Source organism: Zingiber officinale, chromosome 6A (genome assembly GCF_018446385.1).
Source record: "Zingiber officinale cultivar Zhangliang chromosome 6A, Zo_v1.1, whole genome shotgun sequence".
NCBI lineage: Eukaryota > Viridiplantae > Streptophyta > Magnoliopsida > Zingiberales > Zingiberaceae > Zingiber > Zingiber officinale.
The window spans coordinates 124812907-124884995 of record NC_055997.1 but is presented as its reverse complement, the minus strand read 5'-3'; the positions used below and the strand labels follow the sequence as shown (position 1 = coordinate 124884995).

At 41.5% G+C, this 72089-nt stretch overlaps 3 protein-coding genes across 5 annotated transcripts; 1 reads left to right on the top strand and 2 right to left on the bottom strand.

The window, feature by feature from the left end:
* The first annotated feature begins 25863 nt into the window (after window positions 1–25863).
* Window positions 25864–46924, top strand: LOC121997906. 3 transcript variants are annotated; one of them, XM_042552576.1, is made up of 18 exons: window positions 25864–26588; window positions 26720–26798; window positions 26996–27050; window positions 38162–38232; window positions 38333–38444; window positions 38539–38682; window positions 42828–42932; window positions 43013–43096; window positions 44787–44902; window positions 44990–45091; window positions 45170–45283; window positions 45379–45435; window positions 45512–45578; window positions 45648–45701; window positions 45890–45964; window positions 46072–46107; window positions 46213–46328; window positions 46687–46924. In XM_042552576.1, the coding sequence occupies exons 4-17, from the start codon at window positions 38201–38203 to the stop codon at window positions 46324–46326; spliced, it is 1212 nt and encodes a 403-aa protein (XP_042408510.1). In that variant the 5' UTR covers window positions 25864–26588; window positions 26720–26798; window positions 26996–27050; window positions 38162–38200; the 3' UTR covers window positions 46327–46328; window positions 46687–46924. The 3 variants fall into 3 exon arrangements, with proteins under 3 accessions (XP_042408510.1, XP_042408508.1, XP_042408509.1); XM_042552574.1 differs by having other exon boundaries at window positions 26686–26798; window positions 38165–38232; XM_042552575.1 differs by having other exon boundaries at window positions 26686–26798.
* On the bottom strand, window positions 32335–32843 carry LOC121995279. Its single transcript, XM_042549058.1, has 3 exons — window positions 32607–32843; window positions 32458–32555; window positions 32335–32365 (listed from the first exon to the last, which is right to left on the bottom strand). The coding sequence occupies exons 1-3, from the start codon at window positions 32841–32843 to the stop codon at window positions 32335–32337; spliced, it is 366 nt and encodes a 121-aa protein (XP_042404992.1).
* Window positions 46925–48565: 1641 nt separating the features above from the next.
* Window positions 48566–58151, bottom strand: LOC121997905 (ribonuclease J-like). The gene is made up of 17 exons (XM_042552573.1): window positions 57928–58151; window positions 57181–57409; window positions 56404–56527; window positions 55338–55394; window positions 54629–54820; window positions 54463–54540; window positions 53169–53351; window positions 53019–53099; window positions 52380–52445; window positions 52168–52260; window positions 51843–51968; window positions 51626–51739; window positions 51384–51479; window positions 51215–51312; window positions 50496–50977; window positions 49843–50270; window positions 48566–49130 (listed from the first exon to the last, which is right to left on the bottom strand). Exons 1-17 carry the CDS (start codon window positions 58037–58039, stop codon window positions 49038–49040), a joined length of 2652 nt encoding a protein of 883 aa, XP_042408507.1. The 5' UTR covers window positions 58040–58151; the 3' UTR covers window positions 48566–49037.
* Window positions 58152–72089: the final 13938 nt, after the last annotated feature.

The following is a 72089-nucleotide window of genomic DNA, read 5'->3' as shown; positions in this document are numbered from 1 at the left end:
TGTTCCAATAATGTGCAGTGTACAACTTAAGTTTCATTTTTAGTTAAAGCATGAGTTTAATTTATATCACTTTCAGTTTTGCATATTGTTGTAAAGGAAGGATTTGAAAATCCCATCACCTCTGACTAAAATATCTGTAAAGTTAAATTGCTCTTATTATAACACAACTATTAAAACTTATAGTAAGCTTATTCAATTGCTTTATGGTATATATAGTAGTTGCTAACAAAGCTATTATTACTCATTAATGATAGCACTATTGTATCAAGATACATACTTCCAAGTTTTTGCTATGTCTTGTGTATTTTCAAATTTCAAATACCAAATGCATGCTGAAAATAAATCTGACACTACCATGAGCATGTTGCATACATCTTGCTTTCCACTAATGCTTGAATATGATTAATTGTTCCCTTATCTCTTATAAGATAGAGTAGTCATAACAATTTCATATTCTTATTAGGTTTTAGATATTTATCTTAAATTGTATTACATTTTGCAGGAGTCCGTATTGATACAATCACCACCGTACTATCATTGGATATCTACAATATAATCCAGTTATTTTATTACATGAAAATTACTTATATATTACAATTCTTGAGGTACATATTACATTTATATCGATTCAGTCTGATTATAATCTTTTATATTTGACTTTTACAGGATTATATTTGGATATATGTGTAGGTGATGTATCAGTGTAAGTTTGGATATTTTGTATTTGATGTTAACTTGTTAGTACTTTTGGATATTTTTGATTGTCAGTATGTTTTGGATATTTGGAATTTTGGAGATATGGGCACTTGTTACTATGTTTTGTATTATTTTTTAGACAGTTTTATTATTTGTTTGTAAGCATATTGTATGTTATGTTGATTGTGTATTGTATGGATTGTTATTATATATGATTTGAGTTTGTGTTACCATCGTTTGTGATGGTTTTTATTGTATAAAATTTGTATGTATGATAATTGGAAAATGCAGAGCAGACATATCAAAACTTACTGGATATTACCGACAATATTCAAATTTCGTCGGAAATCACCGACGAAAATATTCATTCCGTCGGCAATCTATCGAATCGCAACAGGTATTTACGATACAATCACCGACGGAATTCATAATTCCGTCGGTATATTGCCGACGGAATTGAAATTCCGTCGGCAATCACCGACCGAAATTACTATTCCGTCGGAAACTATCGAATTCCCAATACTCATTTACGATACATCACCGACAGAATTCATAATTCCGTCGGTATATTGCCGACGGAATTATGAATTCCGTCGGTATATTGCCGACGGAATAATAATCCGTCGGTAAACTCCGTTACCCGCCGTTGGCCCTTTCTCTGACGGGAAACTTTTCTGTCGGTAATACTTACCGACGGATGTTATATTTCCGTCGGTAATTACCGACTGAATATAGTTTCCGTCGGTAAATTGATCGCTGACCCAATTATTTCCGATAGATAAAACTCCATCGGTATTCCGTCGGAAAACACATTTACCGACGGAATATTCAGTCGTTATTCGCGACTTTTTTTGTAGTGCGAACTGGGCTAGGATATAAAAGTAAAAAGAAATATAGATCTTATTTGTCCTTAATAAACAAACAAGGTAGTAAATTAGTCCAAGCATGGATCCCCAAGTCCAAATTGATCAATCAAGTTGGACTTGGCCAATACTGGGTTCCGAAGGATCAAATATACTACCTCGATAGACCATATCGAGGCTATGATCCAGGGAGAGCTAAAAGAAAAACGATCTTAAAAATTTAAAATTTCAAAATCAAATAAAAATTTGAAATTAAATCAAAAAATTCGAAATTAAATTTTAAATTCTAAATTAAATCAAAAAATTCGAAATTAAATTTTAAATTCTAAATTAAATCAAAAAGTCGAAATTAAATTTTAAATCAAAAATTCAAAATCAAAAATTTGAAATTAAATTCTAAATTCAAAATTCAAAATAAAAAATTTGAAATTAAATTTTAAATTCTAAATTCAAAATAAAAAATTCGAAATTAAATTTTAAATCAAAAGTTCAAAATCAAAAATTCGAAATTAAATTTTAAATTCTAAATTCAAAATCAAAAATTCGAAATTAAAATCTAAATTCAAAATTAAAAATTCGAACTTAAAATTTGAAATTCTAAATTCAAAAATAGATGGTGGATCCAAACTAGCTGGCACCTCCAACTGAACTACCCGACAGGGTAACTGAACCTAATTTACCCGAAATGGGTAAAACAAGAGTAGATTACCCGGCAGGGTAATTAAGGCTAGTTTAAAAAAAAAAAAGACTGAGTTTAACTTGAACCACAGTACCGGTGAAGTTTTGGGATGATAGTACGTTAGGGAAACTTGGGCATCGCATGTCTAGGAAGATATGACTTCGACCTGGTGCATTTGGCCAAATGGAACTGACCGAAACTACCCTTAAATGGATCCTAACAAGTTAGACCAAGGATTAGTATTAAATTCAATGGGTAAAACTATTTGGAAAACCTCGAAGGCATGGTTACTTTAATGAGCTCCGAGTGACTCACCATAGCCCAGAAGTTTATCCAAAGAATGCTTACTTGTTGAATCCAAAGCTAAACCTGAATCTAACACAAAGTTAAACCAGACCCTTAATTCTACAATAATTCATCTCACAACAATTATAGGATTCCCTGATTGACAATCTAGATCAGGTGAGATGACTAAGAAATTAAAATTAAATTAATTACTTTTATTTCAAAATTATTTCAAAACTTAAATTTCAAAATTATTTCAAAAACTTAAATTTCAAAATTATTTCAAAAACTTAAATTTCAAAGTCGTTTTAAAAACTTAAATTTCAAAATTATTTTTAAAAACTTAAATTTCAAAATTATTTCAAAAACTTAAATTTCAAAATTATTTCAAAAACTTAAATTTCAAAGTCGTTTTAAAAGCTTAAATTTCAAAATTATTTTTAAAAACTTAAATTTCAAAGTTATTTCAAAACTTAAATTTCAAAATTATTTCAAAAACTTAAATTTCAAAATTATTTCAAAAACTTAAATTTCGAAGTCGTTTTAAAAACTTTTATTTCAAAATTATTTCAAAAACTTAAATTTCAAAGTCGTTTTGAAAACTTTTATTTTAAAATTATTTCAAAAACTTAAATTTCAAAAACTTAAATTTCAAAGTCGTTTTAAAAACTTTTATTTCAAACTTATTTCAAAACTTAAATTTCAAAATTATTTCAAATACTTAAATTTCAAAATTGTTTAAAAATTTAAATTTCAAAAATCATTTTATAAACCTAAAATTAAACTCAATAAACATAAGTGTTTGCTAAATTACCTTGAATACAATAGAATAAAATAGAAAATCTAAGGAATCTACTTCAATTACGCTATCTTTAAATCCATTAAAAAGAAACCAATTCAACTACTTCATGTGTAGGAATTGGATCAATGGATGTTGGATAGTGGATGCTCCAGACATATGACTGGAGATAAGTTGAAGTTTACCAAATTCAAGTACAAGAGTCTAGGATCAGTTGCATTCGGCAACAACGGTAAACTTAAAGTAATCGGAAAAGGTAATATTGAACTTAGTTCCGACTTCATTATTCGAAATGTTTTATTGGTTGAAAATTTTAACTTTAATTTACTAAGTATAAGTCAATTGTGTGACAGCGGATACCTAGTCAATTTTGATAAATCTGGATGTCTAGTTAAAAATATTGAAAACCCAGAAATTAAACTTAAAGGACTTAGGAAAAATAACATCTACACAATTGACTTATCAATATCCTCAATAAAGTGTCTCCTGACACAACAAGAGGAAACCCAACTGTGGCACAGAAGGCTGGGTCACACTCACACTAGACTCATTTAAAAAATGAGTCAAAATGGTCTGGTTAGAGGTTTGCCCAAATTAAAATTTATTGAAAACTCAATCTGTGATGCATGTCAAAAAGGAAAACAAACCAAGTCAACCCACAAGTCAACCAACCTAGAAAGATCCAACACCATACTTGAGCTCCTTCACCTTGATCTATTTGATTCACATGGAGCCAAATCACTAAGCAAGAACCAATATTGCTTAGTAATAATTGATGACTACTCTAGATACACTTGGGTAAAATTTCTAAAAACAAAAGATGAAACCTATGAAATATTTAGTAATTCTTGCAACTTAACGGAAAATGAAAAAGATACTAAAATCAAAAGAATAAGAAGTGATCACGGAGGGGAATTTGAAAATCATAGGTTCACCGAATTTTGTAAAATAAATGGATACCAACATGAATTTTCATGTCCTAGAACCCCCCAACAAAATGGACTAGTGGAACGTAAAAATAGAACATTACAAGAAGCAGCTAGGACTATGTTAAACGAATATCACTTAAATCATTAATTTTGGGTTGAAACGATAAATACTGCAAATTATATTCAAAATAGAATTTTAATTAATAAATTTCACAATAAAACACCATATGAACTCTATTATCATAAAATTCCCAATCTAAACTATCTAAAAGTATTTGGGTGTAAAGTTCACATATTAAATACTAAAGATTACTTAGGAAAATTTACACCCAAATCTAACCAAGGAATATTCTTAGGATACTCCTCTACCAGTAGGGCCTTTAGAGTATATAATCAAAATACCTCGAAAGTTGAAGAAACAACTAATGTAATATTTGATGAAGAAAACAGTTTACCTTATATAAATGAAAATATTAACATTAATCCAAGAACTATAGACGATGAAGAAATCCAACCTAATCTTAATGAGTCAGAAGAACCAGTTTCTGACTCACAGCTAAGACCAACTAGAGTAAGTACCTCTCACCCACCTGACCAAATTTTGGGTGACCCAAACCTTGGGGTCAGAACTAGATCATCCTATAGAAACCTTAGTCAAATTGCCCTAATCTCCAAAATTGAACCTAAGACTATAGAAGAAGCCCTGTGATCCGGCGATAAGAATGGGGGACCCACAGATGGGATTCCGTCCGAGCGGAACCAGAGATTACTCAGCCAAAGATTTGGGTTTCCGACGCTAAGGCAGGAAAACCGGAGCCGAGTGGCCGAGCGGAGGTGTCCGCTCGGCCGAGGACATATGGCCGAGCGGGGGTGTCCGCTTGGCCGAAATCGTGGCAAGGGAACAGTGGTTAGCCGAGCGGCCTATTCGCTCGGCTCGGGATATGGTATGTCAGCAAAGGCATGATGATTAGACTGTACGCAAGATGTCACTATTGAAGGTCCCACCATCACGTCACGGCAAGATCGATACAGTAGCGGTATGGTCTTATGGATGCCCTTCTGACAGGCCCACACCTGGGCATGGTCGAAAGCAGGTGATTGCTTCGATTGGTGTGCCCAGACTTCTTCGAGAGGTCTATATAAGGCCTCCACTTCTTCCATCGGAGGTACGCGAGTCTTCATCCTGCAGCCACTTTCTTCATCTATTCCCTCGCCTGACTTGAGCGTCGGAGGGCCGTCGCCGGGACACCCCTCCCGGCTCGGTTTTGTTGCAGGTTCGCCGGAGCACTCGAGGATCCAGCAGGGAGCGCCACGTCCCCAGCGTTCGTTGACTCTTGGTTCGGACAGGATCAATTTGGCGCCGTCTGTGGGAACGCACCTGCATCCGAGCAAAGGCAATGGACGAGGCTGGAAGAATACATACCGTGGCACTCTCACAAGAAGAGTTGGACGCTATAGTCGAGGTGAGGGCAGCCAAGATAGTGGCGCAGCAAAAGGAGAGAGCACAGGCTGAGCGAGCGCAACAGCAAACCTCGGCTTCAGCAGGTCGGGCGGCGCAAGCAGACCGCCCGGAATATGTTTCAACAGGAGGGTTCCCTCAGGCACTCTTCCGTACTCCCCCAGAAATTGCGCCCGCTCACGGGGAGCAAGGATCTTCATCTGATGAGCCTCCCGTTCGGGATCATAAACGCACCGCCCGAGCAGGTTCACCGACAGTTCTCTGAAGCCATACATCGGGATCCGTTACCAAAATACTATACACCACCGCCGATCGGAGCTTACAATGGGACGACCGACCCCGACGATTATTTGGGGAAGTTCGATAGCATCGCCACCTTGCATCAGTACTCCGATGGCGTAAAGTGCCGGGTATTTCTCACCACTCTATCGGAATCTGTACATAGGTGGTTTCGGAGGTTGCCGGACGGCTCTATCACTAGTTTCCAGGAGTTCCGAACGACATTTCTTCATCACTTTGCGAGCAGCCGACGTTATCAAAGGACAAGCGTCAGCCTGTTCACCATCAAACAAGAACCAAGAGAATCTCTCCGGGCGTATATACAGCGATTTAATCAGGTAGCGGTGGACATCCCCACAGCCACCTCGGAGACAATGGTAAACGCCTTCACGCAAGGCCTCGTGGAAGGGGACTTCTTCCGCGCGCTCATTCGCAAACCGCCCAGAGACTACGACCACATGCTACACCGGGCGAATGAGTATATAAACGTGGAAGAGGCGGAGGCTGCCCGACGGAAGGGAACTCATGCCGAATGTCCGGCCCATGCCGAACGGAAGCAACCCACTGCCCATCAGCCACCAAGAGGACCAAGAGGACCAAGAGTTGAGGTATCCCGGGCACATCATTCGAAGTCCCCGGTGGTCCAAGAGGTAGCGGCCGAGCGGTCAAAGATGAAGAAAAAGAGGGTATGGACCCCCATGTTTTGCTCTTTCCATAATACTGACTCCCACAATACCCGCGACTGTCGGGGCCTGCCTTCAATCACCCATCCCGTACGACGGGGTGGCCCGCGTCGACCACCTTCGCCCGACCGCCGGCAGCGGCATCAAGAGTCCGGTCGGCGAACATATAGGAGATCTCCCGAACAGCGCATCCCTCCAAGGCATGAAGATCGTTCTCGGTCCAATGAGCGACCTAGGCAGTCCGCTCGGGAAGAGGAGAACAGAAACAACACCTCCCAGGGAGAAATCAATATTATTGCGGGTGGGCCGACCGGAGGAGATTCACACAGGGCAAGAAAAGCAAGCGCTCGGCAGCTCAGAATCCATGAGGTGGGTTGCAGTCAAGAAAAGGCGAGCGGGCCCGAGATCAGTTTCGGGCCCAAGGATCTTGAGGGAGTTGACACTACTACAAATTGAGGCTAAGACATCACCCCTAAAGTGTTGTTTTTAGCCATATAAATGTTGCATTATATCTAAGGTAACGCTTTTCATTCTATCTTATCAGGTCCTGTCATGTTAGATATAACACAACGCTTTTGCCATTTTATGCAATACTTTTTTGAACTGTCACGATATGTAGCAAAGACAACGCTTCTTTATATGCAACACTTTTTTCTTTCACCAGCAACACTTATTCTTTTGTTACTCTTAAAAAATTGCAACACTTTTAACTATTAATAGCAACACTTTTTTACAATTTTTTTAACCCAATAATGCAAAACATTTTCCATTAAATGCATCACTTTTTATTAAAATTTTCACCTAACACTTTTACCCATTAATAGTAATACTTATTTTTTCACCAATATATTATTGATAATGCAATTTTATTATCCAATCAAACACATTTGTATAAAAATAGATTATTCAAAATATAATCATTATATTGCAAAAATTGTACCACATTATATTCTGCTTAAGAATTTTATAAAAATCCAACAATTGACATCTACAATATATCACCAACTAAAGCACTATACAAAAGTCACCAATTAATACCTTCATGAATCTCCCCAAAAAGGCAACCATACATTTACAAAAAGCCAACTATACAAACTCTTTGCTTGCCTTAAAAAAATCACATAGGTATCTAAAATGTAACACTCATTCTCATTCCCAACTATAACAGCTGCTTAGCTATCCAAAATGCTTGCTGCCTACAAGAAAAGCATCACAATATGGACAATAAAAGTAAGAATAGAGATTTGATCATGTAGCAAAAGTAATAACCTTTGTACTCAACTGACAATATATCTAAATACACTTTATCCAACCACCATCCTTCAGCTGGAAAATAACATCTACTAAATTTAGTATGAGAATACTCAAATTTGGCGATACACACTGCAATGAGAGTTAAAAATGATAGCATATCAAAATAAGCAACTGCAAAGAAGTACCAAACCTCATAGCACAACTAGGAACCAACCATATAAAGAATGATAAACTAAGTACTATTAAATGAGAAAAATGCATGCAAAAGCACATTGGTCTTAGAAATTCTGGAAAAAAAAGGAAATAGTAGTGAAATGGGTGTTAGCGAAGAGCAAGAGGTAAAACATATACAAACACAATGAAAAACTCACATGTTACTAATCCAAGTAATCTCTCATGCTACAAATTTGCAATTGGATGATAAACTTAGCATAATTCAGAGCAAAAAATTATATAATTGAACATCAAACTTGCAAAGTCAATTATATAATTGAGCATCAAACTTGCAAAGTCAATAGCAATAATAAATAGCTATCAACAAAACCACATCAGGAAGAACTAAACCTCAAGCATCAAATTGTAGCAAGTGGGTAAGTTCCATAGTCAAAATGAAATGCTTTTCTATGATTAATGGAAATAAGGACCGGGGATTTAGTTAATTTAAACTTACATGGCAAACATTCACAACCACTTCCAAGTGAACATGCAAAGTTCAAAGTGTCTTTTCAAATAATTTTATTGCTCATGTAATTCATACATAAATAAAAATAAGTTAATTTAAACTTACATGGCAAACATTCAACCACTTCCAACCATTAAGAGTTCAACCAGTGAAAAAAAATAAAAATAAGTCTTATACATAACAGGTGGATAAAAGAAAGGGATAGTTCAAAATTTTAGAGATACTCATATTGTTGAAGGATAAAATTTAGTTCATAGATGGATTGAAAAGTAGCAGGTGATGACAATTCCAAGAGAACATTAGTTAAAGCTACCTTCAAGCAACTAAATCATAGCATTCTTTCATAATGAAAACATACCGAATTCATCAACATAGCCACTGCTATCCAAACAATCACCTCAAATCAGTAATGTATCCATATCCATACATCCGAGAAATAAGAATTCCCTGAATCAAATACTAAGCACAACCTAACGACATTCATAATCAAATAACCAATGTCATATAGAGATGAGAAACAACCTCTGTTCGTTACATCCACGCCAAGGCACAAAGCTTCATTCTGCCAAGCTGCCCTCACCATCATAGGGAATCGTTGGCCAGCAAAGAGTGGACAGGACCCAATACAGAATGGGAATTCATCGCGATTATTGATCTGATATCCAGAACACATAGCTCTGGTTACAATATGCCAGTGATCGGACAAGTAAAGAAACACCCTTAAGCGTTACCACCTACCTTCTTGTGGTCGGAACCATGCTGTTCGGCCATTATAGGGCAGTTGGGGGATCTTGGCCGGGAGCTTCATGACGGCAGCAAGCGGAGAGGAAGGGCTCGACACTGGACGGTGGTCGGAGAGGGTGGCGGCGTCAGGCGGTGGTGCGCGGCTTGGGAGGGAAGAGGAGATCGGGGCGGCGATGAGAAGGTGGCGATCACACTAGGGTAGAGGCACGCGGAGGCTGGTGTTGCTCCTTCCTTCCGGCGACGGCTGCACTGGGCGACGACTGTACTCGGCGACGGCGGAGACCACAGAGGAAGAGGGTCAGCGATGAAGAGATTGGGAGAGCTCGTCAGTTGGCATCGCGTGGGAGGAGACGGTGCTACAGCTCCGAGGTCACAAGAACATTGCCGGCTGAGGACTTCACCGGCGACGATCGGGTGGGGAGATAGAGGTCGGCGGCCGCTCGAAGAGGAGAGGGGAGGAGCGGCGTCGGGTTAGGGCAAGGGAGAAACGAAGGAAAAGAAAAAAAGAAAGGAAATAAAACATACGAGCGGCGTCGGGTTAGGGCAAGGGAAATTAATCATTTCCATGTTTAAATATGACAGTTTAAATAGACTTTTCCATATCCCAATAATTAATCTTCTTAATCTACATCATATATGAGCTTTGTTTAAATCTTAGAAAATTTCTCAAAATTCTTAAAAGTTCATTATTTCTCAAATAATTTTATTATTTAATTATTATTTGAGCACTGTATCTTACATAATTATTATCAAAACAAGATTTCTCTCTTTGTAATTGAAACATATCTTATGAACTTTATTTAAATCTCTAAAAATTTCTAAAAAATTTTAAAAAATTCTATAGGTTTATTTCTTTAATAACACTTATTATTTAATTATTATATAGTGTTGGCAAAAGTGTTGTGGGCAATTTACGAAAAATAAACATGTCATTTCTTCCGATTGCAACAAATATTACTACTACCGCAACACATTTAAAAAGTGTCACATATTCCTACACTATTACAACACTTTTACAAAAGTGTTACCTTTTCTAATATTAACTGCAACACTTCTAAAAAATGTGTTACATTTTAGTTATAATGCAACACTTATTTGAAAGTGTTGCGTGTTTTTTCCAAAACTTGATATATGACAACAATTTACTAAAGTGTTGCTCCCAAAGTGATACCTTAGGCTCATTTTGTAGTAGTGTGAAGTGCCGCATGATGATGCCCTTATCATCAAAGCGGTGATAGCCAACTACACCATCCATCGTATCTTCATTGATACTGGCAGCTCGGTCAACATCATCTTTAGAAAGGCCTTTGATCAACTACAAATCGATCAAGCCGAGCTGCTGCCCATGACAACCCCCCTCTACGGGTTTACGGGCAACGAGGTTCTCCCGGTCGGACAGGTAAGACTGGCTATCTCCTTAGGGGAAGAACCGCTCCGAAGAACAAGGACAACAAACTTTGTGGTGGTCGACTCCCCTTCATCCTACAACGTGATACTAGGGCGACTGGCGTTAAGCGAATTCCGAGCTGTTGTGTCGACGTTCTACCAGAAGATCAAATTCCCGGTCGAGGACAAGATCGGTGAAGTACGAGGAGATCAGTTGGCCGCTCGGAAATGCTATGTGGACATGGTCCGAGCCGAATCCAGCGCAGCGCGAAAGGCTCCACGGATCGAGGTACACGCCATAACCGAGAAACCTCCTGCTTTAATTTATGATGAAAAGGAGGAGGTTCAGATCCATCCGAGCCGATCGGAGGCTACAACCTTTATTGCCGCCGACCTGGAGGATGAACAGAAAGAAGAAGTGGTCAAATGCCTCCGGATGAATCATGACGTCTTCGCCTGGTCGACGCATGAGCTGCCCGGTGTCTCCCCCAGCATAGCCCAACATAAGCTTCACGTCCGGCCGGACGCTCGGCCAGTAAAACAAAGGAGAAGAGATTTCAGCGCCGAGCAGAATATTATCATTCGAGCGGAGGTAGAAAGACTCTTAGAGGCCGGCCACATACGGGAGGTTCAATTCCCAAGCTGGTTAGCAAATGTGGTGCTCGTCTCCAAGCCGGGCAACAAATGGAGGGTGTGCATCGACTTCAGAGATCTGAACAAAGCTTGCCCGAAGGATTTCTACCCTCTGCCCCGAATCGACCAGCTCGTAGATTCTACAGTCGGATGCGAGCTTATATGTATGCTGGACGCCTACCAAGGCTATCATCAAGTGCCGCTCGCCCCGGAGGATCAGGAAAAAGTTAGCTTCGTTACACCGGACGGGACGTATTGCTATACGGTGATGTCGTTCGGACTGAAGAATGCCGGAGCAACATATCAAAGATTGATGAATAGGGTCTTCCGCGAGCAAATCGGACACAACCTGGAGGTCTATGTAAATGACATCCTCATCAAATCCTTCCGAGCGGCCACTTTATGCAAAGATATGGAAGAAACCTTCCGTACACTCAGAAAATATGGGGTCAAGCTAAATCCTCATAAGTGTTTGTTCGGCGCCAAAGGAGGACGTTTCTTGGGCTATATTGTGACCGAACGGGGTATTGAAGCTAATCCTAGCAAGGTGAAGGCTCTTCAAGACATGCCACCGCCCAGAAACACAAGGGAAGTACAGAGGCTGACCGGTCGGATTACAGCGCTATCACGCTTCATCTCCAAGACTGCCGATCGGAGTCTTCCGTTCTTCAAAATCCTCCGCAAAGCTGCAAAGTTCCAATGGAATGAAGATTGCGATCGGGCTTTTGAAGCATTGAAGACGTACTTAAACTCCCTACCTGTGCTGGCCAAGCCAGCTGTCGGCGAATCGTTGTACATTTTTTTATCCTCAACCGAGCAGGCAGTGGGATCAACGTTAGTCCGGTCGGGAAGTGAGGAGTAACCTGTATATTTCCTTAGTTATATCTTGAAAGATGTTGAAACCCGCTACACCGAACTCGAGAAGTTGGCCTTTGCTTTGATCCTTGCCGCTCGGAGACTTCGTCCTTATTTCTTGGCGCACACGATTATCGTCAAGACCAATAGCCCGTTGGGACGAGTGCTTTTAAATCCAGAAGCTTCCGGACGGCTCATCAAATGGACAACCGAGCTAAGCGAATTTGATATCCAATATCAGCCCCGCTCGGCCATAAAGGCACAAGCCTTAGCCGATTTTGTGACGGAGGTGCAGGACCCGGAACCCGAAGCTGTGTGGAAAGTGTTCGTGGATGGATCGTCCACTAGACACGGGAGCGGAATTGGCATAGTTTTGCTGTCCCCACAAGGAGAGCGAATGCAGCTCTCCGTCCGGCTAGATTACCGAGCGACCAACAACGAAGCAGAATATGAAGCCCTTATTGCTGGATTGCAGGCCGCTCGGCATGTTGGAGCCGTCCGGGTCATCCTCTATTCAGATTCCCAGTTGGCTGCTCAGCAAATCTCGGGAATTTTCGAGATAAATAGTACAAGGCTCAAGCTCTACGTGGAGGTCATTGAAGAACTTAAGCTCAACTTTAGGGAGGTGATTATTTAGAAGATCCCCCGGGCGGAGAATCAAGTGGCGGATGAATTGGCCAAGCTGGCAAGCGCGTTATCCCCGGTCGGCTATCAGAAGCCGATCGAGCAAGTATCTTTAGTAGCACATGTCGATCGGATGGAGGGCATCACATACCCGAGTGACTGGAGGACAACTATTGTGGAGTTTTTGCGCTCGGGAGCTACCCCCTCCGACCGGGAGGAAGCTCATTTGCTGAAGAGAAGGGCTAGTCGGTTCACCCTCGTAGGAGATCAGCTCTACAAGAAGGCCTTCTCCCGTCCGCTCTTAAAATGTGTCAGTTGGGAAGATGCCGAGTACATCCTTCGAGAGGTGCACCAAGGTTCGTGCGGTGGACATCCAGGCGGACGGTCCTTAACCAGGAAGATTTTGCTAGCCGGGTATTTTTGGCCAACACTTCAAAAGGATGCCGCTCGGACCGTTGCAAATTGTCTATCCTGTCAGAAGTATCACAGCATGTCCCACCGACCGGCAGAGGAGATGAAAGCATCAACTGTGGCCTGCCCGTTCGACCAATGGGGGATGAACATCGTGGGACCCTTCCCCATGGCTACCGGGCAGCGGAAGTTCTTATTGGTGGCGGTCGACTACTTCTCAAAATGGGTAGAAGCTGAGCCACTTGCAAAAATATCCGAGCAGATGGTTAAAAAGTTCATATGGCAAAATATCATCTGCCGCTTTGGCATCCCAAGACGACTCGTCTCCGACAACGGACATCAATTCACTGGGAAGCTGCTTGGGAAGTGCTGCGAAAGTTATGGCATCGAGCAGCACTTCACATCGGTGGCATACCCCCAGAGTAACGGTCAAGCCGAGGTAACCAACCGGGAGATTCTCAGAATTTTACGGGCTCGGCTCGACCATGAAGGAGGCAGCTGGGTAGACGAGTTGCCGGGCGTCCTATGGGCTCTCCGCATGACACCAAAGGAGGCAACGGGCGTCACTCCATTTCACTTGGTATATGGAGGCGAAGCAGTCATCCCGATTGAAGTTGGGGTGGAGTCCGTTCGGGTACAAAATTATGATGAAAATAACGCCGAACGGAGGAACATGGAGCTAGACTTCGTCGAAGAGGAAAGAGCTAAAGCGTCCGTCCGGCTGATGGCGTATCGGCAACGTATGAAACAGAACTACAACCGGCGCGTGATCCCCAGAGCCTTTCAAGTAGGCGATCTAGTTTGGAAGAAAGTCAAGCCAGTCGGAGATGTCGGCAAGTTGGAAGCTCCCTGGGCAGGACCCTTTGAAGTGGTGGATAAGCTCCGTTCGGGCGCTTATTACCTCAAGGATGCAGAAGGTCGGATGCTGGATCGGCCATGGAGTGCAAATCACCTTCAGCCATATAGAGCTGGGTGAGAGGTGCACTTTTGCTCTATTTTGTGTAAATTCAAAATAGCTGTACTCCTTTTATCGCAGGAAACAAATTATTCGCAAGGCATTCTGTGTTCATAGCCGAACGGTTGGTTCTTCGAAGGCCCCGTGTCGCTCGGCCGGAGGTAAATTATCGGAGCCAAGCGCTCGACGACGAAGGCCCCGAGCTGCTCAGCCGGAGGTATATTGTACGAGCCAAAGGCTCGATTCCGAAGACCCTGTGCCGTTCGGCCAGGTAAACGTTGTCCAAATTAGGCTTAAAAGCCCGACGAGCTCCGTCGTTAAAGATCGAGAGCCGCGCCGACCGGCTATAAATATCCGCGCCGTCGAGCTCCGACGTTAAAGATCGAGAGACGGTCCGGCGTCTATAAACCCTCCGGCCGGGAAACCGGGAGACGGGCCGGCGTCTATAAATCCCCGAGCAGAAGGCCGACGAGCTCCGTCGTTAAAGATCGAGAGCCGCGCCGACCGGCTATAAATATCCGCGCCGACGAGCTCCGTCGTTAAAGATCGAGAGCCGCGCCGACCGGCTATAAATATCCGCGCCGACGAGCTCCGACGTTAAAGATCGAGAGACGGTCCGACCGCCAAAAACCCTCCGGTAGGAAACCGGAGACGAGCCGTCTATAAATCCCGAGCGGGCCGACGAGCTCCGTCGTTAAAGATCGAGAGCCGCACCGGCCGGCTATAAATATCCACCGACGAGCTCCGTCGTTAAAGATCGAGAGCCGCGACCGCGCTGAATATCCGACGAGCTCCATCGTTAAAGATCGAGAGCCGCGACGAGCTCCGTCGTTAAAGATCGAGAGCGCCGACCGCTATAAATATCCGCGCCGTCGAGCTCCGGCGTTAAAGATCGAGAGGCGGTCCGGCGTCTATAAACCCTCCTACGAGAGACGAGCCGGCGTCTATAAATCCGAGCGTAAGGCCGACGAGCTCCGTCGTTAAAGATCGAGACCCGCACCGACCGCTATAAATATCCGCGCCGAGCTCCGACGTTAAAGATCGAGAGCGGCGCCGGCCGACTATCAAAAATCGGAGACGGGCAGGCGTCTATAAATCCTAAAGGCCCGACGAGCTCCGTCGTTAAAGATCGAGAGCCGCCCCGACCGGCTATATACCGACGAGCTCCGTCGTTAAAGATCGAGCCGCGCCGACCGCTATAAATATCCGCGCCGACGCTCCGGCGTTAAAGATCGAGAGCGGCGCCGACCGGCTATAGGAAACCGGGAGACGGGCCGGCGTCTATAAATCCCCGAGCAGAAGGCCGACGAGCTCCGTCGTTAAAGATCGAGAGCCGCGCCGACCGGCTATAAATATCCGCGCCGACGAGCTCCGTCGTTAAAGATCGAGAGCCGCGCTGACCGGCTATAAATATCCGCGCCGACGAGCTCCGTCGTTAAAGATCGAGAGCCGCGCCGACCGGCTATAAACATCCGCGCCGACGAGCTCCGTCGTTAAAGATCGAGAGCCGCACTGACCGGCTATAAACATCTGCGCCGACGAGCGTTCGCAAGTACTAAATTGATTAGGGCCGATCGACCATCAGTTTGCCAATACTTCGCATTCACTGAATGCAAACAGTATAGCCAAGCGCTAAACGATTTCGAGGAAAACGAGTCAATTGATTAACCTGATCGGTCGTCTAGTAGGAAACACGTGGAGCTTAACTGATTCTACGGATAAACACCAAACAGACAAAAGAAGGGCAATGAAGGGCAAACAAAAATACAAGCAAAGGAACACAACTATGCCGAACGGCGCGTACAAAAGTTTTACATCCGCAAAGCGGATGAAATACAGAAAGTACTTGGAAGAACTCGCCTCACTCCGGGTCTTCGAAGTTAAAGAAACCGTCCGAGATGTCATCTATCATGGTTGCCAGATCGGAGGCGGGAATGTGCATTTCCGCCGGGAGGTGGCCACCCTTCTTCAAGTACGCCATGGTGACCTTGACCGCCTCGGCGAAAGTTGAGGAGACGTTGCCACCGAACTTTTCGCCGAACCGCTCCGAGCGAAGGTATTCTTGGCGCGCTGCTGCTAGGCGACTCGGCTCCCCCTCCTTGTACTTTCTGAGCGCCGCTCGGGAGGCAATTAGTGAATCTTAGAGAACTTTTTGGTCCACCTCCGCTTTAGTGCGTTCAGCTGAGCGCCCATCCCGTTCGGCAGCTAGTTGGGCTTCTAGCTTCTTAGATTGCTGATCTAGGGCTCGGACTTCAACTTTCATCTTGTCCAGATCAGCAATCGCCCGCCTCTTCCGGCTACTGGCGCGCTTCACGTCTCCGTCGCGCTTCTTCACCAAGTCTTCCAGTCGAGCCACCTCTGTAGCCAGGTCGGCGGCCTTCTTCTGTTCGGCCTCGAGGGCTTGTTTATCCCGCTCGGCCGATGGACCCCCCGACACTTGGAGTTTTTCCATGAGATCCTCCAGCTCGGCTAGCCGATGGCTAGTGGCGATTTGCTCAGCCCAACGCTGCAAGGGAAATAATAAAATCAGGAACCAAACAGTAGCATGACACAGGAAGAAAAATGAACTTACCTGAGTGGCCTGCTGCATGTTGTTATCGCCGAGCTGCTTGGGCGTCATGAGGGCCACCTGAATCTGGGTGTCCTCGAAGAGCTTGGCGAGCGGACCCGTCAGGGTTATTTCATGAACAGGGCTTGATGGCCGATCGGAAGACAATAAATATTCCTCCGATAGGAATCGAAGGGTGGTCTTGATGGTCGGGTGGCCGGTCGACACTTCCTCAGCCGCAGTCGCCTGGCCCGAGGACTCCCCTATGATTGAAGTCTCGCCCAATCGTCGTAAGCGACGACGAGTCCGTGGAGGAGAGCCAGAGGGCTGTGTGGTGGGCGAGGCCACTGGGGTCCCGATCTGCGACGGCGTGCGATCTGATGAAGCGACCTCGATCGGCGCCTGTGGTTCGCCCTCTTGGGTCGGCGGAAGGCTGGGGTCTCTTCGAGGTTTTCGCCGAACTTCCAGTGGTGAATCCCCGGCCTGGGGGACTCCCAACTCGGCTGGAGCAGAGGAAACAGGATCCGCCTCAACCTCCGTTGAAGAGGATTGGGTAACTTCTGTTTCAGGGGCGGACTGCGTCCCCCCCTCTCCTGTAGCTGTCGGGCGGCTGGGGATTAGACCCCGCTCGGCGAGTTCTCTTTTGGTAGCCGCCTCAATCTCCACGGCCTTCAATTTTAGGTGATCGGTAGCCTTGGAGCGCCACATGACTTTAGCTGCAGTGGAAGAAATTAAAATCAGTTAGACAAAAAAGGCGAAGGGAGTAAAAGAGTCCTTACCCATGCGGTAGGGGAGATTGGCCCGAACGGGAGATAATCCAAAAATGTACAACACTCCCTTGAGAAGCAACTGGTCGATTTTGTACCGCTGACCGGACAACCAGTTCGCCGCATGAAGGTAGGCCGGATTGCTTCTGAATTTGCCGAGCTCCGGCTGGGTCGGCACGACAGTCTGCCATTTGGTTCGGAATGCTGGCCGCTCGGGAAGTCGTATATAGAAGAAAAACTCCTTCAGGTGCTTGTTGGAGGTCGACATATTATCAAAAAATTTAAAGCCTATTCTACTTTGGAAAATAAAAGTGCCCAACTTGGATTGTTTGGGGTAGAAGAAGAAGTGGAATATCTTGGGGTCGAGTGGGATACTGTGCAGCCTAAAGAGGACGACCACCCCGCTCAGCAGCCTAAAGGAGTTCGACACAAGTTGGCCGAGCGGGATGCGGAAATAGTTACAAACTTCCAAAATAAATGGATGGGTAGGAAATCTAAGGCCGCCCTGGAATTGGTCTAGAAAAAAACAAATGGTACCGATCGGAGGGTTATTGGGCCGATCGGTCGGGCCGGCTACAACTATTTCATGGTCGTCAGGGATCCCGTACGTTCGAACAAGACGCCGAGCGCCCTCTTCATCAAATCAACTCTCCATGGTCATATACCAGGGACCATGAACATCAACAGCGGGTACGGAAGTGCTCGCCATGACTGAAGTACTAAGAAAAAGAAAGAAGGAAGCCGAAAGAAACTCGGAGACGGAGGACAGATAAGAGGCCGCAAGCAAGGGAACGAAAGGAGTTCCACGCGAAAGGGAAAGGCCGAACGAAAGGAAGGGAGAAGCTTACTGAGGGAGGATGAACGGAGAGGATCACCAGAAAGCCGAAAACCACCAAGAGGCGAGAACTAAGACAGCCGGAATGAGGCAGCTGCGGGCACCTTCGACGGAGGACGCGCGATGAAACAGAGAATGCAGCGTAAAGGCGAAGACGAAGGCTTTATGCGAACGAGGCTGGTCGACCTCGTCCGTCGGATGCAGGTCACGAGAGACGAGGTCATCATCTAACCGTCCATTTCAAAACAATCGGCGTCCCATCGTACGGATCATCACCGCCACGCGAGAAGAGCCACGTGGCGCTCTGTCACCAGGCGCAATTAATGCGCCCATACCGCGCATGCTTCGACTTAATGAAAAGGATTTGCGTGATTTTCGAGAAGATTTAGACAAGCGAGCATCCACGTTGAGCGCCAAGACATCCAAAACGAAGAGCCGAGCGGCTGAATTTTGCATAAGGGCCGAACGGCTCTGGGGATATCATAAGCGACGGTAAGGCGACGACCGCCCGCTCGGACACATAGTCCAGTCAGTCGGACTCACTGCCTCCTTCGACTAGACTTGAAGGGGAGGCAAGTGATCCGGCGGTAAGAATGGGGGACCCACAGATGGGATTCCGTCCGAGCGGAACCAGAGATTACCCAGCCAAAGATTTGGGTTTCCGACGCTAAGGCAGGAAAACCGGAGCCGAGTGGCCGAGCGGAGGTGTCCGCTCGGCCGAGGACATATGGCCGAGCGGGGGTGTCCGCTTGGCCGGAATCGTGGCAAGGGAACAGTGGTTAGCCGAGCGGCCTATTCGCTCGGCTCGGGATATGGTATGTCAGCAAAGGCATGATGATTAGACTGTACGCAAGATGTCACTATTGAAGGTCCCACCATCACGTCACGCCAAGATCGATACAGTAGCGGTATGGTCTTATGGATGCCCTTCTGACAGGCCCACACCTGGGCATGGTCGAAAGCAGGTGATTGCTTCGATTGGTGTGCCCAGACTTCTTCGAGAGGTCTATATAAGGCCTCCACTTCTTCCATCGGAGGTACGCGAGTCTTCATCCTGCAGCCACTTTCTTCATCTATTCCCTCGCCTGACTTGAGTGTCGGAGGGCCGTCGCCGGGACACCCCTCCCGGCTCGGTTTTGTTGCAGGTTCGCCGGAGCACTCGAGGATCCAGCAGGGAGCGCCACGTCCCCAGCGTTCGTTGACTCTTGGTTCGGACAGGATCACCCTGCCTGATCCAGACTGGATCATTGCAATGCAGGAAGAATTAGCCCAATTTGAGAGAAACCAAGTCTGGGACCTTGTACCTAAACCCATAGATAAATCAATAATAGACACCAAATGGGTTTTTAGGAACAAGTTGGATGATCACAGTGATATAATAAGAAATAAAGCAAGGTTAGTAGCCAAAGGATTTAGTCAAGTCGAAGGCTTAGACTATGATGAAACCTATGCTCCAGTAGCTAGACTCGAGTCCATTAGGATGTTATTAGCCTATGCTGCAAATAAAGGATTCAAATTGTACCAAATGGACGTTAAGTCAGCCTTTTTAAATGGTTTTATCAAGGAAACCATTTAAAGATTATCCTAATCACGTAAGCCAACCTCCAGGGTTTGAAGACATAGACTACCCTAATCACGTATTTAAATTAAAAAAAGCACTATATGGACTAAAACAAGCCCCTAGAGCATGGTATGAAAGATTATCTAATTACTTAATATCCAAAGAATTTAACCAAGGACAAATCGATCCGACTTTGTTCGTGAAAACTATAGGAAAAGACATCTTTATAGCCCAAATCTAGATTTTTTTTCAAAATTCTGGACTTACCTATCATTTTTTTCAAATTCTAGGAAAAATAATTTTCAAAATTCTCAATTTCCTAGATTGTTCAAAAAATTGAAATAGCCTAGGCTTTTTCCCCTAGAAATCATGTTCCCCTAGAATTAAGCCAGAGCATCTCACAAACACCTAGGTATACCTTGATTGTGATTGAAAAACATAGAACGGCGTGAGATGCATAGGATATAGCCTGGACTCAAGAATGCTTATATCTGTGCATCAATATGAGTCTGAGCGTTAAATACGCAATATACATTAATCAAGTTGAGTCTTCCAGCTCTAGTCAAATCTAACTGGACCAAATCAACTTAACTTGACTAACCATGTGAAAACTGCTGCCCTATAGGCAGTCAGCAAGTAACTAAAAGTTAGACAGTTGGTAAAGGATACTCAATTTTCTAGTTAAGAATGCCTTGATCCTTAGGACTCTGAAACCTAGTAAATCAATCTAGTAAACATGACTCATGCTTGGACTTAAGGACCAACTGAATTTGAATGACTAACCTTGTCCTAAATCCTAAATATTATTTAAGCTAAGTTCCAATCTTAACTTTCAAACCCTGTTGAACTTAGCCAACCTATTGAACTTAGTAATTTCCTGTACAATTTTTTCAAAGACTAACAAACAATTTTTCTGTTAAGTAAGAAAGATATAATCACTAAGTTTTTAAATCTATCAAAGCGATACACTCCCCAACAGTTTTATAATGTTATTCAAGTGTCTATTATTGACCATTTTTGATATATGACAAAGGGGGAGAGTAGCAAATTAAAATTCAAATTAATAATTAAGGGGGAGCATATAGGTTACTTTAGCAAATTTGGTCATCTTGTAAGTAGCAAATTGTAAAATTCAAATTAAGGGGAAGCAAAAGTTAAGGGGGAGCATATAGATTACTTTAGCAAATTTGCTTTGGTCATTTTTTACTTAGCAGATTTGCCTGTGTTAAAAATGCTTATCTATTCGTTTGTTTACTTAACTTTGAATTTGAGTTGCCATAATCAAAAAGGGGGAGATTGTTGGTGCGGGAAGCATCCGACGATCGAACTTGTGTTTTGATAATGGCAAAGGATTCAAAGTTAAGGTGTTTTGTTTTCTAACAAGTCTACTTGAGGATTTCAGGAAAGTCCTAGCTGCGGTTAGGCAAAGGAAAAAACCCTAGGGGGTGGTAACTCTAGGTCATAGGGGGTGGTAACCCTATGCGGAAAGTCTTGGCAGGTCGATGTCTTCAGGCAAAAGTCCTAGGGGGTGGTAACCCTAGGTGGAAAGTCCTGGTGTCGCGAACCAGGTGAAAGACTGTACTGGCCGGGAAGCGGATGTCCAGCAGAAAGTCCGGAAGCATCGAGTGCTGAGCAAAAGTCCAGTCGGTCTGGAGGATCGACTGGCAACAGGTAAGGACGCGTTCCCCGTAGAGGGAACAATAGGCGTCGGGTCGACCTAGGGTTTCCGGTCGAAAATCTGAAGTCAGACCCGGACAGTCCGGAGACTGTCGAACTTTCATTCATATTTATGATATTATGCGTGCTAACTTTGTCTTGTAGGATATGTGTGTAGTTTGTAGACTAACACATTGTGCAGGGACAAAAGAGCAACATTAGCCTCGGATGAACAGTGTCCGAGGCGCCTCCATGGAGCTTGGAGGCGCCTCGGGTGCGAAGGTGAGCTGGCTGTGCGCTGGAGTTGGAGGCGCCTTAAAGGGCAGTGAAGGCGCCTTGGACCGCAGCATGGAGGCGCCTTGAAGGCGCATGAAGGCGCCTTCAGAGGGATAATGCGCGACTTGATCAGCGCTTATCGACGCGTGCAACCCGGGGCTTGGAGGCGCCTCGGACAGCCTTGGAGGCGCCTCCAGCACCCTTTATAAGCAGTGGTCGAGCACCTCTTCAAGGACAACTCTCTCTGAATAATCTCTTGCTACGTGCTGCGAACCTGACGATCCAGAAGTGCTGCGACGCGATACCAACGACCCGGAACTACGCTTCTCCATCTTTAGTTGTCGGTATAAAGTTTATGAGCTGTAAATTCCTATACTTGTACAAATTATCGTGCTTATAGTTGTTGCCCACCGAAAGCGATCAAGGATCGCGGGCCTTCGAGTAGGAGTCGATCTAGGCTCCGAACGAAGTAAATAGTTTGCCTCTTTGAGTGATTGTTTTTATCTCCGCTGCATTTACTCGAACGGTTTTACGATACCGAAAAACGAAATAGCCGCGAGCGCTATTCACCCCCCTCTAGCGCGTCTCGATCCAACAAATGTATCATATTATCCATAACAGTAGCAAGCTAGTTTTGTTATTGCTGGTCAAATAATGAAAACTGATGCAAAAGTAGTTCAGCTTGAAATACAACACAAATAGAATAGTCCTCATGGTTATGCAGTGAACTTCATTGATAAACAATCAATGCAAATGTAGGAAAACCTTCTACAATAGAGTGTTGAGATCCAAAATTAATTGAATACCTGACAACAATGATACCATCTGATGCATTTGCTGGGAAAAACATCTTTCAAACTGATGTAGCATCCAGATGTTGTTTGCTGGGAAAAACATCTCCCAACCTGAACCTAAAAGAAATAAATAATCTGAAGAATACACTACTAACCAGACCAGTCACCCATCAGTATGAATTCAGCATTTAATTGTACAAAAATAGAATAGGAAATAGGTGATAGAGTTGTCACCATGATCGACACATGGAATAGCCAAAAATCAAAATAAAACAAAATTAGGCATTCTTCTCTCCCTCCTTTTCCAAATAAAATTTTGTATTAACTTGGAATGAAAGTATCCGTACTTGGTCTCTATAAGATGTACTTTTTCTTGAGAATTTTTAACATATTATGAGAATGCTGCATGTTTTGTGTTAGGTATGTTGGTATCTGATTTGAGCTTGGACTTTTGAATCCTATTTTGAAAAGAATAGGTAAATATGTTATTGGAGAAGGTAACTACACAATTTGTTTTTCCTTTTTTGTTGATTAACTTAGCTTATTCTACAAAGCCAGCGTCAGCATTCTGAAAAGCCATGTAAAAATTACCACAGTCAGCATTCTGAAAAGTCATGTAAAAATTAACTTAAATGAGAACCGGGAAAGGTGGACACTGACACATAGGAAGTTGGCAATGTGAAACAATAAAAAACATATTTTTCAAGCATTATAAAGAACAAACATAGTTGCCTATTCCAAATAATCCCCTTGAAATATTATAAGAAGAGAATCACATTGGTCTCAATATAAAATAAAAAGATTCAAGATGATATAGCAAGATTACTCATGGCAATGCACCAATATGATCCTCGTGGGCATGCGTTATAATAACTGCTTCAATCTTATGACTCCATCTTTTGATAAATGTTGTATCAGGTACAATCTTTTGAACTCCAAACTCATCATAGCTGACATGCATATAAACCAAAAATATATATATAAACAAATTTGAGATGTCTATATAGAGAGAAGCAGATCATGCAAAAGAATTTGTAAGATATGAGGAGAAAACAGTGGGACTGATATGAATAATGGAGATCACGTATAAATTGTACTAATGTCAACATGCCAATTACCATAACTAGGATGAAAGTAAGCTTACACGACTCACAGAGCATACCAGTAGAAAAAGAAACACAAATACAAAAATAATAAAGAACAAATTTGTTTGAAGTAGATATTTTTAGCAAGTGCTCGTGCGACTATAATTCTAAGGTTCCGCACCACTGCACGTGCCTCACGAAAGTGCATCTACAAAATTTTCAAATGGGACACCTGAAGACATTCCACCCCAGAAAATATTCTCAATTAATTTAATTTCCTGAGATTCCATAAGTGAAGGACAGACTACTATGGTTTCCTTTTCAACATATTTGTGCAAGAAACAACATGTTTCTTGTTCATTCAGTGTTTGAGGGAACAGGTCTCATGGTTCTATAGATTGCAAACAACCAATTTTAACGAATAATAAAAGGTGATCAATAAAGCAATTTTCCAAACAAACCTACCGATCAAAGAGCTACAAATTGAGTAACCATATGTTAAATATGTATACATAGGGAACATGATGCCTGCAAGGGTATCATCAAATCCCCTTTGCATCGAAAGATCAAGAAAAAGTCAGTTTCATCATGGTGGACGGTACTTTCTGTTATACTGTTATGCCTTTTGGATTAAGAAATGCAGGAGCTACTTATCAAAGGATGATGGACAAGATCTTCCGAGTACAAATTGGGCGAAATGTGAAAATTTATGTGGATAATATTCTCATCAAGTCCACATTGGCTATAAATATGATTACAGATGTTGAGGAGACTTGTGGCACCCTCCAACAATATGGGTTGAAGCTAAATCCGTTGAAGTGCTTGTTTAGAGCTCGAGGAGGAAAATTTCTGGGGTACCTTGTGACTGAGCGGGAAATTGAGGCTAATCCTGAGAAGGTTCGAGCGCTCCGAGACATGAAGGTCCCCCAAAATCTGAAGGAGGCTCAGAAATTGGTAGGCAGAATAATAGCTTTGTCCAAGTTCATTTCCTGGCCTGTAGATCGAGCAGTTCTCTTCTTTAAAGTGCTCAAGAGAGCCGTCAAGTTCCAGTGGGATGAAAAGTGCACTCAAGCCTTTAAGGAGTTAAAAAAGCATCTGGAGACCTTGCCTTCGTTATTCAAGCCCGTTGCAGGGGAATCACTCTGGATCTATCTATCAGCTACCCCAGAGGCCGTGGGGACGATGCTGGTGAAAGAGAAAGATAATATACAACGACCAGTGCACTTTTTCAGTCGTTTATTGAAGGGGGGTTGAGTCTCGATACACAACCCTGGAAAAATTAGTTTACGGATTGGTGCTCATGGCTCGCCGCTTAAGGCCTTATTTTCTGGTGCACCCCATCACAGTCTTAACTAATAACACCATGGGTAAAGTCCTTACTAATATGGAAGTGGCTGGTTGCCTAATCAAATGGGCAATTGAGTTGGGAGAATACGACATACAGTATCAATATCGAACTGCTATTAAAACACAAGCCCTGACAGACTTCTTGACGAAGGCTCATCGGACTGACTCTGAGGAAACTTGGAAAGTTTACGTAGACGGATCATCCACCCAATAAGGGAGCGGAGTGGAGATCCTTTTGATATCTCCTCAAGAGGATATCTTACAGTTAGCTGCCAGATTGAATTTTAGAGCCACCAACAATGAAACAGAATATGAGGCTCTGTTGGCAGGATTGCAGGCAGCTTGACATGTTAGAGTTACCCGAGTAATCATTTACTCAGACTCTCAACTAGTAGCTCAACAAGTGGTAAGCAACTTCGAGGTCAATAGTAATAAGCTACAAGTATACCGAGAGGCTTATGAGAAAATGAAGGAGGAGTTCAAAGAAGTCACGGTAACTAAGATCCGCCGAACGGATAATCATCGAGCTGACGAGTTAGCTAAGATGACTAAATCTCTGATCACTTGGGCGCTGTATAAGTCAATTGTAAAATACGGTAACAAAAACTAATTAAATAATAAAGTTAAATAGATGAATAATCTTAACAGAATTTTTTAAAATTTTTAAAAATTTTCTGAAAATTTTTTTGAAGATCTTATGATGTATATTATGAGGATAAAAATTGGATCACGAGAAAGCATATTTATTTTTCTTTCCTTTTTTCCTTTTCTTTTTCCCAATTTATTTTCTTCTTCCGTCGCCGAACCCGTGCCCGACTCTATTCTCTTCTCCTCTTCGTTTTCCCGATCTCCTCTTCTTCCATCTCCTCTTCTTCCCCTTCCTCTCCGATCGACGCCGACCAAGCTTCTGCTTCCCCATCTCTTCCTGTCTTCCGCCCGAGCAGCGCCGAGCTTTCATCTTCCCCGATCTTCGCTCGAAAACCCAAACGCCGAAGCCACTTCCTCTTCCCTCTCGCGCCGCTGCCTCCCTCACCCTCTCGCGACATCGCCGGCCATCTTCTTCTTCTTCCCCAACCCGAAGTCTCCTCCTCTCCTTAGATTCCGATCACGCCATCTCCTCCTTGCGCCGATTGACATCCGCGCTGCGCTACCCTTCGCCGGAGCAGTGGCATTGCCGTTCTTGCTGTGCCCTAGCCGCAGTCGCCGTGCCCTAGTTTTCCCCTTTCATCTGCCGACCACCGATCCAGATGTCACAGATGCTGGTGATACCCCTCTCGCTCTGACCTAAGCCAGACCAGGCCGCAACCAGCGCCACGGCGACCACGATCTACCACCTATCTGATTAGTCGAATGCTGCTGTTGAGGTGTGTGTTCTTGCTGTCAACAACAGCCTTGATCTCCTGACTTCTCATCCCCAGCCAGCGACAGCATCGTCGGCCAATTCTTCCGTTCAGACATCATGCCCCTCATTTGTTCCGGCCAGCAACTTGGGGTTATTTGAGGGTAAGATTCCTAGTTTAAAAGGTTATGGATGAATGAGTGAGTTTAATTCTCAGTTGAGTATGCAGTGATTGTAATTAGGATATTGGATACATGCTAGGTGCTGACTTAGGGCTATCTGGTTTGCTGAACAGTAGCTTTACCTAGCTGCGGCGACCGTCTTACGGCTGTGGACTCCTCCGATCGAGAGCCCTATTAGCTACCACGGATTTGGTGAGTATGTAGGATGAATAGGTTAAGCCTAACCCTAATTGAGATTTCGTTTGGTTATGTAAATTATAGTAGATTGATAAATAGGGGGTTAATCAATAGTCGTATTCGATTATGATTATCCTAAATAGGTTTGAGGATTTGATTTAGCTAATTAATTAATATATAATTAGCTAAATCTGTATATCATGTTGTTACAGGACTTTGATTCGAGACGGGCGTCTCGACGTTCGGAGACGGTCTCCACTTTTTGAGGCGGGTACCTTGACTTATCTCTTTTGATAATGTCATGTTGATACGCTTAGTAGGTTATAACCTCTAGTAATAATTATGTTCATCTTTGCTTTGGTATGTCACTACATGATACCTATTGCATGCTTTTATCTGTTCTGCATTTATGTTTTATACCCTCATAATGATTGCCATGATTATTTATGCTCATAGTGGTAGTGACATACCATGCCTTATGATATACCGGACTAGACATCTACCATATCAGACACGTGTACCCAGATTTTTCTTATGTGATTCATGTATTTTCTTTAGGTACATATTTTATGGACGTAGATATGGTCAGGATCTTCATGCTTAGTTTCATGCACCATCTTATATGATTGCATGCTGAGCGATTGGTAGCTCCATTATTATTGAGCTCATCGCCAGTTATATGGATATGCACACACGACCACTCATGGGTTAGTGGTATATCAGGCAGGGTGTGTGGCAATTTGTTCTGTCAGTGCTCCCTAGTCTACTCATGAGTAGCGTGACGCAGTGTGGTAGCACGTCAGGGGTCCCTCCACTGGACTGTCTCAGGGAGATGAGAACATTGCGCTCCCTCACTTATGATTTGGGGTAGGAGGATAGGTGTACTCCGACAGCATCCTGTCCACTCGGTCACTCATCATGAGCAGTGATGGCAGAGTGCACAGTTGTCATAGCCCTACCCACTCGGTCTCACCATCGTGTGTGAGATGGCTGACTTGCGTGAGGGGTGATCATGTCATTTGCATCATATGCATGATTGCATTTATTGCTTGTGTTTGCTGCACTTTATTTGCTGCATATTGGATGGATGCATATAATTGACATGCATACATGGACATGTTATTTTCAATCTGACGACCTTATTATTCTGATAGGAGGCCCTGGTGAGTACAGTTTTCTTCAGTCCTTTTCTGTTTTGCATTACCAGATTTTGTCCAGAGACTGTACTCCATGATTATTACTATTAGTTATAGTTTGCTATGCATGTCAACTTGGTATCCGCTGAGTGTTGGACTCACCGGCTTATTTTTTTCTATTTCAAGTTGAGGCCGTCAGGAGGTTCCAGTCGCTAGTCTCCACCCTAAGTCATATATTACAAGTTTTTGGTTTCCCTGGTTATGCATTTTGTATATATGTGCGATGTATGACTTGTACTCAAGGATTTTTAGTGAGTTTTGGTTCACTACTTATTTTTCCGCTGCGATGGTTTCTTTGTTGTGTTTTGCGTTTTCCGTCGTTGTAGTGGAGTAGGTTGATTTATTATTAACTACGTGGTTGTGTCAGTCAGAGGCTGAGATGATATAAACTGCGTGAGTTGTTCTTATATTTTATATGAATTGTTCCGGTCGTGTTGGCTGAGGTTTGTGTGACCCTGAGGGCTTGTAAAAAAGTTTCATATTGTCACCCGTACATGGGAGATGTTGCCGAAATTTCTTCTGGCAGGGACTCCCCCGAGGCGTGACAATATTTTTGGTATCAGAGCTAAGTTTGCGATGCCTGGATTTTTGAGTTATCCTTATTCCAATTTATTTGGTATCAGAGCCAAGTTGGCGATACCTGTTTGTTTTTCGTGCTCTGGATTTTTGAGATTAACATGATACCAATTTATTTGGTATCAAATCACTGTTTTACGAGTTCTTGCGGATTAATTTGATACCAATTCTTTTGGTATCAGAGCGAAGTTCTCCGATGCTTGCTTTTCGAGTTTTGAGTTTTGAGTTTTTTGAGTTAATTTGATACTAATTTATTTGGTATCAGAGCCGGCTACGATGTCGGATTTTCGTGTTTTGGATTTTTGAGTTTAGCAAGCTAATTTGGGTAATTTTCGAAGTTGTACGGATTTTCGTCGAATTTTCTCGTTCAGAATTCCGAGGTCATAAATGGGGACTGGACAGCGACGAAACATCTCCAGATGGCAAATAGGTAAAATAATTAAATTTATAATTTTGGTATCCATATTAATACTTGGGTAACATAGATATCCTTATTAGTCATAAAGAGATACCTAGTTTATATTGGAATTAGCTTCATTATTAGTAAGATGTGGTGTGATGCTTTATAAAAGTACGAATGACCTCAATTAAACTATCTCAGTTACAATCATATACCATATGCATATTGTGTTAATACTATGTGGCTATAAGGATTTTCAGTAGTTAGGCATTTGAATTTGGTGGGGTTCTTGTAGAGGCTACTGTATGATGGCTAAGTTTCATTGTGAACAAATTGATTTAGATAAATCTGATGACTGTTGCATTCAAACCATGCACGCTGGTCATTTATACATGTGTTTTGATTCTAGATGCTATAGACTAGAATAGTATGTGCATAGTATGTTATAGATGACCTCACGGTTCTGATGCATCAATAAAAATGTCTACCTTCCCTAGAGTGTTTACAAGCCTCTGCACTACATATTCTTATCAATGTATTAACTACTTCAAGTCTTGACATCGAAAACTACAGATGTAGATTGCAGATTGTAGATTGTAACAACCTAGGCACTCCGAGCTTAAATCGAGGCATGTAATTGACCATCATGAGATATTGAAGCTTGAATGCCTATCATAAAGTTTAGCTGATTTATTAGCTTTCCTAAATATACATGGTTATTTTGCATCAATGAAAGAAGCAACGTGTAGAACCCAACTTGATATCAGCTGCTGACTCAGGAGGGTTTTGAGCAACTTAAAGCCTCATCCAAGTTGTGTGAATTTGATTTGATATGCACATCAAAGAGGACCTTGTTTTGACATATCTGACGTGGTTGATGTTACAACTTGATAATTTCATTCCTTTGCTTTCCCTATCTTTTCTTACCTCCTCTACAACACACTTACATGAGTTATGTGATTCCTCTTCCTTTGCCTAGTCCTCCTCCTCTTACGTCTAGGGTTGGTGATTAGTACAACTACTAAAATTCAATGACTTCCTCCGCTTAGAGTTTGTGCTACAAACTAATACTAGCACCTCGGACACTTGAAATGTCTCATTCTGACAGTGGATTGAAAACCTATCTTGGAACTAGTTTTCAAAACTTGGTTAGACTCTTTTGTAGTTGACATTTTCTTTATCTTGTCCTGATCAAATTGTAATGAGCAAATGAAATGCACTGTAGCATACCCCTACCAAGTTAAGTTTCGGCACCAATATTTAATTCACTAAGCATGGTAGGCTAGAGAATGGCCTATTAGCTCAGTTGGTTAGAGTGTCGTGCCTTTATGAGGGACATAGGTAGACTACCTACTCTTAGACCGCATCGACTGGCCGTCTCCCTATCATCCGGTGATAGATTGGACGTTACTCAGGAGGTCATAGGATGTCCGTTAGACTTTGGCAACATGATACTCATGGTTGATTTATTAGTATTGGAAATGGTCGAGATCGACATTATCCTTGGCATGGATTGGCTGTCAGCGTATCATGCCACGGTTGATTGCCAGACGAGGGTGGTCACGTTCCGACCTCCGAACCAACCCTCATGGGATTTCACTACATCAGGGACGACGTCATATCGATCATTTAATCGATTCAGGCTCAGAAACTGCTGTCACATGGCTATCAGAGATTTCTTTTGTCTTTGATTAATACTGACCACAGTAGTAATTCTCAGCTCTCAGATGTTCCAGTGGTCCGAGAGGTTCCAGATGTATTTCTAGATGAGCTACTAGGCTTGCCTCCCCAAAGACAAGTGGAGTTTGCTATTGAGCTGATTCCGGGGACCGCGCCAGCATCGAAAGCTCCTTACCGTATGGCGCCGAAAGAGTTGGACGAGCTAAAGGTCCAACTCCAGGAATTATTAGACGGGATTCATTCGCCCTATTTTGGAGCATCGAAAGCTCCTTACTGTATTTTGAAATTGATTTTTTAAAAGATTTTTAAATTAATTTTGAAATTGATTTTTGAAAGATTTTTAAATAATTTTGAAATTAATTTTTAAATTTTTTTTAAATAATTTGGAATTGATTTTTAAATAATTTTGAAATTGATTTTATTTTTTTAAAATTAATTTGAAATTGATTTTTAAAAGATTTTTAAATTAATTTGAAATTGATTTTTAAAAGATTTTTAAATTAATTTGAAATTGATTTTTTAAAAGATTTTTAAATAATTTGAAATTGATTTTTTAAAGATTTTTAAATAATTTTGAAATTTATTTTTAAAAGATTTTTAAATTAATTTGAAATTGATTTTTTAAAATTTTTGAAAAAATTTTAAATTAATTTGAAATTGATTTTTAAAAGATTTTTAAATTAATTTTGAAATTGATTTTTAAATTAAATTTTAAGATTGATTTTTGAAAGTTTTTTTTTAAAATATTTTGAAATTGAATGTTGATTAATTTAAGTTGATTAAGTTAATTAATTATTTTAGTCTAAGTTCAACCTAGATTCATCTCACCCGATTCTACGTTGTCAATCAGGGAACCTTATGTATTTTTGTGAGATGGTTAATTTTGATTTAGATTATTTCTAAGGATTAATTTACATTTGAGTTAAACTTAGGTTTTCCAATTAGTCAATTAAATACACATTTCGAGGATTGTTCCCAGTCGGTGGCGAGACACTAGGCCTTCTTGGGTATGAGATCATCCACCACTTCTAGACAGAACCGCTCAAAGAAATTATGTATTTAATTTTTTTTTGAAACTCCTAGGTTTAACTAACAAGTGTAAATTACGCCTAAGTCCTTAAACTATCCTAATCTAAACATACATATTACAAATAAAATAAATAGTCATCAGGCAATTTTAGCTATTTATTAAAATAGTTTTTCTATTGGCCCCCCTGGATCATAGCCTCGATATGGTCTATCAAGATAGTAGATCTGATCCTTGGGGACCCAATATAGTCCAAGTCGAACTTGATTAATCAAGTTCGACTTGGGGACCCATGCCTAGACTACATTTCTATTAGATCTATTCATGATTGACAAGTATGATTTGTATTTTCTTTTAGTTTTAAATCCAAGTCCAGATTTGTTGAAAACAGCTCGCTGTTTTCCAAGAATCAGATTAAGATTCTTGGACCCAGGGTGAATCGTTCCAACGTGTCCTTGAGTTCTTTAATTTGAGTTTTCAAATTTGAATTTTCTTCCTCAAGTTGTTGGACTTGAGTCGAATTTCCGTACAAGTCTTACCAGTTCGGAAACAACCTCGTCGTCGTTTTCTGAATCCGACTCGTCTTTGGATTTGGGTTTGGTTTTGTGCTTTGTTTTGGCTTCACGGGTTTTGCTTGTACCCAATCAAGGCAATACCCTTCTCGGCTTGACGTCATGCAATTCGAATTCGGAAAACAGTTCGTCTAGTTTTATTAAAGATAAATCCTTCGAAACTTTGTAAGCATCAACCATGGATGTCCACAAAGTGTTCCTCGGAAATGCGCTAAGCGTGTACCTTATTACGTCGCGGTTTTCTATTCTCTGGCCGATTGCATGGAGGCTGTTGAGAAGGTCTTGGATCCGTGCGTGAAGTTGGCTCGCCGTCTCACCTTCCTGCATTTTTATGTTATACAATTTATTTAAAATTAAATCGCGCTTACTTACCTTAGCGTCGAGAGCACCCTCGTGCAGCTCGATTAGTTTGTTCCATAGCTCTTTCGCACTTGAGAATGATCCGACTTTGTTCAGTTCTTCTTTTGTCAACTCGCATTGTAGCATACAGGTTGCATTGGCATCAACTTTAACCTTCTTCATAATGCTGGTATCCCAGTTGGCGCATGAGACTAGTTCTCCAGTGCCGTCACGTGGAAGCTCAAGACCGGTCTGGATAATGATCCACATCTCGACTTGCGTCTTGAGGTGGTATTCCATCCGATTTTTCCAATAGCTAAAGTCCTCGCCGGAAAATAGTGGCGGGCGGACTGTGCTAAAGCCTTCTTGGAGGGCCATTTGAAAATTTGCACGAAAAACCTTGCACACAAAAACAGAAAAAAACTGTTCCAAGACTTGGTCTTGGATTAGCAGTGCGGAATAAATAGAAAAAAAAACGACCTCGAGTGGCGTTGCACCAACTTCGAGCAAAAATCCGATTACAAAAAAAAATTAGATCGGAAGACGGCAAGAATACCGTTTCTGATTGACTTCGTAAAAACTGAAAATATCACGAAAAATTACTTGATTGGTGGTTGCATAAAATTGAAGCGACCCCGTTCTGATACCAATTGTTGGATTGAGAAGCGCTGGAGGGGGGGTGAATAGCGCTCGTGGCTTTCACTCGTTTCGGATTCGAAAATCGTTCGAGTTATAAACGCAGCGGAAATAAAAAGAATACAACGCAAACACCTGATATTTACTTGGTTCGGAGCTTGTGACGACTCCTACTCCAAGGCCCATGCTCGTTGAGCGTTTACGTTGGGCAACACTTATAATTTCGTAAAAATGTTACAATTGAAAATACAATTAAACAATAATAAAATATACCAACAACAAGAATAATAGCAGATTCTGAGCTCCGGGTCGTCGGCGTTAGGTTATAACTTCGTCGGAACTTTTCGTTAGCAGCTCGTTGCACAAAGGTTGCTTGGAAGGTTGTAATCTGAACTACTGCTCGAATGCTCCTTAAATACTCTACTGAAGGCGCCTTCAAGCACGTCCGAGGCACCTCAAGCCTGCCGAGTCAGCCGCACGGATGAGTGCTGAAACAGTCGCAACTTATCCTGCTTGAGGCGCCTCCAAGCCAATCCAAGGCGCCTCCAAGCTTTGGTCTAAGGCACCTCTAGCTCCATCCGAGGCGCCACCAAGCTCTAGTCTAAGGCGCCGCTCCATCTGAGGCACCTCCAACACTTCTCCACAGCCAACTTCTGCTTTGCACTCGAGGCGCCTCCAAGCTCCATGGAGGCGCCTCGGACATTGTTCATCCGAGGCAACTTTGTGTTTTTGGTACCTGTAAGATATGTTTGTCCCAAAATACCCTGCAACACAAAGTTAGCACATAATAATAGTATGAATATGAAAGTTTGACAGTCTCCGGACTGTCCGGTTCTAACTTCGGATTTCCTATCGGAAACCCTAGGTCGAGCCGACGCCTACTGTTATCTCTTCCGGGGAACGCGTCCTCACCTACTACACTCAGGAGAGTTTACCTTTTGCCAGTTCGGTCCTCCAAACCGACTGGACTTTTGCTCAGTGTCCGATGCTTCCGGTCTTGGACGTCCGGTCCACGATCCGTCCAGACTTCTACCCGGTTCGCGACACCAGGATTTCAACCTAGGGTTACCACCCCCTAGGATTTTTGCCCGAAGCTCCGACCCGCAAAGACTTTCCGCATAGGGTTACCGCCCCCTGGGTTTTACCTTTGCCTAACCGCAGCTAGGACTTTTGCCTAAGTATACTTAGGACTTTCCTGCAAAGCTCATTCAAACATATTAGAAAACAAAACACCTTAATTTTGAACCCTTTGACATAAACTAAACATTGGTTCGATTGTCGGATGCTTCCCGCACCAACAATAAGTTGGCAAAATGTGACTGCGCTCACCCCAGCGTCCGCCAATCCGTCCCAAGGTCAATATGAAGGAGGTAAATCATGAATGACTACTAGTCTTTGAAATAGTAACTGATGCATAAGGGGGGTATTTACCTCAACTATACTAAGATTCGAACCCCAGATCTTAAGTTGATAACATCTCACGTGCTAGACCGTCTCGAGGGGGCGTTCGCCTCAATGCCCTTGCCAATCCGTCCTAGGGCCAACACGAAAGAGTAAATCACAAGTGACTACTAGCTCTTAGAATAGTGACTGACCATTAAAGATACATTTATCTTGGCTATGTCAGAATTTAAACATCAGATCGTCCCGAGGCAACACTAACTATAATAAGTTGGCAAAATACAACTGCGCTCACTCCCAGTGCCCGCCAACCCGTCCCAAAACTAATACGGAGGAGGTAAATCACGGATGTTTACTAGCTATTGGAATAGTGACTTACACATGAGGGAGATATTTACCTTGACTATGTCGAGATTCAAATCTCATACCTCAATTTGATAACACCGAATGGGTTTGCCACTAGACGAGTCTAGATCCTTTGGTCCATAATCTTTGGTTCCTTTCGTAATTTATATTTTGGAAAATGAATTCAGACATGTAAATTATGAAAGTGACCCGGAAAAATTATAGATGAGGATCTAGACTCCCACTAAACCATCCGGAAAGGAAACACTAATTGTAATAAAAAAAATGATAATCACAGTTAGCCTCATTGATTATCCCTGGGGTGATCGACCCGACCCCACGGAAGGTTCCCACCGGCCATCAGGGTAAATCGGGAAGCGCACGCAGCGGCTAATGCAGAAGCTCAGCATCCTTTGATAACGCCCTCCATTTGGAGGAAAAATTTCTATAAATATACCTCAGCCATGAATACTCGGGTGATAATCTGAATGTCCTACCGTGAGAGTTTACCTTTTGCCAGTTCGGTCCTCCAAACCGACTGGACTTTTGCTCAGTGTCCGATGCTTCCGGTCTTTATGCTGGACGTCCGGTCCACGACCCGTCCAGACTTCTACCCGGTTCGCGACACTAGGATTTCAACCTAGGGTTACCACTCCCTAGGATTTTTACCCGAAGCTCCGACCCGCAAAGACTTTCCGCATAGGGTTACCGCCCCCTGGGTTTTACCTTTGCCTAACCGCAGCTAGGACTTTTGCCTAAGTATACTTAGGACTTTCCTGCAAAGCTCATTCAAACATATTAGAAAACAAAACACCTTAATTTTGAACCCTTTGACATAAACAAAACATTGGTTCGATTGTCGGATGCTTCCCGCACCAACAATAAGTTGGCAAAATGTGACTGCGCTCACCCCAGCGTCCGCCAATCCGTCCCAAGGTCAATATGAAGGAGGTAAATCATGAATGACTACTAGTCTTTGAAATAGTAACTGATGCATAAGGGAGGTATTTACCTCAACTATACTAAGATTCGAACCCCAGATCTTAAGTTGATAACATCTCACGTGCTAGACCGTCTCGAGGGGACGTTCGCCTCAATGCCCTTGCCAATCCGTCCTAGGGCCAACACGAAAGAGTAAATCACAAGTGACTACTAGCTCTTAGAATATTGACTGACCATTAAAGATACATTTATCTTGACTATGTCAGAATTTAAACATCAGATTGTCCCGAGGCAACACTAACTGTAATAAGTTGGCAAAATACAACTGCGCTCACTCCCAGTGCCCGCCAACCCGTCCCAAGACTAATACGGAGGAGGTAAATCACGGATGTCTACTAGCTATTGGAATAGTGACTTACACATGAGGGAGATATTTACCTTGACTATGTCGAGATTCAAATCTCATACCTCAATTTGATAACACCTAATGGGTTAGCCACTAGACGAGTCTAGATCCTTTGGTCCATAATCTTTGGTTCCTTTCGTAATTTATATTTTGGAAAATGAATTCAGACATGTAAATTATGAAAGTGATCCGGAAAAATTATAGATGAGGATCTAGACTCCCACTAAACCATCCGAAAAGGAAACACTAATTGTAATAAAAAAAATGATAATCACAGTTAGCCTCATTGATTATCCCCGGGGTGATCGACCCGACCCCACGGAAGGTTCCCACCGGCCATCAGGGTAAATCGGGAAGCGCACGCAGCGGCCAATGCAGAAGCTCAGCATCCTTTGATAACGCCCTCCATTTGGAGGAAAAATTTCTATAAATATACCTCAGCCATGAATACTCGGGTGATAATCTGAATGTCCTACCGTGAGACCCTGCCCCAGGGACAACTCTAATTGTAATAAGATCATATGGATGGTAGGGAAGTAGGTAACTGGATGATGGTGAAAAACCCTCTTAGTTTTTTATTCATCCATCGATCTGGCATTTTTGGTCCTAGTCCATCTAGCGAGGCGATGGATTCGAGACAGAGAAGTCAAGCAGCTTCTACTTGTGAGATCGAACCTTGGGTTCCCATCGTCTTCCTGGTTCCTCCCAGGTGATCCCTTTTTTGCTTGCCGAGATTCGCCAATCAATAATTTCCATTCTGTTTCTAAGATTTTTTAATTTCTATTGGGAGATTTTGTGCGAGGTAAGAAGTGGGGGAGGTGACTGGATTTAGGTGGTCGGCGAAGTATTTAGATCCTCCTTTAGTCAAGGGATAAGACAGTGGGGAAGTGGAAATGCGAATTCCTAGTCTTCTACCTTTGAAAATGACCCCTTCCATTACCTAAATGTCTTCTTCCAGGTTTCGCTACTAATTTTTTGAACTCTCATTTTATGATACGGCCACTATATCCTTCGTTTTTTTGCTACTTTCAAAGACAGCTTGTTGCCAAATTTAATGTAGAGTAGATTCCTGTATCTGTTTCTCCCCTTCTCTTAATGATATTTTACGTAAGTATGCTAAAATTTTATAGATACATACAAAGTTGTTATACTGTTGACAGGATTTCTTTTTTTCTTCATAATTTAAGTAGTTAAAACAATATGGAGGAAATTTTTGCATGAAAGATAGGGTTTATGTTGTTTGGGACGTGTCAGATCTGATCTCTACTTTTTAACTTGCAAGCATGACAAACTGATATTTGTGGATGTTGAGAAAGCTTAACATGACTATCGATCTAGAGTATGTTTAAAATTCTTGTTTTTTGTTGGATAGTAAGTCTACCCATATAATTGAAACTCATGGCTTCGTGATGTTCTCATTGTTCGGTTTTACTTTTTACACTTTGCACTGAGTTATGGATCAGTCTTTGTTTCATTGAAAATCTGATGGCGTGTTCTCCTTTCATCTCTTTCCTTCTCTTCTTGATTTTTTTTGTTGTTTTCATCCAACATTGGTTAAAAATTTCTGAATGTCACTTTGTTATTACAGTGATAGAATTCAATTCTGTTTCAGTATAGGTCAATATAAATCCTTGTTCATAAAATCATTGACTAATTTTTTTCAAGGCAATAGACTCTGGATTACTTAGAACATTAGATTCAATGCATGTGTAAAACTAAATGGCTCTTCTGTCTCATTTTTTTTTTTTCAATGTTTCAGGCTGTTGTGCTTTATATTTAAATTGCAAATATATTATCATCGCATCTCAATCAAGCAACAATGATCTTGTCATATAATGTCTTAAGTATTTTTGGTTAGAAGGATTGTCTTGGTTCATTGATCTAGAAGTTGAAGCCCATGGCGAAACGTGGAACTCCTGGTTGTTGCAGGTTTCTAAGCTATTAAATTATTTGCATTGTGCAACTTTTGTATTGGAGATTCATATAAAATAAAATATCACCGTTTACATTTTTTTATTTTAATTTGAAGCTCCTTTCCTAGAAGGTCAACAGAGACTATGAGGCTTATTGTTTCAGCCATCATTGGAGTTTCTGTAGGATACTTAGTAGGCATTTCGTTTCCCACAGTTAACATAACCAAGGTATAACAGAATGATTCTCTTGCCACTTTCTGTTTTTGTTTACATTTGGTGCTATGGGATAGAATCAAGGAATATTTGCTGCCTAAATTTGCAGCTTACCTTCCCTTCCAATATTATATCCTTCATTGAAGACAGAAATTCAGGCCTGGCAACTCAAGCTCTATTAAACCATGCTTGGAATTCAGCTAACAATCAAAATAGAAAGAATTCTACATCAAACACAACCAATACCTTGAAGGTAACTTGCTTCTTTAGCTGGCCACTGCAAATTGCATTTTATGGATTCAATGTTTTTCTATACTTCTTTTTCTATTGAGCAAACTTCCTATCTACAGTGTGTGAAGGAAATAGGAGGCAAATGCAAGTTTTTGTTTTCTAGTTAGTCCTAGAAGTCGGATAAATTATTTATTCTTTGAGGAATTTTAGTTGTGCTTGGTTTGTAGGAACAAATGAGTGGTAATGTAACCAAGAAAAATGCATAAGGATAAAATATGTGCTATTTTCTGTTATTTGGTTTGCTTAGTGTATGCAAAGTACAGACATAGTAGAAATTAGAATAATCAGGAAGGATTGGTAAGATGATCAAAATAAAATGTCCTCATTGGAATATTAATAATGCAATATGTCTAATATTTGAAAAGTTAAATAAACTGTCTTATATACTTGCTCCTTTGGTGCAAACTGTAGAAACTCAATCCGACCTTAAGATGTCAAGACAGTTGGAGGATCCCTGGTACTTATTATCTATATATATTAGTTACCATATTTGTACATATTAGTTACTATATATGTGTATATTAATTATCATATATGTATATATTAATTATCATATTATTGGTACAAATTAGTTAATATGTGTGTCAATTAGGCTAATTGTAAATTAGCCTAATTATAGTTTCCTAAAATGGGTCTTAGTTTGTATATAAATATGTCTTACTCTTCAATAAGAAAGGTGTATTCTTTTCGTCTCTAAGTATATGGTATAGAGCCATAGAAATTAAATTAGGACTCTATCTCTTCTCCCGTCGAAATTAGGTTTCTTTTCTTCCATCTTTCTCCTCCATTTCTCACTCGTGTGTGCTCTGTTCATCGCACGACCAATAGGCGTCGTGATCGGCAGTCGGCTACCGTCGCTGCTCCCCTGTCCTCACGATCAGCCACCACGCACAGCACGTTCCGTAGTCACCGACCACCATCTGGCTTTCCTGATCACACGCCATCATGAAGGCTACCAAGGTTGCAAGCCTCCGTCCCTTGTGCTACTACCTCAACACCAAGTCTCCACCTCCGTGCCCATCATCAACACCAATGCAGATCCTGCCTCTTGCCTCCTTCCTCCTCATTGCTATCTTCGCCACATACTTGTGCAACACGTTCCTGATGATTTGTTGATATATTCTATTACACCCTCCGCACTTGTTCTAGAACCAACTCCTGTCAAGCCTCTTATTATTCAAATCCACTCTAGGCATCACCCTTTAGATTCATATCCTGCACCTACTATCTAGTCCCAAATGATGAACGACAATGTACTTATCCCACTTCTTCTTTTGTTTCTTATAATGGCTTGTCGTCTTCCTCTTGTTCTTTTGATTCTATCTCTATTCCTAAGACTGTGCGTGAGACTATATCTCATCCTAGTTGGAAAGATGCAATGATAGAGGAGATGAATGCTTTAGATGACAATGACACTTAGGACTTAGTTGATCTACCTATAGGGAAATGAGCTATTGGATGCAAATGGGTATTCGCAGTTAAAGTCAATTCGGATGTGTTAGTTGCCGGATTAAAAGTTCGTCTTGTTGGTAAAGGCTATGCACAAATCTATGGGTTGGATTATTCTAACACTTTTTTCTCCGGTTGCAAAGCTGACATCTGCTCGATTATTTATTTCAATGGTTGCTACTCATCATTGACCTTTACATCAACTTGATATCAAGAATACTTTTCTTCATGGTTATCTTCAGGAGGAGGTGTATATGAAGCAACCTTATGGTTTTGTTGCTAGGGGAATCAGGGCCAGTTTGTGAAAATCTCTGTATGGGTTGAAACAGAGTTCTCGTGCTTGGTTTGGAAAAAATTTAGTTAGATTGTTGAAAGATTTGGTGGCGAAAAGCAAGTCAAATCATTCTGTGTTCAACAAGTGGTTAGGAGTTGATATCATTTTATTAGTTGCATATGTAGATGATATTGTTATCACTAGAAGTGATACTACGGGAATCTCATCTCTTAAAATCTTTCATTCTATACGAAAGATCTAGGGATGCTAAAGTATTTCTTGGGTGTTGAAGCTATGAGGAGTAAAAAAGGTATAGTTCTATCTTGGAGAAAATATATCCTGAGAAGGAGGGGGGGGCAAAACCTTATAGTGCTCCAATGCTCAGAACATGCATCTCACGGGAGATGGGAACTATTTAAACATTCTGAGAAATATCGAAGATTAGTTGGAAAGTTGAATTACCTTACTATAACTCGTCCAAATATTGCATATTCGGTTAGTGTTGTCAATCATTTTATGTCATCTTCAACCGTTCATCATTGGGCAGCGTTAGAACAAATTTTGTGTTACTTTCAGGGAGCACCCGGAAGAGATATCGTATATAAAAATCATGGGCACACACATATTGAATGTTTTTCAGATGCAGATTGGGTAAGTTCTAAAATGGATAGAAGATCTAATTCATGTTATTGTATCTTTGTTGGAGGAAACTTAATTCCATGGAAGAGTAAGAAGTAAAATGTTGTGTCACGATCTAGTGCATAGAATATAGGGCTATGACACAGTCTGTGTGTGAGATAATATGGATATATCCACTCTTGACTGAAGTATGACTTAAAATTTTAGTACCAGCTAAACTGTTGTGGTGTGATAATCAAGTTGCAATATGAGATAATATGGATATATTCACTCTTGACTAAGTATGACTTAAAATTTTAGTACCAACTAAACTGTTGTAGTGTGATAATCAAGTTGCTTTTCATATTGCATTGAATCCTGTTTCATGAGTGAATAAAGTACATTGAAATTGATTGTCATTTTGTTTGTGAGAAAATTCAACAAAATTTGATTCTATTGGATATATGAAGGACATCTTCTCAAAAGCTTTAAATGGGGTTCAGGTTGATTTTCTTTGTAATAAGTTGAGTATTATTGGTACAAATTAGTTAATATATATATGTGTCAATTAAATTAGCCTAATTATAGTTCCCTAAAATGGGTCCTAGTTTGTATATAAATATGTCTCACTTTTCAATAAGGAAGGTGTATTCTTTTCGTCTCTAATTACAATACTTAAGCATGATCTGATTATGTCCGACTAAAGGATGAGTATTACTCTTGTTACTCTCTTGTGTGCCCTCACCCTTGGAAGATGAAAAATGAAAATCTGACTTTGGTTCAATGTAGAAGCCCAATCCAACCTAAAACTCCATGGCATTCAGTTAGGAAATTCCTTGATACTTTAGCTCACTCATTTAGGACTTCACTTGACCACATGGATCTCAAGGGTGGTGGTAACTCTTTTTCATCAAAAACAAAAGGGTGGAGGTAACTCTTAATACGCCCTCAAATATAAAGTGATATAGCTTATAATGTTATTTTAATTAAATTAGTTATGCAAAGCAATTACTAAGATATCTAGTGAACATTGTTTATTTAATAACAAACATATTACAATAATCCATGAATTCTTGTTTTCACTTTGCATACGAATTTAATAACAAGTTAGGATTAACTTATTGTTAACTATGACTCTTCAATCATGTATTTCATTGTAAGTGACGAGGGATGCAACTGATGATGAAGTTGGTAAGAGTAAGGCAAGGTTGAGTTGAAAAAAAAAAAGTTGATGAATTTATGAGCTTTTTGATATTAAGATGGATTCGTGAAAAAGGTATCTTAAATTGTTCCTGATGAACTAAGAATAATACTTTTTCTTTTTCAATCACGGAAAAAAACTGATGGGTTAAATTCTCATACACAGCAACTGATTTTTCACAACTAAATGATGTAGTAGTTAAATTCTCATACAGGATAATATACCTCTTCCCATTATCCTGAAGAAGGATTAATGAGTAAAAGCTCATCAAACATGGATGTTTTCTGTGGTATTATTATAAAGATGCCACTTATGCATATGATAGTCAGACTTAGGGTACCATAAAAAAGCAATTTTACAAATAACCAGGGTTAATTATGCCGATCTGTTTGCACATTTGTGTGTGTGTGTGTGTGGTCTTTAAATTCACGCACTCCATTGGGAATAAAATATGGTTTTCTTTTCTCCTGATTCTAATCTCCCCAACATAGAAATCAAGGGAAATTAAGTCCCTATCAATAGTTAAATGAATTGTTAATTGATTCTTGCTTTTGAATTATCATAGATTTATGTTCCTTCAAATCCGAGAGGTGCAGAAAGATTACCACCTAAGATTTTGATGCCGGAATCAGATTTGTATTTGCGCAGATTGTGGGGCAATCCAGAAGAGGTAGGTGGTTGTCTCCGGATCATTCTTTCAAAAAGTTATCTCAACAGAAGCTCTTTATGTTGTGTAAACAAAATGTGCAGGATCTTATCATGCAGCCGAAATATCTCGTGACATTCACAGTTGGGTATGATCAGAAGAAGAATATTGATGCTGCAGTTAAGAAAGTGAGTAATCATCCAAAAGCTTAGGCTCGAGAAGGAGGTTTCTCAGCAATTGCACTTCCTTTAATCATTTGCATTCCTAGGCAGCAAAATGACTTGTTGTTTGATGATTTCTAAATCAGTTATCCAAATTAAGGGTTCTTTGCATTTTTATCCCAGAAGGGTGCTTTCTAATATGAATTCTCTATATAATTGTTTAACTAAATAGCTTATATTGACTGTTACAGATTCTTGGTGTAGGATCCTACTTATTATTATATATGAACAACCATTAATCATAAAAAATGTCCGGTCCATAATTTAAGGAATATTGCACATAATAACTAGTTGCATTTTGAACCAGGCCAGGGTTTTGGAATTATTTTTATAAGATGTGGTATTAAATGCCTGATACCAGTTTATAAGAAAATTTTGGATTCCAAGTAAACTCTGTTCACGTTTGATGTCATTTTGTAGGGTTGTGGAATAATGTGAGGATGAAGAGTGAGATGAATGGAGGAAGAGGAGAAGGGACAGAGCAGCTGATATAGCGAGAAGATATGGGGCAAGGTAAGAGGAGAATCATGGATGGTAACACAGATAGAAGACAAGAGTGAAAGAAAAGAAGAGAGATAGAATGCTAGTCAAATGTGGTGGATGCAATGGGAGAGGTTAGTTGCGGTGCAATACTGAAGTGGGTTAGGCAGATATCCTTGACAAAAGGAGGGAGAGGAAATTGAAGAGGCAGACTAAGAAGAAGGGGATGGAGATAGGAAAAGGAACGAGTATGGTGATGACGGGCAAGGGTAATTAGGCTTAGGCCTTTATGGTTATATTTGTCTAACTGTGTATCTTCAATAGCTGATAAAAATGATAAAATGAGTAAAGTTAAATTAAGATGTTATGAAGGTAAGGGTGATCAAGAAAACTCTACTTAAATATAATCAAAAGTGATTTTAAAATTTTGGTATTACAATAAAAAACATAAAGCTCAATGATGGTGGTCCATATGATAAACTTCAAATAGTTAGGACGAATAGAGTTGTTGCATGTTATTCGGTTTATTTTCAATTTCTGAATGTAAATTGGTTTGCTGGAATTTTTAGGTTTCCATCGATATTTTGTACAGTAAGGTACAACACTCTCATTTCCAGGCACTATGGATAGTATTTCCATTGTGCACAAAAGTGACTGGTACAGTAGTGAGTAATAGAAACATAAATGAAGGTTTAACCTTGTGTAATTTTGGTAATCATCTTATGATTAGGGCTTTTTCCAAATTTAACTTCCATATGTCACATTAATGTGAATGATCCAGGAAAGAATAAAAATGGGTAGGTTGAAGATGGACAAATTTTCCTCGCCCATGGCACTCAAGATTGATGGCCATGTTAAAGGTGCCAATTCATATAATAACAGTCATCATTTTGTAACAATGAGAATAGACAACTGCTCTAGTATTTGCTCTGACTCCAAATACTTCCTCTGATATATTTTTTTTCTTCCATATATGGGTCGAAAAGTTACCCCCTTTTGATTTCCCTGCTAATAAGCTGTTGAAATTTCATCCCACTTGAAACCATACTGACCATTCTCTTTGCATTTGAAATTAACTTAGATCAAGAGCATTGTCTCTTGCTCTCATATGAACTTATTGCTACGTATCCTTTTTTTACTTTCCTGTTGCCTTATTGGGAAGATATCTGTTCTGCAGTTTTCTGAAAATTTCCAAATAATACTATTCCATTATGATGGCCGGACAACTGAATGGGATGAATTTGAGTGGTCAAAACGGGCTATTCATGTGAGTACAAGGAAGCAAACTAAATGGTGAGACAAATCTCTAGTTGTATAGCTGCCTTACGTTAGATATCAAGAAGCTGGTGTTTTTAGTGTTGTTTTGTTGATTTATTCAAGGTGGTATGCCAAGCGGTTTTTGCATCCTGACATTGTGGCACCATATGAGTACATATTCATATGGGATGAAGACCTAGGGGTGGAGCATTTTAATGCTGAAGAGTAAGCACTTGATTTGTCTTGTAAGTTATCCTTTGAAAAACTTAATTGGAATTTGAAATATTTTTCTACATGCAATAGGTATATTAAATTAGTAAAGAAGCATGGACTGGAGATATCACAACCTGGTTTAGAACCAAATAATGGGTTAACATGGCAAATGACAAAAAGGAGAGGAGACCAAGAAGTTCACAAGTAAGGTTTTTGAAGTTTGTCTCTGGACAAATTCCAAATTTTCCGTTCAATGGATTTTACACACCATTAAGTATTAACTGAGTGATGAATGACAGAGATACAGAGGAAAGACCTGGTTGGTGTGCTGACCCCCATTTACCCCCATGCGCAGCGTGAGCACTTAATATTTAGGCCCTTCATTCATTTATTGTATCTTCCTCAATATATTAACTGGATATCTGTAAACAGTTTTGTCGAGATTATGGCAACTGTATTCTCTAGGGATGCATGGCGTTGTGTATGGCACCTGATTCAGGTAAGAGTACTTGACCATTTTCACTTTGTTGTATCATATACACTTATATAAACTGTAATGCTAATGCAGAATGACTTGGTCCATGGATGGGGTCTTGATTTTGCCCTCAGAAAATGTGTAGATGTGAGTGGCTCTTTATTTATTGCAGTCGATTCATATTCAAGTGAACAATTTCCTTTTTCAAGTATAAATTAGAAACATTGATTCCTTCACAAATGAAATGTCATGTCTTTCTAGTTCTCGATGTTAAATGTATTTTTTCTCATCATGTTCTCTTGGCTTTCTTATGGTGATTCTTTTCGAAAACCAAGCCTGCCCATGAGAAAATCGGCGTTGTAGATGCACAATGGATTGCTCATCAGGTGGTTCCTTCACTAGGGAACCAGGTAAGAGCATGATTTATATAATGGTTCTTTGGCTGATGGTTGTGTGGACCTTTTACGACTGCTTACCTTCTGGAATTCCCTTGACCTTCTAATACTAAGTTTGGCAGGGCGAAGCTGAGAACGGTAAAGCACCATGGGTAGGGGTAAGAGACTACTGCTTCTGCTAACTGCCTTAATCACATTGCAGACTAATGTGCCCTAATGCTTCATGTAACACACATCACGCTATTCCTCTCCATCTCTTACAGGTCAGAGAAAGGTGTAGAAAAGAGTGGCAAATATTTCAAACACGTTTATCAGAAGCTGAGAAGAGATACTATCTTTCGAAAGGGATCACTCCCCCTAACTCAACCATTGTTTAGAGGTATTGGTTTTTTGCAATCACTAGATGAGATGTTGATCGTGTTGTATGTAGACCCATTTGTTCTTTTCCTTGATGATTTCATCAGAGCTCTTATCTCAGTATTTTTAAAGTTGGTTTCTGGTATTTTTTTTTTTTTTCAAATTTTTAGCCATCGATGTATGATGATATTTCATTAAGCAGATGACTTGATCCTTCCACCTTTTCGAATTGCTGTTTTAGTGATTCATCTTTTCTTGAAGCATTTCCCGCCATCAACTGCAATGTCTGGAAGTTCCTTAGGATGGAAATTTCTGTTTCAACCAGTTCATCTTAATTACCTTTTTAATCCGTTCCGATTCATTTTCATCTTCGTCTGCAGATTCGCTGATACAATTACTTTCGCAATGATAGTTGAGTTCAGATCATCATAAAATATTGGAGTACATAGAGGTAATGGGCATCATCTGGAAATCAAAAAATACAACAATAGAACGGAAGGGTCGACGAGGAAGAGGAGAGTATGAGAGAGAGGAAAAATAATTTATGCCATTGTATTCCGCACCTTTTATTATATAATGTCTATTACTAAAAAGAGTAAAATTTGGTCATACTAAAAAGTTTATTGTTGTTTTTTTTTTCTGAATTGGTTCTTTGTCGAGATTATTACTTTGTTGCCCGTCAAGGATAAAGCCTTGTTGGATTGTAATATTTTCTGCACCATTAAGTACTTGCCCTTGTGCGGGGATTTCTATTAGAAACTCTCTTTATTTGGCTGGATTTGTTTTTTTTATGGGGAAGGAAAATGAAATTTAAAAAAATACTACTAATGGAGAGTAAAATTCTATGAAAAGATTTTCTTTACATGTATATATATCCTATGAAAAAAAATGATTAATCAGATAATGTTGAATATGAGGTGATCAATTTGATCTCATGGAAGTTTTTTTTATTGGATCAAAATAAATTAAGAAGTATTAATGACGGATGATTCAGAAGTCTTATATCTTTTAGTTGTAAGTTTTATTTGATTTTTTTTATAAATACATCCTAAATTCTATTGAGAATTGAACCGTGAATATTTAGAAGATAACTTAATGTCTTTATTGTTGCATCATAATTCTGGGGCGCATATATATCCTACGAACGATCTGTTGGAAAAGAAAATATTGATCAGGCTAGGGCAATCACATGTGAAAATTTAGAACTTGTTTTTTTAGTTGGGCTTTAGCTTTTATCTGGAGGGTAAAAAATACTGCATTCAACATTCCTCAAAGCATCCCTATAAAATTCCTTATTCAAAATTTTAGATAAAAAACTATTTTATTAAATTTAAATATTCATTTTTCATTATACAATACATCAATTTTCCTATAATTTATCATATCTTTATTTTTTTTTTCTCACCTCTATATTTTTATTATTATCTATGAAATGAAAAAGTAGAAAGTTAAAATTAAAAGAAATAATATTTTAATATTTAATGAATGAATTTTATTTTCTAAATTAAAAGAATACTATTTATAAAATTTAAATTTAAAAATAGATAGAATAGGTGATGTAAAGATTTTTTATATATAAAATATTAAAATTTAAAGAAATTTTGTTTAGAAAATCTAATGCAGATGCTCTCACAATCCATCCTAGATTATGAAAATGGAAATAAATCATGTGTATGTCATTCCTTTAAGTGTAGTTGTCCCATATAAATTGTGCATATACATTTCTCGAAAGAAATGCATACGCTCCTCCATTCTCGATATCCTTGCACCCATGAACCAATGATATATCGATAAAGTACTCTCGGATGGATCTAGTGGCTAACACATGAGGTGTTGTCACCAATAAAATCTGGGGTTCGAATTTCGATAAAATCAAGATAAATACTTTCCTTATGTGCTAGTCACTATTCCAAAGACTAGTAGCCGCCTGTAATTTATCTCCTTCGTATTAACCCTGGGACGAGTTGACAGGAACGTTGAGGATGAATATATTTATCTTTTACCACCAATGATGTATCGATAAACTTGCCAAGTCTATTCCCATGGTGGGAATAGACTTGGCCCGAGTGAGAGCAGCTGAAACACACATGAAGATCCACTTTTACTCCTACTGAACTTACAGTATTGCTTCCACATCTATGCCACGCCAGATGCCATCAACTGGCGATATCAAACAGTGATCAAAATAATCATTTGTCAATCAATAAATTGTAAATTTGATCTCACATTCAATGCGTGTCGCATGACATCAGCTATTAATTAACAAATCTGATTTCAGAAAATTTTAAAAAAATCTTGATAGTCTAAAATCGTAACTGATGTTTTTGAAAGCCTGGGAGGCTGTTTTGCAAACATACGACAACGAAACAAACTGAATTTTCCATCAAATCTATCTCAAATAAACTAAGGAACATTTGCAGGAAAAAAAATAAGTTTATATGTAATGGAGTTGCCACTTGCTAGAACAGCTTTCTAATGGACAAAGCCGTTCACAACAAAATCCTGGCAATGCCAGAGCCTTTCCTTTCTCCCCACCCTTGAAGCATAACCTGGAAGAACTTGGGGCTTCCTGAACCCTGATAAAATGAATGATCCACCCCTACAACCTTTCCAGCAGCGGCATCTGCACAGATATATTAGGTGCTCGTGTCGACTAATTGTTTGTCATGCCTCTTCTGCATGATGCACACACTTAATCTGATCGATGAAACAGAAGTCACCCAGTTTAGTCTCATTTTCTTGCTTGCCCACCAGCTGAAAGAGCTTTATCCATGGTGGTGAAGTAGGGCCAGGTCTTTTTACTCTTCTCATTACTTCTACTTTCCTGCAGAGGAAAAGTATCTTGAGCGAGAAAAAAGATTTAACAAATGCAAGGATCAAGGCAACAAAGAGCAGACAACGACAGAATAAGTTGCTGTTATGATACTTAGAACCTAAAAGTAATTTTAACACTTAGATAAGAGTTTCCTATTCTGGCAATTCCTTTTACCATCCACAGATGCATGATTGACAGGTTCTCCTCGAATCCCTTGGGATTCATTCCCTTAGGGAATAAGTTCCTCCCACCTAGGAGGCACCTGGGGTGAGCATATCACCTTTGCAGTTCTCCAGTTGCTGACAATCATGGCTTGGCGACCACGATCATGATTGAATGAAGCTGGGGTATTACATATCACATGCCAATCTCTCGTGAAGTCTTGCAAAGAATGTCATGTCTGATATTAGCACAATAAATCTCTTTTCTCGTCAACCAAAAACAAAAATCATCATTCGACATCAAGCCTTGTTTCCTAATTGGATTGGCTATATGAATCTTATGACTGCATTTAGCTCTAGTGCAAGACATTTAATTGATTGAATAATTATCTTTTATCTTCCAGTCTCCTAATGAATGATTGCATCCTGAACCAAAATCAAAGCATGCTTGGTAGAGGCATTGGTACGAGTATTATAGCAGATGATTTTGGTCCCATGAACTAGAATAGAAAATAATATCAAATATAGACAGGGAAATTTAAATGAGAAAAAAATGGTACCTCATATTTCTGAACAAGGGATGTCCAGAGAGACTTGCATTGTGCCGGAGACCTATTTATTCCATCGTTCAACATATCGGCAGATATTTCTTCCCACAGAACCATTCTAGCTTTAACAGTTTGGAATTTGTTATCCATTCCAACACGCAACTTTATCAGTCTTTTAACCTCTTCAGGCTTCCATTTGTTACGTTTCAAAGCTTTCTTAGGATTTAACGATTTGCTAGACCCCTTGCTACCAGTTGTTCCGTTTTTGTTACTATCCAGATTTTCTTCCAAGGCATTCCTATTTTCTTTTGTCACTTCGACAGGTGATGAGACTTTGACAAGTTCATCAATCTCCATTTCTGAGGATCTGTAAGCAGATTCGAAGTTGGAAAATGTAGTTTCAACCTCAGCTAGTGGCTGGTCGACATCCAAATCCTCCTCTAGATGAAAAGAGATAAAATATGAGCAGCAAGGTCATGTGTACGCATAAAAAATGCAAGAAGGCTAATGGATAAGGATTACATATGATCCAGTGCTAAACCTACCAACTAAGTTAGGACAGAAAAGAGAGAAATATATCTCCACCATAGTCTGGTGGTATATGTACGTATAGATCACACACGATAAAGGGAAAAAAGGAATTGCCAGATTAGTACGGATGCTACCTCCAGAAGACTCTGCAACAAGGCTGTCCTTTGTCATGGTAGAATCACTATCTTCATCAAACTCCCTGCTAGATGGAATCGAAATAGTATCTTCATCTGAGAGTGTGCTTGACTGCTTAGTCACATGTGGCCCATATGAATGAGCAAATGATCCAAAACCTCCATGAGACTTTCCAGATAACTTCTTCTGAAATTCTTCAGTTAGGACTCCAGCAGTGTTCTCAACTGCAATTGCAATGACTTCGGGCCTTTTGCTGCTGTATTTTCTTACAATCTTCCTCAGGACTTCAGATACAAGCCGTTCCATGTGTGTCAGTGGGCAATTCACAGGACAGCTTGATAGTGCAGCATGTGCAGCTTTATAAAGAGCATCCAGAAGTTTTCCTTTATCTAACCATAAGCAACGTGTTGTGATTCTTATCTTGCCTTTCAAACTTGGTTGTGATGAACCATTCACATATTCAGGCCGAAAAATCTCCATGCTGATTAAAAATGTAACAGTAGAAGCTTAATATATCATATTATCCATAACAGTAGCAAGCTAGTTTCGTTATTGCTGGTCAAATAATGAAAAATGATGCAAAAGTAGTTCAGCTTGAAATACAGCACAAATAGAATAGTCCTCGTGGTTACGCAGTGAACTTCATTGATAAACAATCAATGCAAATGTAGGAAAACCTTCTACAATAGAGTGTTGAGATTCAAAATTAATTGAATACCTGACAACAATGATACCATCTGATGCGATTCGTAATCTCTCATCAATGCAGAGTTCAGATGATGTTCCAAAAGCTTTATCACCATCACTATACATCAACTGCCATGGATCATGAGTGTTACTACAAACCAAAGGACCTCACAACACAAAGACGAGGTTGGATAGCAAACCTCCAATGCCTCCTTTCCCAGTGGAGAAAAACCATTAGACAAAACTCGCCTATTTCTTAAATGTGAAACACCAAGCATCTCACCATTCTTTATTACCTGCAATAAAAAAAAACAGCTACTAATTCATCAAAAGCTTGTTTAATAAGACATCCCAAATAGGTTTGATTCTGATATCAAAAGCTTGTCTGATAAGACACCTCACTGTTAATTACATAAATTTGGTGAAATACTGAATGACTTACAGTGGTATGCCGTATTCCAGTGGATTTTCCCAGTAATTCATGCTCTTTCAAAAACAAGAGCTCCCCATGAATGGGCAGAAAATGTTGAGGCTTCACTATCTTAAGAACTTCCTCCTACAATTGAGGAAACACTTACATCAGATTCACCTACAAGCTGGTAGTTTAATTGCATGAAGCAAGAGTTAATGGCCAAACAAACAAATTAAGAGAGACATACCAATTCTTCACGATAGGCATGACCAGAAGTATGAAGTCCAGCATTTTTTCCCATCATAATTGTGGGTCCGAGCTCTGTTATGCGGTTGAGCATCTTCATCACACGAGTCTCATTTCCAGGAATTACCTACAAGTGCACAGGAAGCACATTCAAAATTATATAAGCAAGCGCGCTGATGACATTAACACACAAATATAATATACAGAAAATTCAGGCAGCAAGAAATACACAAAGGAAATTCAGGCAGCAAGAAATACACCAAGACAAAGTACTTGAACATTAGTCAAAAAGAAGTCATCATATGTGGGCATTACAGAAGAATTACCTTAGCAGAATATAGAACCAAATCATCTTTTCCAAGTTTGACAGAGTGACTACCTCCAAAGGAAGCAAGATTTAGTGCAGCTCGCGGTTCTGCCTGACACAGTGATCAATGCATTCACATGCTTGCTATACAATGCTAGAAAAATATGCACTGTAGCGTATCCACAAGAATCGTGCAAATCAGCTTCCTGATAGAGGGCAGGACAATCTTACCTGAGAACCAGTTGTAACAATCAACAAATCTTTTGGAGCATAAGCATCGATATCCTCTATTTTCACCTATAAAAGAATTTGCCCAGATAAAAACAATTCAATTTTTTTTTCTTAAAGAAAAAAAATGATGCATTAACATGTCCTGGGTAGCAAAAACCACAGGAAATATCTTATACTATCAAGCCTTTTATTTTTCCTCCTTCCATGAAAATAAGACAAATTTTAATTTCTCTGCATGGTCCTTTCTTATGCTGCTAATATAGAAAAATGCATACATTCAGAGCTTCACAAATAAATGCATATAATAACACTTTTTTTGTTTTCTAATTGTTTCTCAACAGGATCCACATATTTAACCACTCCATGCTCGATAATGTACCATAAACGCCGATGAGATCATCAAAGAATGTAAATTACATACATGTATCAAGCGAGGCTATTATTTGATATTAGAATAATGTTATCTGTGTAAAATGATTGAGATGTTTGAATATAGAGTATTATTTACATCATCCTACAAACCCCATGCAAGTTTAGAATAGAGAAATTCCAACAATTCACAACCCTAGTTGGCTAGTTGTAATTAACAATTTCTTAACTTGTAAGTTGCATAACTGCCAAGAAGAATATTATTCGTACCAAGGTAGAAGGATCTATTGGTGCTTTTCCATCCTTGAACGCAGCATCCAAGTAAGTTCTCAGAGACATGCCAACTAACACCTGTTGATTGATTAATCAGAGAACTGAATCAGAAAAATAAAAGAAAATAATAAATGAAGAGCAGCTTACCATTTTCCGTCCAGTTAAATCAGCAGCAGCTTTCACACTTCCAAGACGATGTATGTTAGAAGCAAATTGTGTCGTTATGACTCTTCCTTTTGCCTCTGAAATATAGCGCAATAGTGCATCTGCCACAACAGTCTCACTGATAGATCTTCCAGGTGATAGTACATTAGTTGAGTCACTCATCATCTGCAAAGGAGTGGGTTTACTGCTTCATTCTTCAATCTAAACTTTTCAAAAGATCCAGAAAAATATAGGGCAGGACAAAATATGTAACCGCTGTAGTATCCAGAAAGATGATATTTTCTTTCATAATCAGTACAATAGCAAGAATTAGAGATAGGAACAGTATGCCCGACATTTTATCAGAATTGAACCCTGACTTTGATAGATTGCTATCGGCCCTTGAGGTTATATCACATAGAGAAAATCATGCACAATTGTACAAGTCATAGTTGAGAGTATCAATAGGACCCACTTGGTGCATTAACAACTAATTTTGCATGGTAATCTGGAATACCAAAATTAAGATCCAAAGGCGCACCCAATTTTTCCATGACAAGTTTATTAGTGATATAACATATTACAAGAACACCAAAAGTCTGGTAAAATACATTTTTACCACACCCAAAGATGGTAATCAGGATTCCGGATTAATTTGACAATTTATATAACCAAGTAGAAACATGAGTAACATAAGTACTAAGGTTCCCCTTTACATGGAATTCTACAGGATTACCTAATACCAAATACAACAGAGTTAGGTATTGGAACTGAATACATGAAAATTATAATCAATAACATATCATTTGGAGCAAAGTACCCATCAACCAGTGCCAAAATAATTTTTCTTTGCAAGAATAAGGGCAATCTGGTACATGAAGCTCCTACTAATGCAGGTCCCAGGGAAGGGTCTATTGTACGTAATCTTATCCTACATTGCAAGAGGTTGTTTCTGTGACTTGAACATGTGACTACCCGATCACACGGCAACAACTTTGCTTTGCAAGAATGTTAATCAAAAAAGAAAACTAAGTCTATAAGCTATCAGCAATGACTGCAACATCGAGGAAAGAAATATGCCTCTGGTAGCATTTCAAGAGGATGACTTCTGTGAGTAATATAGCTGTTGCATAGAGCTCAATATTCATGTAGCAGGTCCTAAATAATTGGGAAGATTTATGATTATGATGATAATGAACAAAAGAATGGGATATGATCGGTCATTCCTACAGTCTGTAGTAAATATTGCAGGCGGAAAAAAGAGCACAAAATTTTAGAAGTGCACTAGCATAGTTACCAAAGTCACGCCTTCCTTAGAAAGCTGCTCCAAAGCCTCACGATCAAAAATTTTGCCATCTAGTGGCGACTCATCAATCTATAAAATCAGTCGCCCTCTTAGCCACCAAAAGAAATAGTACTTATAAAAACATAAAATAAAATGGAACTAATCATAGATGTTTTACCTTCCAGTCACCAGTATGAAATATTGTACCATCACTGCAGCGGAGCACCAACCCACAGCAATCAGGGATTGAATGGGTTACTCGGATGGGTTCCACTTCAAATGGACCAGCATGAAATTTTCTTCTCACCTTAAATTCCTTAAGCCTTGATGGAACAAAAATTCCAAACTCTTTCAGGCGCTTTTTGATTAGCTGCTCAAGTGTAGGACACTTCAAATTAACCAGGGTCCAGAGAAAGTTAAAAAAAAATAATAAGCAAGAAAGATCCAGATAGAGGATGAGCCACGAGAAAATGCACAGATACCATTGAGGAATTAAACACTTCAATCAAAAGAGATGAGGTATACATAGCTAATGCATACTAGACAGGAATTATTGTTGTCCGAAGAACACCAAAACCATGCACAAATAGGAAATTATCGAGTTTTCATAACCATAAATCATGTAGCACAAAAAAGGGAAATGCAATTTTGGACAACCATGATGCAATCCAGAATCTTAATGCACCGGAAAGGAGAAACCGTTTCAAATCAAGAACTTGTTTGACATAACTGGCATATGTGACAGGTTGAGGTGTCCAGCTGATATTAATGCATATCAATAAGTTTGAGATACTAATTAATTTATTATTTGTAAGAAGATAGAACTTAGAAGCCCTTCACTTTATATCCTATAACTGTACCTAAAAAGCAAAATTTGATATTCCTACCTCCATTGTGAAGGATGAAGTAAATATTGGAGTGTGGGAATCCAGAGCTGGAATAACCTGTGAACATGTTCCAGAAAAGCAAAATTTATCAGACAAATAGATGGCATTTTGATGTCTAGACAACTTTTGCTAAAGAGTTGAAGCTATATCTAATTTCAAAAAATGAAGAAAAAGGGTCCATCTTCATCTTCAAGAAACAACAAATTTTTTATGGGCATTTCTATGGAGCGCAGATATTTCAAGAGGTGCATTCAGGTAACATAAGTTACACAGATGAAGAGCATAACTTAAAAAAAAAAAAAAAATCTAAAAAGCAGACTGTTGTTTGCTGGGAAAAACATCTCCCAGCCTATACCTAAAAGAAATAAATAATCTGAAGAATACACTACTAACCAGACCAGTCACCCGTCAGTATGAATTCAGCATTTACTTGCACAAAATAGAATAGCAGATAGGTGATAGAGAAGTTGTCACCATGATCGACACATGGAATAGCCAAAAATCAAAATAAAACAAAATTAGGCATTCTTCTCTCCCTCCTTTTACATATAAAATTTAGTATTAACTTGGAATGAAAGTATCCGTACTTGGTCTCTATAAGATGTACTTTTTCTTGAGAATTTTTAACAGATTATGAAAATGCTGCATGTTTTGTGTTAGGTATGTTGGTATCTGATTTGAGCTTGGACTTTTGAATCCTATTTTGAAAAGAATAGGTAAATATGTTATAGGAGAAGGTAACTACACAATTTGTTTTTCCTTTTTTGTTGATTAACTTAGCTTATTCTACAAAGCCAGCGTCAGCATTCTGAAAAGCCATGTAAAAATTACCACAGTCAGCATTCTGAAAAGTCATGTAAAAATTAACTTAAATGAGAACCGGGAAAGGTGGACACTGACACATAGGAACTTGGCAATGTGAAACAATGAAAAACATATTTTTCGAGCATTATAAAAAACAAACATAGTTGCCTATTCCAAATAATCCTCTTGAAATATTATAAGAAGAGAATCACATTGGTCCCAATATAAAATAAAAATATTCAAGATGAGATAGCAAGATTACCCATGGCAATGCACCAATATGATCCTCGTGGCCATGCGTTATAATAACTGCTTCAATCTTATGACTCCATCTTTTGATGAATGTTGTATCAGGTACAATCTTTTGAACTCCAAACTCATCATAGCTGACATGCATATAAACCAAAAATATATATATAAACAAATTTGAGATGTCTATATAGAGAGAAGCAGATCATGCAAAAGAATTTGTAAGATATGAGGAGAAAACAGTGGGACTGATATGAATAATGGAGATCACGTATAAATTGTACGAATGTCAATATGCCAATTACCATAACTAGGATGGAAGTAAGCTTACACGACTCACAGAGCATACCAGCAGAAAAAGAAACACAAATACAAAAATAATAAAGAACAACTTTTTTTTAAGTAGATATTTCTAGCAAGTGCTCATGCGACTATAATTCTAAGGTTCTGCACCACTGCACGTGCCTCACAAAAGTGCATCTACAAAATTTTCAAATGGGACACCTGAAGACGTTCCACCCCAGAAAATATTCTCAATTAATTTAATTTAATTTCCTGAGATTCCAAAAGTGAAGGACAGAGTATGGTTTCCTTTTCAACATATTTGTGCAAGAAACAACATGTTTCTTGTTCATTCAGTGTTTGAGGGAACGGGCCTCATGGTTCTATAGATTGCAAACAACCAATTTTAACCAATAATAAAAGGTGATCAATAAAGCACTTTTCCAAACAAACCTACCAATCAAAGAGCTACAAATTGAGTAACCATATGTTAAATATGTATACATACTCTGGGAACATGATGCCTGCATCAATCAAGATGTAACGGTCAAAGTTTCCTACAAGCATGCAATTCATGCCAATCTCACCCAAACCACCTATTGGGAGAACCCGGAGTGGTGGGCCATCTAGTCCTTCATAAAACTGTTCAAGTTTGCGTTGGATTGAATCTTCCATACTTTTCCCTGCACCCTCAGTTCTTCTGCGTCTTCTACGTGGCGCTTTTGATTCTTTGCCACCTAAAATAATGCAAATGTAGAAATTCAATCATCAACAAAAACACAGTGCATCCACACAGTAATGCCTTCGTAGCAGAGTAGCATGTTCTAACTTCTATGTTGATTGGTTAATAGAAGAGGGATATAACATACATTAAACCAAAAATCATTATTAAAATGACAAAATGTTTAACTCCGACTAACAATAGCATTTAGTTTCCAGCGTAAATCCGAACATAACCAACAAGAAAGGAAATGACATTAACCAACAATTCCGTAGCACGCAATAGCCCAATAAAGATAGCACACAGGAACCAGCCAACAAGAAAGGAAATGGCATTAACCAAGATCATAGCTTTTTCAACAAACGTTGTAAATGTTAACACAAGCATGAATTTTGACACTTATCGTCTCGACAAATAAAGTTTTGATTTTTGGAAATTACAGCGACTAAGTCACAGTCTTGCGAGAGCTGGGGCATCGAATCAAGGAAATTCAACAGATTAAAAGACGACAAGGAAGGACATGAACGCACGAACCTGGGAGCATGGGAGGAGAACGCAGTGAGCACCATACGGCGGTCCTTGGAACAGTGAACGGCCGCGAAAGGCAGAAGGGGAAGAGCGGCGGGAGAGTGGAGAGGGAAACCATGATCCCCCGACGGAGGAGGAAGGAGAGGAGGTAGGCGGGTCGGGCAGTGACGGGGGAGGGAGTGAGGAAGAGCCTCCTCTCTTCGTGTGGGGAAATGGTGGCTTGGAGCAGAACCGAAATATCTTATCGCATTTCGGCCCCAAACACGTGAGGAGGATCACTTTTAACGGTGAGATTCCGGCTTTGATATGCGTGTCTGGATGATCACAATTTCTCGCTTTTTTTTTTTAAAAAAAAAGTTAACAGGTAAAGATATTTTAGATATTTTTATAGTTCTTATATTCTTTTTAAAACCCCAATATAATATTTATAAATTGCTAAATATTTTTTTGTCTGTTATTAAAATTTGATATGGCATGCAATTTTTTTATTTTTTAAAAATAGAAAAATGGAGACGGGCTATGACGTCAACTTGAGACAACTGGGTAAGTGTTCGATAAGTTTCGAGAACTTGGGCCTATTGGAGCTCAGGCCTGAGCTTGGTAAAGGTGCGTCTCACTAATGGGCCTGAGCCATTCAGCCCGTTAACATTCTAATATAACATTCTAATATTCAGCCCGTTAAAAAATCACGGAGGGCTTAATCCGCAACACATGGAAGGGTTGTGACAACCATCGTGCTATTTCATATCAACTGAAAATCGACCGATAAAAATACACGTGTATAAATCAACTGTGTTAGTTCTTGGTATTCGAACACTCTAGGAGAAAGGAGGAGGTAAATAGTTCATCTCGCTTTATTAAAAATAATTTACAGCGAAAATCACGAAGCAAATTCTTCCAATGCTAACACAAAAGATTTATTTAGTATCAATCTTAAGATGAAGTGACTATTACAAAAATCCACACATGAGCACATTCTCTTATATCAAAAACATTCTTTCTCAGAACAATCCGAAGGTGGAAAAATCTCGTACAACACAAGGACAATAATACAAACAAGAAGTAAATGTAATAATACAATCAAGGTCATCTCAAGATTCCCCGAGACCCCAAGTAAAAATAATAATAATAATAATAATAATAATAATAATTAATATTTTTTTTTAAATTTTTTACTCAAGTTTTTTCCATTTGAATTTGGAATTGAGAATGATCATTTTAAAAAAATATTTATTTTTTTAAAAAATAAAATATTATTTTTATATAAAATTTAATTTTCTCGCTAATATTTAGATAATTTTTTTTAACATTATTAAATTATTTAATCTGTTAAGATATTGTTGAACGTAAATAAAACTTTATTAATTTTAATTTTGATTTTTTTTCTGATGAAGTATTTTACTTTACATTGTATAGATAAAAAAATCTTTAATTCATGTTATTATCGAGGAAGAAAAAGAAAGAGTGAGAACGAAATATTATCGGCGAGGGAGGAGAAAAGCATTATCTGAGAGTATCACCGGCGAGAAAACATAAACTTATAGAATTACTGATGAGAAAAGAAAAAAGATACCGACGAGAGCATAAACGTACAAAATTAATGATCATAAAAGAAATAGTCACGAAAGTGAGAAAATAATTATGATTTTTAGAGATATTGAGAAGGAAAGAGTTTATTAATTTTATAAGATATATAATTAAATAAAATAAAATCTTGGCTAAGTGCAATTATGAGAAAATAAGATTAAATAAAATAAAATCTTGGCTAAGTGCAATTATGAGAAAATAAGATTAAATAAAATAAAATCTTGGCTAATTATAATGATGAGTAAATAAGGATATGTGTAAGGTATAAATAGAAATAATGAATTAATTGATAAGATAAAATTAATGAGTTACAATGATCTTTATTAAATGTGTATGCTATCATTAATTAATATTAATGACCTAATTTAATTTCTTAAATATCTACTTAATTATTTAATCAATGGGCCCAAGTAATATTGGGGCCCTAAGCATAGACCTTAATGTTCTATACCTTGAGTCGGGCCTGAATACAACTCAAAACCTCTTCTTGTTTGATCTCTTATTACTTGTGAATGGCCCCCACGGGCTGGATCAGCTGGTTAGGTGCCTGCAGCTTGCCACTGAAGTCGTGGGGTCGAAGGTCGCCAGTTGCACTCGGGGATAAAACCCTGGTCTGCTGCGCCAAAAATTCCTTCGACCCCCAGTCACCTATCCTGCCCAGCATTAACCGTGATTTACTCCCTCTGGAATCTTGTGGGGCCGAGGCCAGGGGGCCGCTAGGGTGGCGGTTCCACCTTTTTGCCACTCTTATTACTTGTGAATGCCTCTTGTAAGCTTGACTTCAACTCTAAGCTTCCAAGAACTGGCGATGAAGATCAGTGAGTTTGGTGAGTAGTTGCGAAGAAGAGATCTCGCATTTGAACTATTTGTCGCTTTTATATATGTGCTTTTAGAGCTCCCAATCGATTGTCATATCAGATCCCAGCGATCACAACTATCCAAAGCTCGCAACTTATACAACGGTCATATCCCAATCGATTGGGGAGACTTTAATCGACCCACTGATCGATCAGAGTGTCTTTGTGCTCTCGCAGAAAGATCCAAAATCGATTTTACCAATCGATTTCGGCTACCTCGTAATCTCATAAGAAAACCCAGCCTAATCGATCAGTAGCCCAATCAATCAGTTGATCGATTGAGAACCTTTTTATACTCGTGAGAATTGCTGCCAATCAATCAAGGTGTAGTCCTAATTGGTTGGCTAATTGATTGGGCTGCCTTTATTCGCAGCACTCTCCTAATCGATCAACTGCTCTGGTTCAATCGATCACCTGATCGATTAATCAACCCTAACTTGTTTAGCTCAAGTTTAGGGTTCTTATATCCAACATCTGATAAGTCATGATCTGTTGGGACTCCTCATTCCCTAGTATCTGGTCAATTTTGACCTACTTGGACTTTATCAAACTGAACCAACTCAAATTGAAACCAACTATACGAGTTCTTGGGACACGAAGTTAGAGCATCCACAGTGGGAGCTCTTTCAGAGCTCCACTGTGACGTGGCAGCAGGTAGAAACCTCCCTCCCATAGTGGGAGGGAGGTTTTTCATTTACACAAAGAAATGACTCTGTGGTTATAGAGCTGCTTCTTCATGGTTTTTAATTTTTTTTATATATTATTTTTTTAATAATTATAAAAAAATGCAAAAAAGAACAACGGCTAATTTATAGGTTGCATATCGTTGAACAACGACTAATTTTTAGTCGTTGTTCAACGTTTTAATTTAATTTTTTAATATAAAAAAATCTATAAATATGAGATCTATTTCATTCATTTCATTGCAATCTTTGCTCTCAACTCATTTCTTCCTTTCATGCCCTATTTGTATTCGAGATGGATGAAAATCTCAATACTTCCTTTATCAATCTTTTGAATTCTTCAAATACGGAAGGAAATACATCTTCTCAAAATACTCGCACTCCTCCAAATATCCAATATCCTCATATTTTCTCTCACACACAATATCCTCCAAATGTTCAAAATATTTCATATGTTCCACAATATTCTCTAAATTTCTCAAATTCCCAAGTCCTCAAAATTTTTTGCAGACGTGGAATCCAAGTAACGCCGCCCTAGCTCCATTTGGTATGTATCCATCCCAATATTGGTCAGCAATGGTAGCCAACTTGGGATGTCTTATCCTTACGTATTTTCTCCTACTCAACCACCTGTCATACATTCGAATGAATCAAGAAGGGCAACTATTGATCCATCTATCAGCGATAAAGAATCTCTAACACCATCATCTGTTCCTGCAACTCAGTTGCCACCAAACTCATCACAAGAAGAGCGTGAAGTTGAGCTGGAGGAAAATGAATCGAAATGAAGATTTTGGTCTCTCGATGAAGATGTGGTCCTTACAAAGTCATGCGAAACTATAAGCAATGATGCAATCATTGGTAATGACCAGAAGAATCAAACTTTTTGGAAACGTATAGCTGATTACTACAACAAACATCGCCCCACTGGATTTATGACGAGAAATTATCAGTGGCTAAAATCACATTATTATAGGTTTGCACCGATGATAAATGCATTTTCTGCAACTTATAATAATTTTTATACTTATCGGCAAAGCGGTTGGAGTGATAAGAATGTGTTGGAGAATATATTGAATATATGGAAAGCCAACAACAAAGGCAAGGATTTTAAGTATATGCATGTGTGGAGGGTTCACAAAGAATATGAGAAATATACTCCACAATCAGTTGCTCATTACTCTAACAAGAAGGCAAGGATATCCGAATCAGGGGGAAACACTTCAACATCAAATCCAGATACAAGTGTTGATTTAGATGACTCTGAAGTCCGCATTTGTCCTATAGGGCAAAAGGCAGCAAAGAGAAAGGGCAAATCTAAAGCCAGAGAGGGAGACATAATGGAACATAGCATCGACAAAGAATGACAAGATATTAGAGAATATCAAATACAAAAAATGACTTTGCCGGAAGCCGAGATCTTTCATAAGGATTATGAAATTCTTTTGAAAGATACCAGTGAGATGACACTAGGACAACTTTATTTACATGAGAAAATAGTGGAAAAGATTAAACAGAGACATGACTTGGTGTAGATGAGTTTACGTTTATTTTTATATATTATTATAATTTATATCTTTTTATTTGATGCACTATAATATTTATGTATTTTTTTTAATTATTAATGTTATTTCATGTTAGCAATTTATAAATTTAAAGTTTATGAAAATTTAATGGTGTATAATGTAAAATATGAAGGAGAAATGAGAATTATATATAATGAAAAGTGTGGGACCCATGAGGGAGTTGTTGAAAGGTTTTTTTGATAGTGGAAAGAGGTATGAGGTGTTTAACTTTTCATGTGGTGCAGACGTGGCAACGAAGGAGCTCACAATGGGTATTAACCACTGTGGATGCCCTTAAAGAATCATTCTTGAGAGATAAAATTGAAACCATATACTCAGATTCAAAATTAAAAAAACATATTGATCCGGATGGTAAGAGGAGGGGCCAGGTCAGCAGAGGAGTCAAGGACACGGAGGGTCAAAGTCCGGCGAGCAATGCCTTGGGGCCGATCGGCCGACCCACTTGCCCGAGCGGCGCTATAGGCCTTTAGACCAACGCGATAGCTCGGCTCAAGGCCGAGCTTCCGACGCTCAGAGGACAAGCACAAAGGGGATAGCCGCCGAGCGGACTCCATCAGGGCCGATCGGCGGACACCGCCCAGCCAGGACAGGCACCACCCGGCGCAGAGAAGTGGGGATAGCGGGCGGGGGTCCGAACAGGGACCCCACTCGGCTCAGCCAATGGGTCGCCAGAGCGAGCTCCCGCTCGGCCTAATAGCCGACAAGGGGAGTAGCTGGGCATATCTTCCTAGGGAGCAGTGTCGCCGACACACAGCCTGGATGGCGGCATGGACGGGCAGATAATCGTACGGTGGAATTTTCCACTGTCACGTCAGGGATATGCTTGAGCTATTGAGGTATGACGTCAAACACGTTTTTCTAACACGCCCATTACATGTATGCCTTGAGAAGCATGCATGCCTCGATAACTGTGCACACGCCTTTGCGGAGCCCTATATAAGGACCCCTAGACTTCGACGAAGGTATGTTTTTTATCTTCACTGTAGCTACAGTTTCCACTTTGTTACTCTGCTTCGATTTCTCCTCGCCATTGCCTGACTTGAGCGTCGGAGGGCCGTCGTCGGGAACTCCTTCCCGGCTCGATTTTGTTGCAGGTTCGCCGGAGGTCCACGTCATCTCGGAGTCTGCGCGAAGCCAGCGGAGAGCGCCACGTCCCCAGCGTCTGTCGACTCGACTCTCGGACAGGATCAATTTGGCGTTGTCTATGGGAACGCACCTGAATCTGAGCCTAGAAGATGGAAGAAGTTGAACGCCAACACACCATGACGCTCTCTCCAGAAGAACTCGACGCACTCATCCAAGCGCGAGCGGCGAAAATAGTAGAGCAGCAGCAGAAAATGTAGGCTGAGCGGCTCGTGCAGCAAGCAACCTCGGCATCTGGGGGCCGAGCGGCGCCGGAAGATCAACCGGAACAGTTCTCTACCTGGGCTCAGAACAAAGGGCAGACCGGCACGCCAGGAGACGCACCGCCCACCCTGATTCCATTCCATCGGGCTATGTTCCAAACTCCCTCCGAGCTCGCCCAAGCCAACCAAGGATTATCCGATGAAGCTTTCGCGCGGGACGTCAAGAAGGGCAAAGCACCTCAGACCAAGTCATCTCCCGAGCGGATCAATCGCCAGTTCTATGAAACGATCTTGCAAGACCCGCTCCCAAGACACTACGCCCCTCTGGCGATCGGAGAGTACAGTGGCACGATCGACCCGGATGACAACCTTGGTAAGTTCGACAACACCGCTACTCTTCATCAATACACTGACGGAGTCAAGTGCCGAGTCTTCCTCACCACATTGTCCGGCTCAGCACAAAGATGGTTCCGGAGGTTGTCGGACGGGTCCATTCAGAGCTTCAAAGATTTCCGAACGGTCTTCCTTCATCACTTCACGAGCAGCAAGCGCTACCAAAAAACCAGCGTCAATTTGTTCTCCATGAAACAGGGGCCCAGGAAGACTCTCCGAGCATACATCCAATGTTTCAACCAGGTAGCCATGGACATCCCCACGGTCTCATCCGAGACCATGATGCACGCCTTCACCCAAGAACTGGTGGATGGGGATTTCTTCCGATCGCTCATCCGGAAGCCGCCACGCGACTACGACCACATGCTGAAAAAGGAAAATGAATACATCAACGTGGAAGAAGCTTAGGCAGCTAGAAGGAAGGAGGGGTCTGCCGAACCTGTTGCGCTGATCGAACGGAGGCCACCGGCTAGTCATCAACCTCCGCAAGGGACCCCGAGCCGAGGGGGCATGACCGCACTACGAGGCAAGGCCGCACGCCGTCCAGCACGTGGCTACCGAGCGACCAAGGCCTAAGGGAAAGGTATGAATCCCCTATGTTTTGCGCCTTTCATCAGTTAGCAAGCCACAATACCCGCGACTGCCGAGGAGTACTAGTGGTCGCTTAGCCAACCCCCAGAGGGTATCGCCGTCTGTCGCCATCGCCCGATCGGCGGTACAGGCATCATAGCGCCGGATGACAAGAAGAAATCAGATGATCGCCCGAACGGCAGTGTCATCATCAACCGAGGAGGAATGATCATCCCCGAGCCTCACACGAGCAGGGCCAACCGATTATTCGGGAGGAGGAGAATAGGAGTAACGCTGCTCGAGGAGAAATCAACATCATCGCCGGCGGGCCAACCGGTGGTGACTCCAACCGAGCCAGAAAGTCACACGCTCGACAGCTGAGGATCCACGTCGTAGGCTGTAGCCAGGAGAGGGCAAGCGGACCCGAGATCAGCTTCGGGCCTAGAGACCTAGAGGGAGTCGAAGTGTCACACGACAACGCCCTCATCATCCGAGTAGTAATAGCTAATTACACTATTCATCGCATATTCATTGATACATGTAGCTTGATCAACATAATTTTCAAGAAGGCGTTCAACCAGCTTCAGATTGATCGCGCCGAGCTGCTACCATGACCACCCCATTATACGAGTTCACCGGCAACGAAGTTCTACCGGTCGGGCAAGTGAGGTTGCCCATCTCACTGGGGGAGGAGCCACTGCGGAGGACACGAATGACAAACTTCATCGTCGTAGACGCTCCCTCTGTTTACAATATCATCCTGGGACGACCGACCCTGAATGAGTTCCGGGCGGTCATCTTGATGTTTTGCCAAAAGATAAAGTTCCCCGTGGACGGGCGAGTGGGAGAGGTCCGAGGAGATCAACTAGCAGCTCGGAGCTGCTACGTGGAGATGGTCCGAGTCGAATCAAGATCCACTCGGAAGAACCCCCGACTTGAGGTAAACACAATAACCGAGAAACCCCCTACCTTAGTTTACGAAGAAAAGGAGGAAGTGCAGATCCATCTCAGTCGGCCGGAGGCCACCACCTTCATAGCATCTGACCTGGAGGTAGAGTAGAAAGAAGAGTTGATCAGATGCCTGCGGCAAAATCACGACGTATTCGTGTGGTTGACGCATGAGCTACCAGGCATCTCGCCGAGTGTCGTAGAGCATAAGCTTCATGTCCGACCGGACGCTCGACCCGACAAGCAAAGGAAAAGGGACTTCAGTGCCGAGCATAATGTGATTATTCGGGTGAAAGTCGAAAAGCTCTTGGAAGCTGGCCATATACAGGAGGTACAGTTCCCGAGCTGGCTCGCCAATGTAGTGCTCGTCTCCAAGCCGGGCAACAAGTGGCGGGCCTGCATTGATTTCAGAGACCTGAACAAAGCCTGCTCAAAGGACTTTTATCCTTTGCCCATAATTGATCAAATGGTGGGCTCGACGGTTGGGTCTGAGTTGATATGCATGCGTTGCTCGCTAGGGAGGATCAAGAAAAAGTCACCTTCATCACAGCGGACGGCATATACTGCTATAACGTCATGTCGTTTGGCCTGAAGAACGCTGGAGCCACCTACCAGAGGATGATGAACAAAGTGTTTCGGCGGCAGATCGACCGCAACATGGAGGTATACGTTGATGACATCTTAATAAAATCCCTCCGAGCTGCCGATCTCTATACAGATATCAAGGAGACTTGCCAGACCCTTCGAACGTACGACATCAAACTTAATCCCCAGAAGTGTCTGTTCGGGGCAAAAAGCGGGCGATTCCTGAGCTACATAGTTGTCAAGCTAGGCATAGAGGCAAAACCTAACAAGGTGAAAGCGCTACAAGATATGTCGCCGCCCAGGAATCTGAAGGAAGCTCAGCGCCTCACCGGTCGGATAACCGCGCTGTCAAGATTCATCTCTAAGACGGCTAATCGAACTTGCCTTTCTTCAAGATTCTGTCGAGCCACTAAGTTCCAGTGGTACGAGGAATGCGATCGGGCCTTTGAAGAGCTCAAGTCCTATCTCAACTCACTACCCATATTGGCAAAGCCGGTCGCCGGAGAGCCCCTTAAGATTTATTTGTCCTCAACCAAGCATGCGGTCGGCTCGGCTCTTGTAAGGCCGGACGGTGAGGAACAGCTCGTGTACTTCCTTAGCTACATATTAAAAGACGCTGAATCCCGGTATATTGGTCTCGAGAAGCTCGCCTTTGCGTTAATACTTGCTGCTCGGAGGCTCTATCCGTATTTCCTGGCACACACAATCATTGTAATGACGAACAACCCCCTAGGGAGGGTCCTCCTCAATCCAGAGGCGTCCGGACGGCTGATCAAATGGACGACGGAGCTCAGCGAATTTGACATCTAGTATCAGCCTCGAACGGCTATCAAGGCATAGTCCTTGGCAGATTTTGTCACCGAAGTGCAGAATCCCTAGCCTGAAGCCATATGGAAGGTATATGTGGGTGGCTTGTCCACTCGGCAGGGGAGTGGTGTTGGTATACTGTTGATCTCTCCACAGGAAGAGCGGATGCACCTACCCTTTTGGCTGGATTACCGAGCAACCAACAATGAAGCAGAGTATGAAGCGCTCATAGCGGGATTGCAAGCTGCTCGGCATGTTGGAGCCATGAAGGTACTGATCTACTCAGACTCTCAGTTAGCCGCGTAGCAGTTCGCCGGAACATTCGAAATAAGCAATGCAAGGCTAAAGCTCTATGTGGAGGCATTCGAAAAACTGAAGTCCAATTTTCGGGAGGTCATCATACAGAAGATCCCTCGAGCAGAGAATCAAGCAGCTGACGAGTTGTCTAAACTTGTCAGCTCGATATCGCCGATCGTAATTCAGCAGCCGATCGAGCAAGTATCTTTAGTGGCACATATAGACCGTATGGAAGGAATCACCTTTCCGAGCAACTAGAGATCGACCCTGGTGGAGTTTCTACGGTCAGGAGTCACACCGTCCGATCAGGAGGAAGCTCGCTTGTTGAGGAAGAGAGCTGGTCAGTTTACTCTCATCGGGGACCAACTTTACCAAAAGGCTTTTCCAGACCGCTGCTAAAGTGTGTCAGCTCGGAAGACGCGGACTACATATTACAGGAAGTGCATCAAGGATCTTGTGGAAGGCATCCGGGGCGGCCGCTCTCTAGCGAGGAAGATTCTGCTCGTCGGATACTTTTGGCCGACACTATAGGAAGACGTCGCTCGGACAGTCTCCACATGTCTGTCCTGCCAAAAGTACCACAACTCTTCGCATAGGTCGACGGAGGAAATGAAAGCGTCCACAGTATCCTGCCCATTCGACCAATGGGGCATGGATATTGTGGGATCATTCCCTATGGCGACTGGGCAACGGAAGTTTTTACTTGTAGCGGTGAACTATTTTCTCCAAGTGGGTCGAGGTCGAGATGCTGACAAAAATAACCAAACAGATAGTTAAGAAATTCATCTGGCAGCATATCATCTGTCGGTTCGGCATCCCGCGCCGGCTCATCTCAGACAATGGGAGGCAGTTCGTCGGCCAGTAGCTCAGAAAATGGTGTGAGGGGTACGACATTCAGCAGCACTTCACCTCCGTGGCATACCCACAAAGCAACGGACAAGCTGAAGTCGCCAATCGGGAGATCTTGCGGATTCTTCGGGTTCGACTCGACCATGTCGGAGGCAGCTGGGTGGACGAGCTCCCAGGCATACTATGGGCGATCCACACAACCCCTAAGGAGGGAACGGGAGTTACGCCTTTCCACTTAGTGTATGGAGGCGAGGTTATCGTTCCCGTGGAGGTCGGAATAGAATCTGATCGGGTGCAACAATATGACGCGGACAACGCCGAGCGGAGGCAGCTGGAGCTGGACTTGGTGGATGAGGCATGCGCCAGGGCCGCCGTTCGGCTGACGGCCTACCGACAGAGGATGCGGCAGAACTATAACCGGCGGGTGATTCCCCCATCCTTTCAGGTCAGTGATCTAGTATGGAAAAAGGTGAAGTCGGTCGGCGACATCAGCAAGCTGGAGGCTGCCTGAACCGGACTGTTCAAAGTCGTGGAAAAGCTCCACTCGGGCGCTTACTACCTAGAAGATGAGGATGGACGACAGCTGGGGCGTCCATGGAGCACGAACCATCTCCAGCCACATCGAGCTGGATGAAAGGTGCGCTGGTGTACTTAGTGCCATATGTTTCCCCTTTTTTCCTACACTCTTCTACTGCAGATCTAAATCAAAAAGCAAGCATTCCAAATTCATCGCCGAACGGCTAGCTAATACGAAAGACCGTCGAGCGGCGACGTTAAACCTAGGGTCGAAGCAGCGACCATAAATACCCCGCTCGGAAGACAGTCGAGCGGTGATGTTAAACCCCAAGATCGAAGCGGTGACCATAAATACCCCGCTCGGAAGACCGTCGAGCGGCGATGTTAAACCCCAAGGTCGAAGCGGTGACCATAAATACCCCGCTCAGAAGACCGTCGAACGACGACGCTAAACCCCAGGGTCGAAGCGGTGACCATAAATACCCCGCTCGGAAGACCGTCGAGCGACGACGTTAAACTCCAGGGTCGAAGCAGCGACCATAAATACCCCGCTTGGAAGACCGTTAAGCGGCGACGTTAAACCCTAGAGTCGAACTGGTGACTATAAACCCCCTGGCCTGAAGACCGTCGAGCTGCGACGTTAAACTCTAGTGTCGAATCGGCGACTATAAATCCTCGGGCCTGAAGACTGTCGAGCGGCGACGTTAAACTCTAGGGTCGAAGCGGCGTCCATAAATACCCCGCTCGGAAGACCGTCGAGCGGCGACATTAAACCCTAGGGTCAAACCGTCGACTATAAACTCAGGGATTTACCGACGACTTCAAAGTCAAGCCTTCATTGACTTGTCAAAAGCGACGATCTGAGCCCACTAATGGGGTGCCCGAGCGGGTTAGGGAGCTAAATACGACGAACGGAAAGTGCTTACTAAGATAATAAAGCCCCGAAAGGCAACAAGCCTTGAATTGAACTTAAAAGCCCCGTCGAACGACGAGTATGCATACACGACTTCAAAAAGTTCCTTAATAAAAACCCTCCTCACTCGAGATAGTTGAAGAGATCATCTGGAATGGTGGTGAGGAGCTCGACAACTTCCCGGGTCGGAATGGTGGTGGCTTCGGAGAGGTGACCCTTGGCCTTCAAGTGACGCTTCGTGGCGGCAATGGCCAGTTCGAACACACGAATGAGCCGAGCGCTCGCTATGTTGATAAACTCCGTAGAGCGGATATACTTCTGACGCAGAACGATGGCTCAGACCCGCTCGACCTCTTGATACTCTTGGAAGGCGGCGCGGGAAGCATCGAGGGCGACCTGGAGGCTCTTCAGATCCCTTCGTAAAGCTGTCACATCCGCCGATCGACCATTCCGCTCGGCCGCGAGCTGATCCGTCAGCTCCTTCACTCTTTGATCCAGCGCCCGGGCTTCTGCGTTCTTGGCGTCCAGGTCGACAATGGAGCGATTCTTTCTCATAGTGGGCAGCTCTATCTTTTGATCGTAGGTCTTGACTTGCGTCTCGAGCCGGCCTATGATAACCTCCTGGCCCGAAGATTTGTGCTGCTCGACCTCCAGCAATTGCTTGGTCTTGTCAAGGTCCGCCTTCAGTTCAGCGTACGAAGGACCTTGAGGAGGGGCCCCGCCAGAAACCTTAAGCTTTTTGAACTCTTCCTCTAGGAGCGCCAAGCGGTTGCTCACCGCAATGCTTTCCACCCAGTACTGCAGCCGAGAGGAAATACATCATCGCCGAACGGAAGTAAAGGATGAACGGAAGGAGAAAAAGCATTACCCCGGCGGCCTGTTGCATGTGACTATCGCCAAGCAGCTCGGGGGGCATTATCATGACGTGTGCCCTTGCATCCTCCCGACCTTCACCAACAGACCCCGGATGGTTATCTGGTGTTCGGGACTTGTTGGTCGGTCGACCTCTAGCAGGTATTCCTCTGTCGAAAGATGGAGGATGGCCTTGATTGTTCGATGTCCGCCCGGGGTAGATTGAGCGGACATCGATGGGGCAGAGGACTGGCCGGTCAGATCGGAGCGGATGAGAGACCGCCTGAGCTTTCGGTGGGTGGGAGGCAGCGATCGGATGGGCTGGACGGTGACGGGCTCAGAGGGCCAATCGCCCTGAGAAGGAGTCTGGTCGGAGGAGATCACCTCCACCGTCTCTAGGGCCACCGGAGGGGGAGCATCCGTCAGCTCGGACACACGCACAACTGAAGTGGTCGAGCGGTTCGGGGTACCCGTTCGGCGGCGCTTGCGTCCAGCCAACGGAATTTCGTCGCTGGAAGATTCGGCCTCCTCAGCTTGAACATCCGGCTGAGTGCCTGATAAGGCGGCCTTGGTAGTGGCGACCCGAGCAGCAGACGCATCACCGGCCGTCTGCGCCTCTTCACTTTCACCTTCATGAGAGTCGACCGGCGCGATGCCGAGCTTCTTCGCCTCCTTCACGGCAGCTGCCTCTATCTCGGCAGCCTTAAGCCTTATCATGCCGAGCACCACCGACTTCATCATTGTAGCAGCTGCGAAAGAGAAGAAGGAAATCAATTAGACCCAAAGAAGAAAAGAGAAAGAGATTTCTTACCAGGGTCGTTCGGAAGCCGAGTTCGGATCGGACTTAAGCCGAACATATACATCATCCCTTCAGGCAGCAACTTATGGATGTCCAGCTTCAACCCAGCCAGTAGGTTAGCCGCGTGGAGGTAAGTGGGTTCGGTCCTATACCTCTTCAGGTCGGGTGGGGGTGGCAGGGCAGTTTGTCACTGGGTCCGGAACGGGGGCAACTTGGGGAGATGCAAGAAGAAAAAGTAATCCTTCCAATGCTTATTGGAGGATGATATTTTATCAAAGAAAATAAGGTCGATCCGAGACTGAAACAAAGGTACCTATCTTGGACTGCTTGGGGTAGTAGAAATAATGAAAAACTTGAGGCTTCAGAGGAATGTTGTGCACTCGAAAAAGCACGACTACGCCGCACAACAGCCGGAAGGAGTTAGGGACTAATTGTTGGATCGTAGACGTTCGATAGAGGGGGGGTGAATATCGATTACAAAAATTCTTTCAATAAGAGTAAGCGCAGCGGAAATGTAAAACAATGCAATGCTAACACAAGAACCAATTTTACTTGGTTCGGAGACTTTGGCGACTCTTAC

What these genes read in the sequence shown, in the direction of transcription:
- LOC121997905 (XM_042552573.1), bottom strand. Translation starts at nt 58,039, where the DNA reads ATGGTTTCCCTCTCCACTCTCCCGCCGCTCTTCCCCTTCTGCCTTTCG. An exon ending in ATTTAACTGGACGGAAAATG is followed by an intron (nt 53,100 to 53,168) that starts GTAAGCTGCTCT and finishes ATCAATCAACAG; the next exon opens with GTGTTAGTTGGCATGTCTCT. An exon ending in CTGGAATACGGCATACCACT is followed by an intron (nt 51,480 to 51,625) that starts GTAAGTCATTCA and finishes TTTTTATTGCAG; the next exon opens with GTAATAAAGAATGGTGAGAT.
- LOC121997906 (XM_042552576.1), top strand. Translation starts at nt 38,201, where the DNA reads ATGGCGAAACGTGGAACTCCTGGTTGTTGCAG. An exon ending in ACAAGGAAGCAAACTAAATG is followed by an intron (nt 44,903 to 44,989) that starts GTGAGACAAATC and finishes GATTTATTCAAG; the next exon opens with GTGGTATGCCAAGCGGTTTT. An exon ending in CCCTCAGAAAATGTGTAGAT is followed by an intron (nt 45,702 to 45,889) that starts GTGAGTGGCTCT and finishes TCGAAAACCAAG; the next exon opens with CCTGCCCATGAGAAAATCGG.
- LOC121995279 (XM_042549058.1), bottom strand. Translation starts at nt 32,843, where the DNA reads ATGTGGATCATTATCCAGACCGGTCTTGAGCTTCCACGTGACGGCACT. An exon ending in AGGGTGCTCTCGACGCTAAG is followed by an intron (nt 32,556 to 32,606) that starts GTAAGTAAGCGC and finishes ATAAAAATGCAG; the next exon opens with GAAGGTGAGACGGCGAGCCA. An exon ending in GAAAACCGCGACGTAATAAG is followed by an intron (nt 32,366 to 32,457) that starts GTACACGCTTAG and finishes TAATAAAACTAG; the next exon opens with ACGAACTGTTTTCCGAATTC.